This window comes from Neltuma alba, unplaced genomic scaffold (genome assembly GCF_004799145.2).
Source record: "Neltuma alba isolate B1F8T4 unplaced genomic scaffold, ASM479914v2 tig00002555_pilon, whole genome shotgun sequence".
NCBI classification, from domain to species: domain Eukaryota; kingdom Viridiplantae; phylum Streptophyta; class Magnoliopsida; order Fabales; family Fabaceae; genus Neltuma; species Neltuma alba.
Window position 1 is genome coordinate 1 of NW_021632913.1, and position 71,761 is coordinate 71,761.

At 32.8% G+C, this 71,761-nt stretch overlaps 6 protein-coding genes across 8 annotated transcripts; 2 read left to right on the top strand and 4 right to left on the bottom strand.

Annotated features, from left to right (window-relative positions):
- Positions 1-5,566: 5,566 nt before the first annotated feature.
- On the top strand, positions 5,567-11,264 carry LOC114732171 (PX domain-containing protein EREX-like). Its single transcript, XM_028919460.1, has 10 exons — positions 5,567-5,978; positions 6,154-6,264; positions 6,861-6,959; positions 7,050-7,136; positions 7,283-7,391; positions 7,653-8,293; positions 9,348-9,512; positions 9,597-9,839; positions 10,142-10,357; positions 10,950-11,264. Exons 1-10 carry the CDS (start codon positions 5,703-5,705, stop codon positions 11,220-11,222), a joined length of 2,220 nt encoding a protein of 739 aa, XP_028775293.1. The 5' UTR covers positions 5,567-5,702; the 3' UTR covers positions 11,223-11,264.
- A 783-nt stretch (positions 11,265-12,047) lies between these two features.
- LOC114732247 (signal recognition particle 54 kDa protein 2) lies at positions 12,048-16,948 on the bottom strand. The gene is made up of 9 exons (XM_028919549.1): positions 16,718-16,948; positions 15,832-15,931; positions 15,433-15,586; positions 14,537-14,687; positions 14,297-14,445; positions 13,512-13,612; positions 13,174-13,331; positions 12,957-13,071; positions 12,048-12,781 (listed from the first exon to the last, which is right to left on the bottom strand). The coding sequence occupies exons 1-9, from the start codon at positions 16,946-16,948 to the stop codon at positions 12,453-12,455; spliced, it is 1,488 nt and encodes a 495-aa protein (XP_028775382.1). The 3' UTR covers positions 12,048-12,452.
- A 3,374-nt stretch (positions 16,949-20,322) lies between these two features.
- Positions 20,323-21,357, top strand: LOC114732195 (uncharacterized). Its single transcript, XM_028919487.1, has 2 exons — positions 20,323-20,595; positions 21,020-21,357. Exons 1-2 carry the CDS (start codon positions 20,365-20,367, stop codon positions 21,209-21,211), a joined length of 423 nt encoding a protein of 140 aa, XP_028775320.1. The 5' UTR covers positions 20,323-20,364; the 3' UTR covers positions 21,212-21,357.
- A 139-nt stretch (positions 21,358-21,496) lies between these two features.
- LOC114732179 (chaperone protein DnaJ) lies at positions 21,497-28,497 on the bottom strand. Of its 2 annotated transcripts, none has more exons than XM_028919478.1 (11): positions 28,067-28,497; positions 27,295-27,363; positions 26,938-27,030; positions 26,002-26,123; positions 25,128-25,323; positions 24,690-24,865; positions 23,599-23,728; positions 22,700-22,860; positions 22,516-22,610; positions 22,189-22,306; positions 21,497-22,070 (listed from the first exon to the last, which is right to left on the bottom strand). In XM_028919478.1, exons 1-11 carry the CDS (start codon positions 28,343-28,345, stop codon positions 22,025-22,027), a joined length of 1,485 nt encoding a protein of 494 aa, XP_028775311.1. In that variant the 5' UTR covers positions 28,346-28,497; the 3' UTR covers positions 21,497-22,024. The 2 variants fall into 2 exon arrangements, with proteins under 2 accessions (XP_028775311.1, XP_028775306.1); XM_028919473.1 differs by having other exon boundaries at positions 22,189-22,309.
- A 4,390-nt stretch (positions 28,498-32,887) lies between these two features.
- On the bottom strand, positions 32,888-38,112 carry LOC114732203 (uncharacterized). Of its 2 annotated transcripts, none has more exons than XM_028919505.1 (5): positions 37,783-38,112; positions 36,457-36,589; positions 35,482-35,702; positions 34,576-34,749; positions 32,888-33,238 (listed from the first exon to the last, which is right to left on the bottom strand). In XM_028919505.1, exons 1-5 carry the CDS (start codon positions 37,948-37,950, stop codon positions 33,152-33,154), a joined length of 783 nt encoding a protein of 260 aa, XP_028775338.1. In that variant the 5' UTR covers positions 37,951-38,112; the 3' UTR covers positions 32,888-33,151. The 2 variants fall into 2 exon arrangements, with proteins under 2 accessions (XP_028775338.1, XP_028775332.1); XM_028919499.1 differs by having other exon boundaries at positions 35,482-35,711.
- A 23,757-nt stretch (positions 38,113-61,869) lies between these two features.
- Positions 61,870-64,732, bottom strand: LOC114732229 (PTI1-like tyrosine-protein kinase At3g15890). The gene is made up of 4 exons (XM_028919527.1): positions 64,333-64,732; positions 63,839-63,986; positions 62,988-63,250; positions 61,870-62,642 (listed from the first exon to the last, which is right to left on the bottom strand). The coding sequence occupies exons 1-4, from the start codon at positions 64,380-64,382 to the stop codon at positions 61,997-61,999; spliced, it is 1,107 nt and encodes a 368-aa protein (XP_028775360.1). The 5' UTR covers positions 64,383-64,732; the 3' UTR covers positions 61,870-61,996.
- Positions 64,733-71,761: the final 7,029 nt, after the last annotated feature.

Genomic DNA, 71,761 nt, shown 5'->3' on the forward strand with positions numbered 1-71,761 from the left:
CTATCAAACTCCAGCTGCAAAGAATCATATAATGGACAAGGAAATTGATTCAAAACAAAGAACCTGGTCCTCTATGCTTACAGGAGAGCACTGAATTTCAAAGAAAATAAAAATCATCAAATTTGGCCGTATTTTTAGGGAAGAAAAAGAAAAGATAATAGAAATAATGACATCTTTATATTAAATCCACGCACCCAGAAGCAAATTATTGCTTGAATCTGGATTTTATGCCAATGACTATTTCACTCTTAGCATCAAAATGACAACGACTGCTACTCACATAGATAATGGCATCACATCAATTATTAGATTCAATTCCGAATACTCAAAATATAACACATGGAAAATTAAAAAAAAAAAATCATTGGAACAACCAATATTATGATGGCAAACATATACATGAAAAACATTTCAACAATCGTGTCATACTCAGGAAAATTACATACATTTCATAGAAAAGCAACTTCATTCAAAATGAAATATATAAGCTAAACAACAATAATTGCAAAAAGAAAAAAAAAAAACACTTGGTGATACTGTTATACATAGCTACTACCAAATGGCAAAGAGTTCAGAAAGGACACAACAAGAAGTTCTAATTCTTATTGAAGCAAACATTGTATCCCCAACCAAATTATGGTGCCCTTTAATTAAAATCAAATTGAACCTAATAGTTGAATTGAAAATTCCTAATCAATCTCTGACTGAGAATCAAAATATGCCACGCAAAAGCAATTTAAACCCTCCAGTACATGATTTTCAATGACAGATAAAGTCCAAAACAAAGCATCCTCTCTGGGGCCAAAACTGAGAACAATGTAGTTTCATTCAAACACAAATTTATAAAAGGAATTATAATTCTCTTAACACATCGCCCCTAACATGGTCTGACAAAAGATTACTTTTGATTCTCTGAACGCCAAAAATAAATCTTCACAAAGTAATTTTCAATATTATAGAATCACAGTAATTTCAAAAAAAAAGCAACTATTATGTTCAATTAGCATGGACATTTGAATTTTGCTGAGTCAAACAATTGATCCATAATTTGTTTTTGGCCATCAATCACAACATTTCATTAAACAGAAGATAAAAAGATATATATCACCAAAAAATCATTTGGTGATGTATCTAGCATTTTTTTGGGCCATATATTACGTGTCTGATATGATATCTAGAAGCATAGTTTTGTCTTTTGTACTGAAGGTTTATAATGATTATATTTTGTGAGATGAAGTTGGTATGAATGTAAAGTTCACAGGGCTTTTTAAAAACAAAGTATCATTTTTTCATGTGTTGTGCCTACATTAGTACCACTTCAAAATGCAGCAATATAAATTAGCGGGAGGAGGATGAAATCCACAATGGCCAGAGCCAAGGAGTGAAAAAAATTAATATTTGCACTCACTAGACGCATTACAAGTATATTTGGGCTTCGGTTTCACGCGTATATTAACATTAACAATTTACTAATGCACCTGGGACTAGTTTCCTTTTAAAGTTTATAGCTTTAATGCCCAGTGCTTCCATGCTTGATAGAAGGAATGCATAATCATCTCTAATCTGAATTAGACATTAGAATGACCATTCCTGCAGAATAATTTCTGGAATGCAATCGCCCCTAATATCCATAGAACAAGTTTTAATAATAAAGGACTACCGATTACAACGTGCAAGTATCGAGTTTCACAAAGCTTTAAGCATTCATCTCTCTTAGATCACTCATCACCAGTAACCAAACACATTTAGGCAAAAGTCTTAAACATTCCAAATACTATTAGTAAACAGTCAAAGGGCTTCCAAAAGAGCGGAACGAGAATCAGTCAAAGAAAATCAGGCACAACAGAACATAACCAAAGGAAACGACGGAGCCAGTACCAGTGCATTTATTGACCAAACAGCGAGAAGAATACGGCCTATATGAGTATTATAGAATGTCACTAAACCGGTAAAGAGATAAAACCTTAGAAAGCCGCAATTCTAAGACCACATGCTACGAGTGGCGACTGCCACTGCGACGGCGACGGCGGCGGAGTATAGTTGGAGTGGTTTAGAGAGCGCCGAAGGAGTTTTGAGAGAGAGAGAGAGAGAGGTGCCGCTAACGAACAGAGCTATGTTTCACGTTGCGAGCGGCTGTGTGGGAACTGAGAGAGCCAAACTCAAGGGTTCAAAAAGTATATATTGAATTACACGAGGAAAAAAGTACAGAATAACGATCCGAAAAAATATGAAAAAAATTAAAAACTAAAAATTATAATTATCACATGAATAAATGATCATGTTGAAATTTAATCAAATCGCATATTTGGATTTTTGTCATTATTGTATTTTTTGATTTTTTTAATGAATTTTATTATTTTATTTTATTCTATATATAACACTTCTATTATCAAGAAATTATTTTTATTTTTTGAAATTTATAAGTGTGGTTTTCTTTTTACCAAAATTTTAAATAAGTTTAATAATTTTTATGAAATATAAATCTCCTAAATATTTTGATATCTTTTCAAACAAATAAGATAGCAATCTTCACATAAAATAAGCTTTTAGGAAGTTTATGTTAATGCATTATTGAAAATAATGTTCTTCACTAAAAACACAAACAAAAAGTGCAATTTTTCCCAAAATGGTTCAATTTTATGCATATAAATCTTGTTTGTCAAGTAATCAATTAAAATCAACAAAAGAAAATACGTTGAGCTAATTTTGGGTCTAGTAAAATTTATTATTTAATTTAGCTCATAATATAAATACGTCACTTTTTTTGCCAACAAAATTATTGTATCACTTTATTCCTTATGCATTAACTAAATAAGATACCTTATTTAAGCTTTCGCTTGGCAAAACCCTAAATAAGATACCTTATTTTATTCTTGTTCAATAATCATGTCTCTTCTTAAAACGTTCTTGTCATGTTCTGGCCAAAAGAAATATTTTTCTCATGCATGAAAAATGTTGTTTTCAAGTGAAAATCTATACCTATATATACATAAAATTTAATACGAACTATATCATTCATAAATTATAAACTACTACAAATAATAGTTCTTAGCAATTTATTTTGGGAGGTTAAAAATTCAGGACATTAATTATATAGATCTCTATTGACCAAAAAAAAATTATATAGATCTCTAAGAATTCGGAAGTTATGTAATATTTACAATAATTTTTCAGTTTTTTCATTATTTTCTCAAAAAGTATATTTTATGTTTTGAAAACTCAAAAAATATATAAAATCTAGTATCTGTTATGAATTAACTAACAAAGAAAGTATATTAGAGTATAGAGGTACACTATAAAATGATAGAATAATATTTTATTTCTTCACTTGCATCACTTCACAAACATGTCTTATTTATAGACATAGTTGTTACACAAAAGTTACACTTATATTTAAATGGCATAATAGATAATAAATCATACAAATAGTGGTGGGGTGAGTTACAAGATTAAAGACATCGTAGAAGAGTAATGGAGTAGTGGGGGATTAATGCTTGGTAAAAATAGTAGGAGTTGATGAAGTTAAAAGGAAAGAAGAGATCGACATCTACACTTGATAATATTAATAATAATATCGATCATTGAATGAGATTCTGTTTGTTGAATTAAACTCCATTGTTATGTTATTAAATAAATAATAATCAACTAAAAATATAATCTTATATTTTGCTTCGATTTCACCCTCTAATTTTATTAGCTTTTTTAATTCTTAAAAAATACGGTAAATAATCTGCCCTTTCAACAATGGTACTAACTTAAAATGCTTGCCTGACGTTAAATTAATTTATCCATGACAGTACTTATAACCACATCATGTAAACAAGCAAATATGTGGCCCAAAAAAAAGCAAATAAAGAATAATATCAATTACAGTACTCTCTCTATATATATAGTCTGTACATACCGTTTTAACGATCAGGATATTGAATGGCTTGGCTGACCTAATAATTTCACATCATAAGATTGAAGAGTCTAGGAAGAAAAAAAATTTTAAAGATAAAATGAATTGATATTATATTAAGACTAGACAAATGTATATTCTTATTCTTATATTTTAAAATCAAAGGAAATATAATATTATTTCTGCTTCTACATATAAAAGCTAGTTGAGGTTTAAATATAACACTCTCAATTCATTTTGTCTCCCAAATTTATAATGTGTCCTAAAAAATATCCTAGTAATTATAAGGCATTTTTTCCAAGTGTAATTCTAATATACTACCTCTGGTCCTTAATATAAGATGTTGTTTGACTTTTATTTTGGTTGTAAATATAATACCTTGATCTACTTTGTCTCTTATATTTATGCATTTTTTCTCAAAATAATCCTTCTAACAATAGTAGTTCTAAACCAATACACTTGATTAGTAAGGATATTTTAAGAAAGACAACACCTATTTGTTACAAATAACTAATTTAACTTTTTTCTTTAATCTCCTCAAATTAGTAAATTAGTTCTTATAATTAGGACCGGAGGTAGTACATGATTGAACAAGGGTAACTTAGGAACGTAAACACACATTTATTATAAATAATTAACTTAACTAATTTTTTAATCTTCTTAAACTAGTTATCCAACTCTTATATTAAGAATAAGAGATAGTATTGGTTTTTTTTTTGTTGCTCCAATTCGAAATTTATTAACTACTACAAGTTTTTCTAACCTTAGCTCCCCTTATTATTAGTTTTGTTCATTATTTGTCTGTAAATAACCTAAAATTTAAAGAGTTAACCTGCATGTAAGTCAAAATTCCAAAGCTTATATGCATACAGACATAAAGTTACAGTAAAATTTTTTTTTCCCCTTTTAAATACTTGATTGAAAATATTAAATAACTAATGTAAGTATTTTATTTTTATTTTTATATAAGCTATAATATATAATAATATAATTATAATAATTAATAAAATTAAAAAACACAAATATGAGTTTAAACTCCAAGGCAAGTTACGGGTTGTCAGTACATGTTAAAAAGATTCATTTACTAATAAATTAGTTTTTAACAAATCTTAACTCACTATTTTCAGCTGATTGACGGATTAGACTTGCAAATCTAACCTATATTATAAACTCTACTTAATAGGACTATAATTGTACTAAAATAGAGTTTTATTTTTCATACCCACAAACAGAACACAAGATTTAAGCCTGAAATCTTTGAACCCTGATCTAAATACTGTCTTAAGGAAATACTTAGAAGGACCCACAGAATACAGTTTGATTTGATTCGTTTTAAAACGTTTTAGATTTTCTTTAAGAAGGTAACTGAAGTATGCAACCCGAATTAAGAGCGTGTTTGGCAACTTCCAAACTATAGTTTGAGAAGTATTTTTTCATAAAACGAAACAAACTCTTCTATATATTTACTTCTTAAACTGTAAAAACACTTTTGAAACTATGATTTGATTTCTATCCAAACACCCTCAATGAAATGCTCTGAGTTTTTTTTTTTTTTTTTTTGGGCGAAAAGGAGTTTAAAACTAGAGTAAAATATGAAAATAATCAGATACATCCAAGCTTGTCTTGTCCTTCTGCTCCTCGCGGCGAAGGATCGCAATGTAAGAGAATTTTGGTTCTATCTTAATATTTTTCTTCTGCAATTTGATGTTGCATCTCCATCTCGTCTTCAAGCTTGAGCTGGAGCTCATCTCAGCAACGTGTTCATTCCAAAACTGAAGATCGAACAAGAACAATCTCAGAGATGCATCCCTACGCGGACGACCTTTCTGTACTCGACTTTAATTTCAATTATTCGGATCCGATTTTCAACCCTTATGCATATCGTCGCTCTTATTTGACAAGTTCCTCGCCTTCACTTTATGATGTTGAGGATGATTATGATCTTCTGGGTCATGGAAGGAGCAATCCTGATGAGAAAAAGCCGGTTATGAAAAATCCAAGTCCGCCCAAGCATCGCCATGATGGCACGTCGCCTCTGCCTTTGGGCATGGATTGGAGCCTCCCTCCGCGGAAATGGGTACTTCATCTTCTACTTTATCTATTTATGCGTAAATTGTTAACTTTTACGGTGAACTCAAGATACGGGTGGTAGTTTCTTCTGGTTGGAACTTGGAAGCTTCTATAATTTGAATTTTCATTAATAACTTTTGAGGTTGCTTTTGCCGATCATTGACTTAGCCTTTTGCCATTAGGATGGACGGAATTCTGTTTGGCCTAATAATCCTCACGGGGATTGGAGTTATTGCGTGACAGTTCCTTCGTGGGTTGTCCAGCCGGAATCAAGAGGTTCTGATTCTGTTGTGGTAAGTGATTTTTCCCCACTAAGGAATGTAAAGGAAGTGGATGATTGAAATTGAATATTCAAATACACTGGTAGGTTCAATGTTGGGGTTCATTTCCTTTACACTTCGTGTAAACTGTGTTTTTCTTTTCTTTTTGTTCAATGGCAAAAGGCTAATATGTTCAAGGAAAATACTTCTTTTTCGTTTTTACGAGACAAAAATCCTTATCCCTCTTTTATTCGAGTGGTATGAGACACACTTGCCATAATGATTTTTGTCATATACTATGTTTTCTCCTGACAATGTTACATTCTCCCACTCCAGTTTCTGTTTTGTGGAAATTTTTTGTTTAGCTACTTGAATTTGCAATATATTTTTATCCTTTGCAGACAAAGGAAGAACTTCTTTTTCTCTTGTTATACGTATAAATACAATGCAATTGTGCGAGGTATTATTGCATTCTATTAGGAGACTGGTGAATTTTTTCAGACTTCTAGTCATGCTGCACCGTACCTCTTCCCATATTTATGTGACTTTGGATAAAAATCTCCTCCTTAAGTCATTATCTGCTTTTTTTTTTGGCTATCATTTTCTACTTTAACATTTGAAAGTAACAGTTTTACAGGGTTCAAGTTGGCATACAATCCCCAGAAGGAATCACCACTGCTCGAGTAATCTTTCGCAGATTTAGTGATTTTCTGAAGCTATTTTCAGAAGTAAGTGTTGTTTTCAGTGTATTCAAATAATTTTTCCTGTGGTTCATTTCACTTATATAATGACAAAGTATTATTTTCAATTTTTTCCAGCTGAAAAAAGAATTTCCCATGAAAAATTTCCCCCCGGCTCCACCAAAGAAGTTATTGAAAGTTAAAAGCCAGAAACTGTTGGAAGAGGTAGATTACTTACCCAAATTCTTCCACTTGTCTACCATGTCATACAAGAATAGTAACTGGTCCGTCAATCTTATTAAACTTGAAATTTGTTATGCCCTTACTTTTTGTTAATATTTAATTGATCTTATGGCATTTATTACTTTCAGCGAAGGTGTTTATTAGAGGACTGGATGGAAAAACTGTTATCAGACATTGATGTATCACGAAGTGCCCCAGCAGCAATATTCCTTGAACTAGAAGCTGCTGCTCGATTGGGTACAAACCACCTAGAACTAGAACTCTATTTTTTCTTTGGTGAATATTTTTTATATATTCTTATGCTTGCGTACACATGCTCCACATTGGTCCAGTTTACAAGCTGAATGGTGAACCATGTGTGCATGCTGGAAATTTCTTTCATTTACATTTAAACCTCTAAGATACTCCTCGATAGTTGAGAAGAATGAAATAAAATAGTCCATACTGTTGCAGAAACATATTGAGACCTATATATTGCTGTTTTTTTTTTCTCCCCAGCATTCCATAATTCACGGCAGACGTCAGATGAAACTTCAGTCAGTGGTGTTACACATGTTCTCCAAGACGACCCTTCCGCATCTGTTGCATCAGATTCTGGTAATGATACTTCTTATGAAGCATCTGAGCTTGGAACACCAAGGCATGGAAAAGATGGATATTCTGATCTAAGCATGGACAATTCAATACTGGAACATGACTCCATAAATTTAGCAAGAACAACTGTTGCGCGTGCTGAATCCAACAAAGAGTTTATTGATGAGGATACATCAAAATTTTCCCTGGACAACATGCCACCTGACACCAGTGCTATAGACAAAGTCACTGAGAAAACTGCTGATATGCAAGTTCTCCGCTTAGATGGAACTGAGTTTATTCCCAAAATACAAGATAAGATGGACGGCCATGTTAAGAGATTGTCAACGGACAGCATTGGAAGTGACTTAAGTTCTATAAGGAATAGTGAAGCATCAAATCTAAGCATGGATTTGTTGGTGACTCTTCCATCTGATGGGCGACAAAAGTTAAACAGAATTCTTGTTACCCTGCAGCAGAGACTGACAACAGCAAAAACAGATGTGGAGGATCTTCTAGCAAGATTAAATCAAGAAATGACTGCTAGACAATTTCTCATAACAAAGGTATCTATATATGCACATTGTTTTCTTTCTTTTTTTCCTGCCTAAATAGAGGGTTTTATTTTGTCATTTCGGTAATCTGAGAGTTGTAAAATAGAATTAGTTCCTGGCAAGTTTCACTGATATTATTCCTTGGAAGAATGTGATTTCTCAACTTAAAATCAATACCGTTCTATTGGTTTACTATCGTATGTTTTAACTTTTAATCATACCTTAACACAGCTGTCATGGAGTCATTTTACAACTTGTTCAATACCCTAAATCGTAATTCTGTATTTGTCTCATGTCACAAGTCACCTAACTGTCATTTAAAATTTGTAGAATCTTTCATGCTGCAGGTCCGTTGCTGATGAAACTTCTATGTTTCTAGTTCTACTCCAATATTAGTAAAGAAATAAATAATCTGAATTGTTAAGTACTATGGATGATTTTTCAGGGATATAATATTACATGTTAAAACTTTCTTGTTTACTCAACTACACCAAGCTATTAGAACTTTTCACTCTATGAGTAAGTACTTAATGAACTGTTGGGAAGCTTGTCTTTAAAATGTCCAAAACGGTGGTTACTAGCCATTGCTTAGCATAAAAAGTTGTCAAAATTGCATTCAGGTTTATTTTCCCTATCCTCGTTTGAGTTTCTGCCAAATTTAAATGATTTATCAGCTAGTATTTTCCTGAGACCCTCGCCCACTTTGGCTTTTTCACGTTTCTGAGTAAAATCATTATAACGTGATGAGGTTCTTTTTCGTTTATCTGGACAAATGCTTGGAAGTTAAATGGTGATAGTATGTTAGTATTAAATTTGAAAGTGTGGTGCTCTGTAATTCTTTTTGCATCATTGATCTTTGACAAAAAAAAGATGGAATATGCTTATGACTTGCGTAATTGCATTACTTTGCAATTGGTGTATGGTGACTAAACTAATTGCTTGCTAATTTATGTTGTAGTATATGGAAATGGTGGTTATGTCGATGTTGAAATGCTAAATAGAAATTTTGAAACTTTATTGGACTTTATATATCCATATGTTAATTATCTATTCATTTTTCTTATAGGTTAAAGATTTGGAAGTTGAACTTGAAACAACTCAGCTGAACTGTAGAGAAAATATGCACCAGGCTGTTCTAGCTGAAAGGGAAAGGTTTACACAAATGCAGTGGGATATTGAGGAACTTAGGCGGAAGTGCCTGGATATGGAAATCAAATGGAAGTCTGAACAGGTGTGGTTTGGATTACTGACTTTCATTAACATCTCTTATCATTCTATCTTGGAGGCCCTTCATTGAACAATTCTAATAATTTAGGATGGAAGACTGCAAGTGGAGTCAGTGAAAGCATCTGTCATTAAGGAAAACGAGATGTTGCAGCAAGAGCTTGATGTTGCTAGAGAACAACTTGAGAACTTGCAGAAGCGTCATGAAGAGCTTGAGATGAAGTCAAAGACAGATGTCAAAGTGCTGATAAAGGAGGTCAAATCCCTTAGAAGTTCTCAGTCAGAATTGAAGCAGCAACTCAGCGAAATGGTGAAGGAAAAATTAGAGGCAGAGGTATGGCTTCTTTCTAGTAATTGTATGTTGCAACTACTGCAGTATAAATTCCTACATTTTCTAGTCTAAGAAATTGTCAATTTCACTGGTTCCATGAGTCTGCTTGTACATGAACATCTGGAAAGAGCAGGAACACCCCCCCGGGGGGGCCGGGGGGAAGAGATGCAGTTAAAGATTTAGCATTTCTTCTTTCTCTTGATTTTTTATTTAAAAAAGAAATGGTTTTAAGATTTTGGACTTTCTTCTATTGTTGGGTTCTGAAATCCAGTTAATTTCATGCTGTTGTTTTACTTCTGATTCAGAGAAGTCTCCATAAAGAAAGGCAAAGATTGAAACTTTCATCTGAAGCCAATGCAAAGCTGCTGCGTGAGTGTGGAATTCTTCAACAGAGGCTTCAGGAGTGCAGTGTTAACTTCCTTGTTGAGGAGGAAGATAAACTAATTGTTGATACTTCTCCATCTGATGCTTTGGATTTATTAGCAATGTCAGATAATCGAATTGGCCTCCTACTTGCTGAGGTGTGCTCTCCATCTTGAGTCACTTTTGTCCTTAAAGATGCCTTTTCTGGTGTACTTATGTTTGAAGTTTTCACACCGCACATGTTTTTCTGTCCTGTTTTCTTCCAATGTTGTTACTCGCTAACGGTGCTTCATGATTTTCCAAGTTGCGTTCACAAAGCTTTTAGTTTTGGAAATCTTTCATTATTGTTATTTTGTACCTTCCATACTCCTTGCACTATTCACAATCCTTTCTTTCCCTGTTACTACTTTCATTGGTATCTCTTTACTTTGGTATGAAAAGTGATGGATGAAGAAAAATTAACAGAATGGTTTCACCCACACACCAAACTGTACGGTTTAGATTCTGCATTGGCATCACTATGATGCTCAGATTTTTCTTTATATATAATTTGCCTAACTTTGCTAAAGTTATCTCAGTAAAAATTTTTAGCGAAATGTCTTCATGCAATTTATGTAGCTTCAGTAGACGTTTTGCCCTGAAAAATTCAAGTTAATGAAGCAATCATCAATTATTTTGTTACTTCTTAGTAGTATATATTTCCCGTCTACTCACTGTTTTTTCCTCTGCATATTTACAAAATGATAACAGGCACAACTCTTAGCACAGGATGTAGAAAATGCTGCTGAGGCTGTAAATGAGACACGCAGTACAAGTTCGGGTGATATAGTGACAACTGATGATGAGCTGAGGAAACTGCTGGCACATGTGTTTGTAGACAATGCCAGTTTAAGGAAACAGATTAATTTAGTACTTCGTCTAGCTCTAAATGCTACTGCCAAATCTGAGGACGAAGAGGAAGAGGATGAGGAAGAGGAAATTAACTTGAGAAAAACTGTTTTAAGCCAGTTCTTGGAGAAATGAAGTAGTTGAGTCTGCATGTATGCTAATACATTAATTGGTGAGTTCTTTATTATTTTTTTATTTATTTATTTTTCATAGTAGCCCCTCGTGTAAATTTTTTTCCTTTTTCTTGGGCCATCCTTTGTATAAGTTCTAGGAAAAAAAGAAAAAAAGAGGAGGAACATTGACGTCGTAATCACAAAGCCATTCTTCACTACTGCGACAGCTTTTTCATTTAGCTTAACTTCTCACGTCTTGATTAAAAGTTGCGTTTTGCGTGTATCAACACAAACGGGGAAGGTTGAAGTTTTTTTTTTTTTTTTAAATATATATCCTTATATCTATATATAATATTTATATTCTATATATTTTTATAAAATCTCTATGAAACATGCTATTTATCAACTACGAAAAATATTACCCATCCCAAATTACGAATAAAACAGGGCATATATTCTATTTATTATCTACTTTGAGGAAAAAGAATATTATCACACCAATCTAATCTAATGTTGAATATGGACTAATTTTGCAATATCGTCAATGGAATTGTCAACAATTCAAAATCTCGAAGAAATCATGCTTCTTTTAAAATTAATGGTGTCACTGAAATGCATAAAAATCAAGTTGTAATTATCATATATATTGGTCGCATAAGCTAGTTTTGCAATCTCATTATTGAGAACTATACATGGAATACAAAATCTATTAAAACTCGTACTATCTATAAGCCACTGACAACGTGATATACCGCAGATTTTTTTTTTGTTGCAAAACACTCCATACATCTCCCCCCCCCCCGGGGGCCCAACCAAAGGAAAAAAAAAAAACCCACACATTCCACCCAAATTTAATGTCTATTCGACTAGTTGCCCAGCAATCTCACCATTGAAAGAAGCAATTTAGCATTTTTCTTCTTCCCGTTCAATTGTCTCAGGAAAATTATGGCTACAACAATATTTGCTTTGACCAGGATATTTGGATCACATCTCAAGTATACAAAAAAGGAAAAACAATTTTAATTTTACAGGGGGAAGAGCTGCCGAGGTAAAGTTGCAAGAAACTCCTCTGTCCATTCAAGATACCTCTCTGCAGAATGATAGACAATATATCCAATAAGTTCAAGGCCAATGTAACTGCACTTGTTTTGGTCAAAATGTAGCTGCATCAACTAGCCCAATGATGTGCCTTGCCCTTAGGCATCGTAATGTATAGCTGCAGCCAGAGTCATGCCTCATAATCACCTTAAATCTACTTATCCATACCACCAAACATACCCATCATGTCTTTAGAAGAACCCATCTGCTTCATCAAATTCTGTAACCCACCCATGCCCCCTATTTGTTTTAGCATCTGTGGAGGAAGGACTTTGCTCATGTGCTGGGCATTCATATTTCGGGATAGAGCACTCATATCTCCCTTCTTGGGTATTTTAAGCCCTTTCATTTTACTCCAAATCTTTGCAAGACGTTTGTACTCCTCCATCATCTCCATTACTTCTCTAACATGGCGACCAGATCCTCGAGCTATTCGCATCATACGTGACTCGTTCATCAGCTTTGGGTTCGAACTATCCAACTCTGCAACATATCAAAAGTTAGATGGCAAAAGTGCATGATTTGATTTCAATGAGGAAGAATTCCTTTGCTTTTTTTCTTCCTTCTTTTTTTTGCCACCGAGGAAGAATTCCATTTATAAAGTTGGTTTTGTAGTTATGAGGCTGAAGTTCAAAAATTAATTCACAATGCTGATTACCTTCGTCTGTCATTGAATCCATCATTGTCATGTACCGCTTAATTTTGGCTTGGCTTTCCTTCTCCCGTCCTTTTGGCATCAATTCAGCACTAAATCCTGGAAGCATGGAGAAAACCTACAGAAAACAACCAAATCTCTTAGCATCTGCACAGCACCGTCAGATATAAATGTTTCTGACAGACAGCAAAAAATAAAATAAACAAAAGGAGGTAATAACCTGGCTGATCGGACCCATTTTAAGTATGTTCTGAAACTGCTCATACATAATCCTCAAGGTAAAGTTCCCTTCTGACAGCTTCTGAAGCAGTTCAGGCTGTTGGTCCATAGGAACAACTTCATGAATCTTGTCCATAAATCCAGACCAGTCACCCATGCCTAATTGAAAAGACATATGACTTATGGCTTAACTAAACAGTAAATACTTTCAAGAAATTGCACAATCATGAACTATCATCTGTAGATAAGAATACAGATATTAAGGTCTGAAAAGAAGACAAATATAAAGTTGGGCATAGCTTAGATTCAATAAAGATAAAAACCAGAAAAAGCACACACCTAACAGACGACTGACAAAAGGTTTAACATCAAAAACTTCAAATTCATCCATATGTTCTCCAGTTCCAATGAATATGACTGGACTCTTTGTTGCGGCAACACTGCACACACAAAACTAAAAGGATTAAGCATTCAAACCACAACTTAGAATACACATTCATTTCCAAAGATAAAGGCTAATAGTTCAAATCAGGAATGCAGTTCATACAGCACCCCAATCAGAAATTTTGCTTTATAGACTGCTTAACTATGCCTAGCCTGGTCCATTCACACTATACATTATCCATCATATCTCAGAAAAGCGATATATGTTATAATCTAAATGCTAAACAGTACTTGGAGATACAGATACTCATCTTGGAGGTACAGATACTCATCCAAAATATTTAATAAACATTTTGACTGGAAAGCCTTGCAGTACATTCAACCCACTTCTAGGTAATGAAGATATGAATACTTAAACCTATTAAAAATCTTCACATATAATGCAAAGTAGGGTATACATATGTTAGAAGTTAACATGAAACAATTCCAGGAACATCATCAAGAGAATATGCAAGACAGAAAAAAGGTACACGAACACGATATAAAGTGCAGAATAAATTGTAGATGAGGGAAAAGTAAAAGGGAGATGAACATTCATAGCTCTCCTCCAAACACTTCATTTATGAAGGTTTCATATTTGTAAAGTTTAACCAAACTAATGTCAAGCAAAAACTACTAATATTGACAAGAAGATCAGTTGGTATCGAATAATACAGTACAATCAGCCCAGTAGCACTTACGCACTAAGAGCGCCACCACCCTTTGCATGGCCATCCATTTTAGTAACAATTACAGCTCCAACTTCAACACTTTGTTTGAATGCTTGAGCCTGATCAAATGCAGCCTGACCAATACTGCTATCCATAACAAATAAAACAAGATCTGGTTTCTGAACAATGCCAAGAAAAGATGCAAGCAATTATCAGCATTTACACATAGGCACAACAAAAATGCATGCATTTATTATACAAAAATAATACCGTTGCTTCCGAAACTTGGCGCATTTCTTCAAAAAGGGCAGCTTCTTGTTTGTGCCGTCCACTGGTATCAACAATTATGAGATCACAGTTTTCTTTCTTGAATCTCTCCACACCTTCAACAGCAATTTTTACAGGATCTGACTCCATGTAACTGTAAGAAGAATTGGGAGCACAAAACCGAATAACTAATTAAGCATTATGGTCATGTGCAATAAAATTCAATTGATTTAAGGTTTCCATAAACAAATTGTATTAAGCATAGCAGATCCTACGTCCAAACTCATTTGCAAAGAATGAAAATATGGCAGTAGGATTTAATGGGTTTACAACCTAGATGATAGCTTCCAAAGCTGTAGGCCCCTGGCTCAGGCAATGTTAAAGACCATCTTGTACCATGAATAACACCATTATCCTCACTTTTCACGAACACAAAATGCTAGGTACTATAGATAGATTGCAAAAATGAATATGGTGTTATTGCTATATTGCTCAATTGAAGACAATCCTTGTCCCAAAGATGTATACACCAAACTCTAAGACAACAGAATATCATAAACTCCATGAACTTCAAATTTATTTTAAAAAAAAAAAAAGTTGATTCCAGTCAGCAACCATGCACCATTCTGATATCTTCAAAGTTCAAATTGCATCACCAGAAAGAAAGAGCTAAACCTATTGGGGAATATTCACCTCACAATAGCAAGGATCAAGAATTTGTGAAAAAGATAACAAATAACTAGATAAGACATGAGACGTCTAAAATTTAGGAATGGTTGTGCTCTACAATTCCGTAAATTTTTAACAAAAACACGACAACACTAAATGTTGAGTCTGCATACGATGCTAACCAGTTCCAAGAAAAAACTGAAGGGGGAAAAAACCAAATAAATGAGTACCTTCCATAGAAAGGGATCTTAGCTTTAGTGGCATTTTGTTTCAGTTGATCAAAAGCACCTGCCCTGAATGTATCAGCACATACTAGAGCAGGCTTCCATCCTTTTTTCTGATGATAATATGCATATTTCGTACAAGTTGTGGTTTTTCCCGATCCTGATTCATCATTTTAAATGTTTAAGCATCAGAAGATAATTGCAAAAGTTTTTATAAGGATAAGGACCAACAATAAAGCTAAGACATGCATGGCTTAGATGTATGCATAATTGTCTATTATTAAATTTGACATTTATGTTTGAAGGTGGTTCTTATACATACCAATATCATTTGAATTGACTGGAGAGAAAAAAAAAACATAGTTTGAATAACAAGATGAAAAAGCCACTTAATATGTAGCATACCTTGTAAGCCAACAAACATGACGACACTTGTTTTTCCTTTTTTGGGAGTGAAAGTGGGTTTCCCAGGATCCAGCATTTTGCAGAGTTCGTTAAAAACAGCCTAGAAGCAGAGCACATCAAGGATATCAGGAACATGCTAAAACAAATGCACATCAAACTACAAGAAACTAGCATAGCTTCGCAATTGACAATTGAGCATGCGACAGGCTATGTAGAGTCTAGACCAGTCCTCAAAGACTAGTTTTTACAACAGAAAAAATGGTCCATGGAAAGAGTTAAGAGGTGAACAATTAACATTTAATTCATCGTCATAAGACTCAAAAGACTCAAGTAGCCAGAGATCATCAACTTTTCAGCATTCGGTTTAATTTTTTCTGGGTCAAATAATAATCTAAATAGCATAACACACGCAAACAATTGTTGTTGGCCAATATGTCACCCTGAGGCAACATAGTCCTCTGAACTTCCGTCATTTCTTCAGAAATCAGCACCCCTCTCCCAATGAGGAAGTAAAATAACCACATAAATTTGAACCATAACTGATCCAACCACAAAATAACTAACACCTAAGTCATTCAGCTGGAATACAAACAAGCAGCACAACCATTAAACTGCATCATAGCGAAATTATCGGGGGGGAAAGTATTGACAATTTCACCGAAGATGAACATTCAAAAAAAAGTTATTTGCTTCAGTATAAATTTTAATGCAAACAAAGAAATCACGCTCTGCCTCAAAAATGCAATTAGATTATCTTTCAGAAGAAATCGAGCCAAGCAAAATTTTTTAGAAACACCCTCTAAGAACTATTCCAGTAAGAATTTTAAAAATTTATAATCATTCATGCAAGGAGCCAAAAAGGACCAAGTTTAACAGAAAATCGTACTTGTTGAATGATCCTGCGTTTGTTGTGGCCAGCAGCGAGATCGTCGAGGTTGACAATCTTCTTGATGTTAGTCTGCATATCTCGCACGAGTTTAAATTGAACATCAGATTGAAGAAGAGCACGGGTGATCTCGTTAAGACACTCATTGAGAACCTTCTCATCGATTATGGTGGCATTGCTCATCTGTTGGAGAGCACGGGATATGCTCCCCCCTAACTGAGCTAAAACCATCTTGGCCGCTTGAAGAAGGAACAGAAGAAACGATAGATGAATTTCAGAGTTTAAGATCAAATGGAGAATTAGGGTTCGGAGGATGAAAACGGAGAACTTCCAACTCGGAAAGAGGTTGATTGAAGCTTTCAGGGGGTGAGATTCGCCTTTCAACGGCGGCAGGAAAGATGACGTCAAACCGTAAATCCGCAAAAGATTAATATGGGCTTAATTCAAGCACCCATTAAGATCATTTTGGGCCGTTGGCCCATCATAGCATTTAATGTGGCCCGTGAGGGAGAAAAAAACCCCAAAGAGATCGTTCAACTACTTATACCTCATCTTCTTAATATAAGAGTTTATTTAATTTTTAATTTAATCTTAAATATAAGATCCTAGTTTACTTTTTTTTTTGGTAGAAGATCCTAATTTATTTTGTTTCTCATATTTATCCATTTTTTCCAAAACAGTCTTTATAGTAATTGCACATATTAAATGTTTTATCAAATGACATTTAATTAGTAAGGGTATTTTAGGAAAGACAATATATATTTGTTATAAACAAATAACTTAACTAATTTCTTTAATCTATTCAAATTAATTAACTAGCTTTTATATTGAAACCGAAGGTAGTATTATTCTAGAGTCTTGTGGCCAGCACTAAAACTCCTTCGGGAGGTCTATTGCACAAAGAGATTAGTAACTACTACTGGCGATGGATACTCTGGACTCAACCATGAAAGATACTACTCCGATCCTAAATATACGACTCATTTTGTAGTTTAATTTAGTATTACACTACAAAATGGGTCGTATATTTAGGACCGGAAGAGTAACTACTATTATTCCTCTTACCAATAGAAATGGGGTCTAATAAAAAAATTAGTCTTTTACAACTTGACAAACCTCATATTTAGTTATAGATGTGGATTTTTGTTTTTGTGTTTGCTATTGAACTAAGGTTCTTGGCAAGAATTAAGCATGTTAAATACACTAGAAGAAAATAATTTATTGATAAATTAAAATTGAAAGTTAACCATAATTATAGCCAAAGATCAAAACTAACCATTAGAGGTTTATCACGTCTATGTGGATTCAATGTACATAAATAAAACTCCATATCACTCAATTATGGTACAATAGTAAAGGATTAAAATTTCACCTTTAACCTAAATCTTTTTTTTTTTTAATGGCCAAACCTTTAAACAAAATCAAAACATCAGGTGAAACATGTTTGGAATCTCAATGAACAATTAACAAAACATACGGGTTAGGACATCTTCAGCCCCCAACACTATCAAATAAAATAACATGATCAACCATGTATGACCAATTTGGTTCAAATCCATTGCAGCCTTGTAATGATAATATTTATCCCATTACCATACATGGCTAAGCTTATAGATGATTAAAAAACAAAGATTGCTATAATATTATTCATTACATATTTTTAAGTAATATCCATTAAACCTATGAATGAGGTGACGAACTAAAATTTAAATCCTGACTGAGATATATTTTCACATTTAGTCACTAATAAATTATACCTTAGATAAGATTTTCTCAAACAAAAGAATGCGTACACTTACATATGTATATATATATAATTCATACTTTCATTAATAATACCCAAAATAGTCCTAATTCCAAAACATTCAAAATATCATTAAATTCAATCATCTAGGACTCAACCCATGTCAAAACACTTTCAAACAATAAACTCTTGAGGGCAAATAAACATTGTATTCGCAAACCCTAATATAATCATGTATGAATAAAAAGTCAGCATCTTTATAAAGAGTTTAGCATGCTACATCAATGCAAAAAGACATATATACCCCACAATCTCCTAAACCAATATATGAATCGGATCTCTCCTATCTCTTTCTCATTTCTTGATCTGCTTCGAAAAGACACACATTCTCTTCACATTTCCAATTAGACCATACATGATCAAACTTTATAGCATGGAATAGCCAATCTTAACAAGCAAAACAATGCTAGGTTCAAGAGTTTTAGATCCGTGAATATATATATATATATATATATATATATGTTGTACAGAAATCATAGAGATAATGCAAAAAAACAAAAATTGCACGAAAATATTACAGAGATTGCCCAATGCAGCCAAGAAAAAAAAAAAAGCCAGAGACTTTCTTCTTCACTCTCAACTTCAATTAACCATTCCCTTTTCATTTTTCCTATAAAACGTCCAAGTAATGAAATATTCTATTTCATTAATGACTGTTCTGCGACAAAACCCCAAACACTAAATGAGGGTGAGTAGAGAAGAAGCAACATTCTAGGAATGTAGAATGTATGGTGCTTAAACTAATAAAAGTTGAGTTTAGCGATCGAATCAAGATTTAAATTCTCATTAAAAAATGCTCATATTTAATATTTGATATAGGTTTCCAATAAGAGATTTAAAAAAAGAAAAGAAAAGAATATATGGTGCTCAAGAGTCAAGACCCCCTTAACAAAGATAGTGAAAGATATTAAAAAAACAGTTTTTTAATGGGGAGATTTTTTGTAAACAACAATACTAATAACATCAAATAAAATTATAGCCATTTGATTGTAACACTTGGCCAAGAACCAAACAACAATACAAACAATTTTATAAATAAATATAAAACCTTGTTATAATACATATTACACCAAATAAAATTATAACCCAACATCAATCTCAAATTGAGGTGTGAAGGCCCATGGGTTCAAGGACACGAGCTTGCTTGCATTTTCTAGCTCTTGTTGACATGGTAAAAAATTAAACACTACTTGTGGAATGTGTCTGAAAAGGGTGAACGAAAAATTAATTGAAAGAGCAATCACTACAATTATAAGTTAAAATCTAAAATTTGAATTATACATTAAAAAGAGGGGGAAAATAATAAAAAAATCTAGGATCAAGTGAAGTTCTGATGCATATATATATGTTAATTGTAATTTATTGGGCAAAATTTTCATTTTTTATCAATCAAATAATCCAATTATTAAAAAAATTTCAAAATATAATAAGAAAGCTAAAAAATTGGAGTTATTAGGTTGATTGTATTTGTGCTGGTATTTTTATTGTAGTTGAGAAAATGGAGGACTACTAATATTTTCTTAATTTTATACTTATTTATTAAAATGATGGTACTTTTTACTTGAATTCCATAAATGTTTTCAGAATTTGTTGAAAAATTGAAATTTAAATATTTTTATTGTATCTTGAAATTTTAAATTACAATTTTATATTTTATTGCATTTTTTAACAATTTGATTGTATGCCTTCTATAGGTCTATTTCAAATATAGGAAACGACGACGTCTTGGTTTCACTGACCCCACTCATCTTAATACTTCCCATTTCTTTTCATTTATTTAAAAAAAAAAAAAGAAGCACCCTCCACGTTTCTTCTCAACGGTGGGAGGTTGTGCTCGACGGATATGGCAGTCTCGGCAGCTTCCAATGTTGCAGGTTGGAGCTTCCGTTTGTCAGGGAGAGCTAGCCCCAGAAAGAAGCTTTCGAGAATGGCAAACTACATCTACCCAAACCGAATTCGATTCTCAGGGACGAGGTGGGCGAGGTCCTTTGTTGTTCGAGCTCTCGATCCCCAGAGAGGAAGTAACGAAGCAGAAGAAAACTCCAGAAACAGTACCCGCACTTTCCTTTCTTCGGTACATACATTCCTCTCTCTTCCTCTTCTCAACTTCACTTGGATTTTCTTTTCTAACGCCAATGTCATCCTCGACCTCGAGTCTTGATTTTGAAGTGAAAGGCTAAGAATTAAGAAAACTCTGCTTCATCCCTTGCATTGAAGTGATGGGCAAAAATATCCGATATGGCAAAATATTCATAGAACTTTGTATTAAAAATGAGATATAATCTCTTAATCAAAATTAGTGGCAAGAACAATATTTAAGCGATGGAAGATTAAATGACATTTAACGTTGTTGCGTTGGCTAAAAGTTAAAAGGAGTGTTTTGCAGATTTTGAATTATGTACAGGCTAAATTTTAATTTCGCAAAAATGTTAAAAGTTCTGAGATGAGCTTGCCAATGTAGATTTTGCTGAGTTGGGTTATTTGTATGGTGTGATTAGGAGGATTGGGGTTATCTCGCAAAATTGCTGGCGGGTTCTGTTCTGGGTGCTGCTGCAATCAAGTATGGAAGTGCAGTTTACCCTGTGATAACCAGACCCAACATCGTGCAGGCTTTGTTTATGATTCTAACTCCTGTTGTTGTAGCTGTTTTCCTTTTGATCAAGGAAAGTAATTTAGATACAGAAGATTAGGAACCTTTTGGCTGTGCTATTCAGGAGTCCTGCTTCTGCACAAGTTTTAATTTTATAGTAGAACTAAAGATGTAACAAACCCTGAAAGAAAACGGTTTCTATTGTGCCAATTTGTGATTATTCATTACTAACATTTTCTTTTTCTTCTTCTCTGCAAAACCAAATCTTCAGATCATTATTCTTGTTGGACTCCATAAATCTTCTCTACGCTGCTTTGAAAGGCACATGCTTTCTTTGTTAATATGTAAGAAACATGGTCTTTTGATATCCATTGAAACTAGTGTATGAAATGCCAACACCAGCGGTGTGACAAGGAAAGGAATGTGATATTTACATCATCTTGAGCATCTTATTTTTAATATACACTGGCCTAGCTTAGAAAGTGCAGTCAACAACAGAAACGAGTTGCATAAAAAGGATGCAAGAAATATATACTTCCACAGAATAATCAGAAGGTTATATAATTCCAGTTAGTTTTCGGTGATTCTCTCAAATAGAGCCTAAACTTCCTATCAAATATACAATAGATTTTCCTACGGTCAATTGCTAATGGAATACGCTGTGGATCCTTGAACATGTGATCCTGTATAAATTACCTATAGCCTAAATATACAAGCAAAGCGAATGAAGAATATGCAAGACTTCCTGCTTGATTGTGCTGTAGAATGCCAACAACTTTCACTTCAAGCATGTGATTAAAATGTCTGCATAGCCCTTTTGATTTTAGCGGTTTCTGGAATCATAAAGATCTGACTCAACAAGATAAAATGCATCTTCGAGACTTTGGACGACCTCGTATATAAAGCCATTGAACTAGAGATTATCTTTTAGCCACTTTAATGCTCCATTTGCGAGAGGTCTGCAAGTTCAGTTCAGAAATATTTGCTCATAAGAGGAAATGAGGCATATTGAACAAGTTGGTCAACGAGGAAACTTGCATACAATAAATTGAATACCACAGGAGAGAAAACTATTACCTAGCAAGATCTTTTAACTTTTTCCATATGTCATTTTGATCTTCTGATTCTCCAGCTTTTTCTGATACTGTTGGTGCTGGACTTTCGGCATTTTGAGATGATGGACCTTCTGTACTTCCTGCTGGAGAAGGTACTCATGGTTTAAGACTCAAACATTATTGGCTTATAAGCTTTCTAAACTTTCGAATGTGGTAAAAGTAAGACTAGCTCTAATAGTATCCATTTTCACTCATTCAAGCATTCAAGAAATTATCAAATAACTAGTTGATTCAGTACATTGTTGGAGAAAAATCGCAATTTAGCGGCAAACATAAAGAAACCACCTACCAGAAGATTGAGTTCTAGGACGGGATTTTGATCGGTTGCTTGCAGTGTTGTTGCCAAGCAAAGCAAGTTCTTCAAGCAGATCACGTTCCTTTGTACTGATAATACAAAGAAGAGGTAAATTCACTTCAAATTACCAGTATATAGGAATAGTGAACTAGAAATTAATTCTAAAATGACCCATTACCTGATACGTTTTGGTATAGTAACTTTAACTGCAAACAGATGATCACCACGTATTGATGGTTTGTTTAGTTTCGGAACGCCTTTTCTTGCAAGGGCAAGAACATCTCCAGGTTGGGTACCAGGAGGTATTTGTAGTTCGGAAATGCCTTCAACTGTCTTTATCTGTTCAAGCGCTAAAGTAGTGAATAATTGATAGCGTAAGGTAATAACATCAACATTGTCATAAAACATGAGCATATGGTTCTTAAATACTCCTCCGGTCCTTATTATAAGACCCAATTTGACTTTTTATTTGGTCCTAATTATAAGACCCAATCCATTTTGTCTCTTATATTTATGCATTTTTTTCCAAGATAATCCTTCTAATAATGATAGTTTTAGCCAATATACTTAATTAGCAAGGATATTTTAGGAATGACAACACTTATTTATTATAAATAACCAACTTAACTTGCTTCCTTAATCTCCTCAAATAAGTCAATTGGGTCTTATAATTAGGACCGGAGGAGTAATACAATATCGGGGACCCTCAAACCCACTACTGAAAGATTTGTGATAAAATCCCTAGCTTTGACTGCACTAGGTGAACACGTTTCAATGAACAATCGCCAAAAGCTATTTTCTTAAATATACTTTCAAAAGCAGTTTGCTTAATTTGTCTTATCCGTCACATGTCACGTTTGATTTCACAATTGAAGTGTCTTCACCTTATTGGCTTTTAACTGCGTCTCAGTACTTGCACAAGACCTAGTTGCAATAGGAAAACCATTCTGAGATGTCACTTTATTTAAATTTTTAAATAGAATGGGCTGGTAGGAAATACGTCCCCTTCACTGAAATATTTAATTTTTTCCCTTAAAAAATCAAGCTACAAGCATAAATGCTGACTAAAAAGTTTACCTTGGCAGTGGCTCCAAGTATGGCATCTAGGTAACCGATTGTGATTGTTGAACAGAGATTAATACCGTCTCTTTCAATTCCTGGTATTTCTTTCACATCAAGATATACGTAAAGGTCTCCTGGAGGACCCCTGCTAAAACAAGAAGACGAACAGCTGCTTGTCAAACATGAAAGCACTAAGCAGTAAAATTGTCGAAATTGACATACGCAAAAATGTAACTTTGATACAAAACCACAAGTAAACCATCAACAGAACAAAAAATTTTGTTGGGGAAGGAACTGAGTCTGAATGTGCGCCCGTGAATTTGTCAATTTAAAATATAAATGGCATTAGATATTCATTAAATAGCAAGGATAAAATAATTAAAAGAGATAATATGGACAGTTTGCTCATCCGTAATGTTTTTCGTATTTATTTTAAGAATTTCAAGATCATGAAACATTTGTATTGAACTCCTTTTCCCCATGCTTAAATAAAGCCAAATTCTCATTTACAGACAGAGGATCTTGATAGTACGACCCTAAACAATGTTTATATGGCGGAATAGGAGTGAACAAATTCCTCATATTCTACTTTCTTTTTAAGTATTTGCATCATAACATACAACAATATTACAAATTTAATATTAAACATTACAAAAAATGGGAAGGGGTTTACCGTTTTATATAACAGCATGAATGTTATAGCCATACGGTATTAATACCAGAAGGCTTTGGCTTGATGAGTGAAAAGTGCTGGAGTAGATTTTGAGGTTCAGTGCAGCCAGCTGCGCCCTCAAAACATGACTATTGTCTTTTGATTAAAGTAAGATATTCTCATTGATGACGGTCAAGAGAAAGATATTCTTCACAACAGTAAGGAGGCCATGTTGCCAGTTGCAGTTTTTTGTAGTATGTTTGCAAGGGAAAATATTTGCCCTTAGATTACTGTCTTGTCTATGAAGAATATTTAATCCATCTTTCTATTTGTATTACTTCTTTCTTTATAATAAAACCTCGTCTATTATTTAAGTGGGGACAAATTTGCATATACAAAAAGGCAGTTTAGGTCGCAGTCTCGCAGATGCAATAAAATTATGAGAAAGGCATACCCTCTTGGTCCAGCATCACCCTCCCCAGCAACTCTCAATATACTGCCCGAGCTAACCCCAGGTGGAACTTGAACTTTAATTTTCTTCTTAACTCGTAGACGTCCCTTCCCGCTGCATTTGCCACAATATTCAGATATGACTTCGCCATCCCCTCCACAGTTTGGGCATACTGAAACCTAGTTTTGCAACAAAGGTAATAATATGTCTAGAGAGAGAAATGGAATTATCTTGTCAAGTGTAAAACTGGCCACGCATGAGACGCCTCGTTGAATTGTACATATTATGACTGTGTGTGTGTGAGAGAGAGAGAGAGAGATGTGCCAACTACGAAGAGTTTCACAACTCATGAAGAGTTGTTTCTCTTTCTTCACTTGGAAATAGCATGCAAGATTGAGACTTAAGAGTGATAATATTCAGATTCATAAGGAAAAGAAGTACCTGAGAGAACATTCCAAAAGGTGTTTGTTCAGTCCTCATCACCTGACCCCTACCACCACAAGTTGTGCACACTATCATCTTGGAGCCCATCTTTGCTCCGGTTCCAATACAGACTTCACAGGTTTCCAAATGAGAAAGGTCAAATTCTTTCTCTGCTCCAGAAATTACCTCAGAAAGTTCCAGGGACATGTCATAACTGTTGACATCGGAATTAAAAATCAACTCCAAATTGCATCAAAAATTTTGGAGACTGCAAAGTCTTAAACCTTTCTGATTATAGCATTGGTGAGAATAATTCTACAATAATCAATGAAGTTGAAAAGATAGAATGTAAAACTATCAGAGAATGAATCGTATAATTCTTTCTTTTTGGTTGAGGGGGGAGAAAATACTCAATATTCATCATAACTATGTACATTTTCATTTGCTTGTTCTAGGACTAGAAACACACCAACAGCTGCAGGCTGTAGCTAACGATGAAATTAGCTGGAAAAACATTATAATTTCAGATAACTTTGTGAATGAAAAACTTGCTAGCCTTCTCCGTCAAACTTTAATTCCAACACTCTCAAAATGTGAAACGCCAGGGAATACCACATGAAGTATCTTCTGGACAAACCATTCTCACTTTCATCGCATTGAGAAAAATGGGCATGTAAAAAGGAAGAATCCCAGTAGACACGAACATTCCTAGATAACTCAGATTACCCTAACTGCAATAAATAAGCAAAGGCGTACTTTGTTTATATATAGAAAAATGGCCAACAGGAGCAACAGATTGATGATATTAATAAGTGAAAAAGTGAAGTATCTTATTTCTGGTGCAACTAGTGGTATTGTTTACTTCCTTAGCAGAGACTACATCACAACTCACCGAATATCTTCTCCCTTAGTAACAGTACTGCGACGACGTGTTCCAAATCCAGTTGGATCCATTCCAGAGAAGCCACCCATATTTGGCCCAAAAAATGTCTCGAATAAATCGAATGGATTAGTCTGTAAGAAAAAAGTATTGTCAAATTTGAGTAAGTTCGCCAAGAGATAAACTCTGGGGAATCATAAACACGTGTGTGCGTGTGCGTGCACATAGGAGGTGAAGGAAACATGGTGAGTGGATTTCCTTCCTTGAAGGAAACCAAGACAGGAGACATGGAACTAGAGAAGCGGAAGCACACGGCGGGCAAATGAAATAAAAAGGGGGGCATGAAGGAGGGAAATACGTTGTAGGAGTTAGTGTTTACTAAGATTTTAGTTACAATTAATTTTATAATATTATGATATATTAGATTTTAAGATATGGCTTTAATCGTTTTCAATATTATTGTGAGTTAAACGAGTCAACCCACCAAAGCCAGATGCTGGCTCATTTGACTCAGGTTCATTAAGGTCAACTTATTTTGACAGCTCTATATGAGTTATATATGAATCAGAAATGTCATTTTGTTAATGGCAAGTACGTCACCCACCATGCTCGGATAAGACTTTAAGATTTGAACCTGACATTGACATGTCCGTGTGCAGACGCATTTAAATTGTATAAAATTAAAAAAGAATATATGAATCAAAAAATTAAAGGAAAATTGGTAAAAAATCCCTATTTGAAATTTTAATTGGCAAGAATGACTTGATTTGTGCAAGTGCAGGTATGATCCGTGAGTGAATTGCACTCAGCGGATGATACGTTGCACTAACGGATCATACCTGTACTTACACAATTTCAGATCCTTCTGGCTAATTAAAATTTCAAACAAGGATTTTTTACTAATTTTTCCAAAAATTAAATATTAAGCATTAAATAAATAAAGAATACCGCATAAGCACTAGATGCTCCTCCCATGGAGCCGTTAACTCCGGCCTCTCCATATTGATCATATAAAGCCCTCTTTTTATCATCTGATAGTACCTGACAGTATTGTACTTAAGAATTCAAAAGATAAAATCATAAACACCATTTAACAAAATATATGTTATAATCATTCCAGTACTTCTTGTCTTGAACTTCAAACCACGTCAGTTCAAGTTGAAGATATAAAATTCTCTATAATGACTATTGACTAACCATTGAGGTGCAAAATAAAGGGTAAAACAAAAAACCAACGATTTACAAAACTAAAAGCCACCCAACGCAGTGGTTCTGTAAAGAGTCCTTCACAGTTGTTGTGCATACCTCATATGCAGCACTAATCTCTTTGAACTTTTCAGTTGCCCCAGGCTCCTTGTTCACATCAGGATGGTACTATAGAGAAAAATGTACATATAAAATTAGGTCAAGTAAAGATTACTCTAGAAACTCATTTTTACTTCTAACAACCAATGAGGACCGAATATTGTGAAGGTTACCCTATTCAGTAAAGAAAAACGACCATTAAGAATTTACGACTTGCATTAACAACTTAAATTCTCTGAAGAACTACAGAAATTATGCTTTACGAAGTAACTTTTATATTTATTTATTTGTCTGTTTGTTTGTTTGAACTGAGCTTCGTGAAGTAACACTAGTGCTCATTATGACATGACCTTTTAATTAAACAAGAGGGTTTACATCTACAGGAAACTGGAAACAGTAATTTCATATAATTTTGCAACGTCAAGAAAATTGCAATTTTGAGAAGCATGAATTTTGGAGATCTTTAGAATAATAATTTTGAAAGTACTTTGGTGATATTAATACTCATTTTGAGCACCGTTGGAAGACGAGGGTGTCTGATAGGCAAAAGACACAAAATTTCCTCCATTTAAAAAGTCTGGGAGCTTATAGCTTGCAACGGACTGCGAGATTATGAAAACCAGTTCTGGAAAATCGATCCCACTTAAAGGCATCCTCCAAGTAAAGAAGTTTCCGATTTTATATATACCATTTCCAGAATTTATGGCCACAGGCCTAGCATTAATTCCATACAAAATGAAGAATCCCAATCCCCCCAAGTAAAAATCGATACCTGGCGAGCTAACCTTCGATAAGCCGCTTTAATTTCCTTGCTTGTGGCGGATTTGGGAACTCCAAGAGCAGCATAATAGTCGCCAGAAGCAACAGCCACTATTCGCAGGCGCCTAGAAGGGACCTCCGTATTTGAAGTCGAATAAAGCGAAGGGACAGAGATGAAGCTTTCATGGGAGCGGAGATGGACCCCACCAAGGAAGTAAGAAGAAGAAGAAGAAGAAATAGAAGAACTGGAGGGTTGAAGCAGAGAAGATAAAGTGAAAGATGCAATGGCCATTGAATTTGGAATATGAAGCTACAATGTATATTCCAGTGAGAAAGGACTCGATTTCGCTAGACAATATGCTATCGGAAATGTTGGAAATGATCGCATTTCATTGTGATTTGCAGTTGCAGGGCATGAAAGCTAGAGCAGAAAGGAAGAATGAATGGGACCCAGCTCCTATATTCAATAAAGTCGGAACGATACAGAACAGAGAAGATTGGCCTTACCGCGAGGATGACACGCACGCACTCAGAATGGACCCAAGAAGTGGAAGTTGTGGTAGCTGGAAATGCACGTCGACGAAGTGAGACAACGAATGTCTCCCCAACCAGAGGTGGGGAAACAAAAACAGAAGGAAGAAAATGCCAATTTGACGAGGAAATCGGATACTGTGATTGAAATGTGCCCAAGAAATTTATAGATACAGATTAAGGAACAAGCCTTTGAAATCCACGAAGTTTGAGGGGTAAGTGTATTAAGCAAGCACGAGCATTCTGGATAAGGTTTCTCAGCTACATGGGACCTCATTTGTACTGTAGCCACTAGAAAAATGACAAATCACATTCACCACATTCTCATTTCTCTGCCCCCGTGCTGCTTACACCCTCAAGCGAGAACTCTTTTTCCCTGTGCTGCTTACGCCCTCAAGACGGGTTGCTCTTGAAAATTTATCATGCAACGAGTATTTCAACGACAAATCAATTCTGCCACCAAATATTGATACGATGAATGAAAAAGATTAATACTATCTCTGGCTAAAAAAATTAGTTCACGTAATCATTAGTCGTCTTTCGTTGAATGCCTTTATTAATCATGTTTGTTTATTTGTTAAAACTACTACTACTTCTATCTTTCATTCTTTAATATAAGAGTTAATTGACTAATTTAAGTAAATTAAAAAAAATTGTCAAAGTAGTTATTTGTAATAATATGTATTGTCTTCCCTAAAATACCTTTGCCAATCATGTCAACATACGTATTAGCTAGAACTATTATTTGATAAAACATTTAACATGTGTAACTGTTACAGGAATTATTTTGGAAAAAAACAAAGTGATTTGAGTTATTATATGTAAGGCCAAATTGAAAGTCAAACTAGCTCTCATATTTAGTACTCTTCCGGTCCTTATTATAAGACCCAATTTGACTTTTTATTTGGTCCTAATTATAAGACCCAATCCATTTTTTCTCTTATATTTATGCATTTTTTTCCAAGATAATCATTCTAATAATGATAGTTTTAGCCAATATACTTAATTAGCAAGGATATTTTAGGAATAACAACACTTATTTATTATAAATAACCAACTTAAATTACTTCCTTAATCTCCTCAAATAAGTCAATTGGGTCTTATAATTAGGACAGGAGGAGTATTTGATTTGATGAAACATTTAATATGTACAACTAGTATAAGGACTACTTAAAAAAAAGTTATAAATATGAGAGACAAAATAAATTAATTTTTTATATTTAGAACCAAATTGAATGTTAAACTAACTCTTATACTACCTTCGATCCTTAATATAAGAGCTCATTTGATTTTTATTTTGGTCTTAAATATAATACCTCAATCCACTTTGTCTCTTACATTTATCTATTTTTGTCTAGAGTAATCCTTATAATAATGGTATTTCTAGTCAAATATACTTGATTAGTAAGGATATTTTAAGAAAAACAATACTTATTTATTATATATAACTAACTTAACTAGCTTTTTAATCTACTCAAATTAATTAGCTCATATATTAAGGACATGAGATAATATTAAAAATAGGAGGAAGTACTACCTCCAATCTTAATTATAACATCTTGTTCGGTCTTATAATTAGGATCGGAGTGGAGTATATGTTTTTATGTTTTCCCCCCTCTAGGAAAGCACGAATTCTTAAATTGTGACTCCGTGCGTCAAGTGAAAACTTTCACAACCTGAATATTCTGACTTAAATTTCTCAGTTTTAGTCCTAACCATAATAATTATTAGATAACCTTATGGCAAAAAAATAATTATTAAATAGCTAATTTTTGAATATTTAATAAATTTATAAAATTATAATTTATAATAAATATGAATTGAATTTTTTAAAGTATTCTATTTAATTATGAGATATTAATGAAAACATCATCCCACATGGAATCAACATTCAAAAAAAAGTTATAAATTTAAAAAGTAAAATAAATTAAAATTTTATGTTTAAAACTAAAATAAATATAATAACTAGCTCTTATATTTAATTACCACCACACAAACTTATTTTGAAATTGTGTTGTTTAGAAATATAGACGAAGTTGCAAGTTTATACAATGGCACATGCCCACATATCTCTCATCTGGGGAAAATTGGACATAAATTCTTCAAAAAGTAAGTAGACTTTTCATACCTCAATCAGACAATCGCTGCATGATGTTAGCTTATGGGCCTATTTGGGATCACGGTTGGGCCTCCAAACGTACATCCCCAACGGAGAAGCAACAAACAAGCTGAAAATGGGTGTTTGGGCGCACATTCACGCAATCTGACTTCTGTCCGCGAAATGCACTTCTGCTATAAGTTGAAAGAAGCTACTTTTCGGTAAGGGTGTGCGTTGCAGAATACCGTTAGAGGATTTGGGTGTTAATTTATTGATTTTGTGCGGCACATGTAGCCCGACATCTTAATATTAACATACTAATTAGGAGTGTTCAAGGCCGGTCCGTCCCGGTCTGCTCGTTCCGGTCCCGGTCTTATTGGGACGGGACGGATCCGTCCCGAAATTTTTCGGGACGGGACAAACCGGGACGGGACGGGACAATCCCGTCCCAGTCCCGTCTGGGTTCCTTTTTTTTTTTAATTTTTTTAATTTTTTATATAATATCATTTTTTTCATATTTTTTTTAAGATTTGAGACTATTGTATGGAACTATGGATATATTTATTTAGAGTTTTTATATTTGTTAATGATTTGAGATTATTGATGATTAGAATTTTTAGCAAGTTTTTATTGTGTTAAAAGCTTTTGTTTAAAGTTTTTAATGACTATTATATGTAATATTTTAAGCTTTTGTTTAAAAGTGCCCAAACAAATAAAAAAGATGTTTTTATAAGATTTAAGCTCAAAACAATATAATTAAAAAAATCAGATTTTTTTTAAAAAATTTTAAAAAATTAAAAAAATTAAAAAAAATAATTTCGGGATGTCTCGGTCCCGTCCCGTCCCGACTAGGACCGGGACAACCCCGGGATTGCCCTGGACACGGGACAGAAAATCTGTCCCGTTACTGTTCATCGGGACGGAACTGGGACGGGCCTGTCCCGGTCCCGATCCGTCCTGTGAACACCCCTAATACTAATGTTACCAGAGTCAAAAGTTGTTTTCACATAATTAAATTTAGAAAGAATTATAATGAGATCTCAAGTAAGAAAAATAATTGAAAAACAAGTCTTAGAGATTATCATTCTCACTATAGGACTTGTCATTATAGACTGTTAAGGTTGTTATTGGAACCTTTTGGTAATTATTTCTCTTCTGTGGGACTTAATTGTAATTCTCCTTTAAATTTAATCCTAAATATAAGAAACCAATCCATTTTAGTTCTCAAATTTATAATTCATTATCTAAATCATTCAGATTAATTATACATCTCAAGAGGTTCCCATTCAAAAGGTAATCATGATTTTAAAAAAACTTTAAAAAATCAATTCATTTTTATTACAAATAATTAATTTAACCAATTTTATTATTTAAATAACTCTTATATTAAAAACCAAAAGTAGTATTTTCTTTAGTCCTTAGTATAATATAAGAGTTACACAGTTAATTTAGATAAACTAAGAAAATCAAATAAATTAATTAATTATAATAAATATAACATTTTTTTAAAATACGATCACTTTACAAGTTAAACAAATTAATTTGAAAAAAATATGATAAATATAAAAAAATAAAGTGAAAATACGTCTAAACAGACTACAAATAATAAGGAGACTTGAAGGAATTTAGTTGCCTCGTGAAAGTTTAATGTAACATGTAACTTGAATCATGCAAGAGTACAATGTTCCAATCCTGGTCATTGAATTTAAAGCGCCTTTTCTTTTTTTTTCTTTTTTTTGGGTCATAAAAGTGCCTACTCATGTGAGGCCTTTTTGGCATGAATAGTTTTAGTTGTGCTCATCATGATTTACAATGAAGTGCAGTTACGAGATAGCACAGCCAGTAATAAAACAAAAAACTACCTGTTCAACTCTTATCCCTAACATATCTAGCAATTTTTTTCCACGTACCCAAGTCATTTTAATCAATTTTTACTACTGAATTCTTCAAAATAACCTTTTCTTATGTACAATCACTTCAAATTTTATTTCTCTTTACTTTTATTGTTCCTTCAATGCCTAAAATTCACGATCATACGTTTTATAATGACTCTAAAACAACAAAACCAATTGTTCCTCAACGATCACGACTAGGATAAGCAGTGAGAATCAAAAGCATTCAATAACCAAGGCATTATAAATGGTCATTCAATACTTCGCATTATAATTACCATATACAGTTAAAACGCTTGAAATTGAAGGTTGCAAAAAGAGAAACCCTTTTTCAGGAAATTAAATTACTGTGGTTAAAATTGTAGATAAACTAAATGAGACCCTTATGGCAAGATGAGAGAATATAGACCATGATTGAATTAATCGACAACTGATGAAATATAACACTATAAAAAATATCAACCATATGGTAAAACACAAAAAGCCATCCCAAACTGTGACAAGACGGGACATAATTAAACCAGAATCAGCCATTTTGCTGCCTGCCTCTATTATTATATTCCTCACATTGAATGTATTAGAAAACATCAGGTGGGAAATGCCCAGGAAAGGTATTGCACTGTTGAGCCTGCTTCAAATGCATTACCAAGGTATAGTTTTTCACCTGCAAAATAAGCCGGTTCACGCAGCAGGATTCAGCATTCACGAAAGTAAAATCACCAGTGCAAAAATTAACCATTAGAATTTCATTCACCATTTGCCAGCCCATTCTTCCGCCTTCACTTAACAATGCACAGAGTTTAATGCTCAATGACTTTGTATGTTAAGATGCAAGAGAAGCCAAGGATACTAAGAGGCATCACTCAATGGCAAAGGCAGAGCACTGGGTCTTAAAGGGCAGATGAACATCCTTAATATAAAGCCAATCACCCCCATCCTGAAGCGGTCAAATTTTCCTGGATGATATTCACAGCTAGCTCACAGCCTCCCCTCCTCCCCAGGGGAACCCTATTTTCTTTCTGGTTTTTTTTCCATTTTCTTTGGAAAATCCTAAAAAAGTACAAAATTATACAATTTCATCATTGCAAGATGCCAAAATGTCTTATTTTATCTGGAAGCCAATGGTAAAGGAATAGAAAGACAAAATTGAGAGCGGAGGACATTACATGGGGCACTAGAGGCCCCAAAACCCCATCAGTCCTCTCTCTCTCTCTCTCTCTTCTTTTTTTTTATACATCCTATCAGTCCTCTTCTGCCCATTCTGTTCTATCCCTATTTTCAGCTCTCTCTTAGTCATACTTTCTTAGTTTGGCTCATTTTTGTCTGTTTTTTAATCTCATTTTCTTCTCTGTTTTATCTTATAGTAGCAAACTACATCTTTTCTCTGAGGAAGAGAGAAACATGGAAAAAAGACATGCTAACAGAGAAATTAATGACATTTCCTTGTCGTGAAACTTGGATGCTTCAAAAAGGAGCAGCGTCCATGTCCATACTATCCACGTCAGTAATCATGATTTCTAATAAGAAAACTATTACGAACCTTAACTGTGGTTAATTGTTGATGATGCACCAGTGCAAGACCTCTCAGCCCCGTGGAAAGTACATGACAATTATTCAGTCAGTGAAGGCCCTTGGACACGGTTCCAGGACCAGCTACCAGTTTTCTAGCAATCTTGCACCAGGAATTTTGCACTTAATGCATTGCTCTAATGGCAAGGTTATCCCCCTAATATAGGAATGGTATAGCGTTCAATCCCTAGGGCTGGTTATGCCTCCCTTGGGGGGAAAAAAGAATTGTCTATAATTTCCCTTAAGACTTCATTAAGTCATTTCTAGCAACTCTGTGTTCAACTTGTTACTTCTTTTCCATTTTAAAGGACAAAAAGATTTTATATTGTATATAGAAAATAGCTGAGTTTCCAAACATTTTCAAAAGCTTTGGAACCAATTATGCGAATCACTAAAACATACAAAGAAAACAGGGACACAGCTGTTTCTGACCTCAAGAGATCTCAACTGCTCCTGGCTATGAGACAACGCCTGCTTCAAATGCTGACACTCTAGAACCTTGTTATCATAATCAGCAAGTCGTTCATGTTGGATTTTCACCGCATGTTTAAGAATATTATTCTCCTTCATCAGCCCTTCAATTTGCTCCTTCAGCATCAAATTTTCCTGAAAAAGAAAACAACTTAAAACAATCATCATAGAAGCTCAAACAAAAATAAAGAATGAGATACTAGGTTTCCATTCAAAAAACATTAGACAAATGTGTATAGACATGCACAGTAGTCAGCTGTGTGCACAGCATAAAACTGTGTCAGCCAAAGCCCGGCAGTTTGACAAACAAGCAAATCTATTCCTACAAAGCTATCATGGAAGATTCATGTCTAAGCATTAAACCGACCTCCTATTCAGTTAAGCAAACATTACACATTTTCTTGACATTCAAACATATTGGCCAGGGATCATCAGGCACTAATTCTCTCATGCCTACCACGGAAGATCATCATAGAACGAAATGTTCCAGCAGATGAGCATAATTAGCCAACCCCTCCTTCACTCCCAAAACAATGTTGTTTTCACGTTTAAGCTTGAGAACTAAAAAGGGGCACACAATCTTAACACATAAAAAGTCTTCAAACAACAGGTATCTCCCAACTTCTACTTCAACCATAGAGCATTCAACTAGGTTACCCCCATATATAAAAAGACAGCATTTATTTAGCCACAACCAAGAGATTTGAGTATGACTATCAACATGAATCTAGCAGCGGATAGCAGGCTATTGGCATTCTCAGTTGTATCCACAAGTCTGTTAATCAAATAATTGCTTCCCAAAATTTTCCAGACTCTCTAATGGTATGTGCAGGTATCATTTACTATTCTAGGTAGCATTGAATATACCCTTTGATTAACATGAGTTGCCTCCACATGAGTACGTTCATAGATTGATTTTTCTAGGGCCTCCAGAATCCTAGCAGCACGAGCTTTAGCATCATCAATGCTAGTAGCACCAGCCATTTCTCTCACAAAAAGGTCAACCCACTCTGCTCCATCGGAAGGAAGGTTGTTCAAAGCAGTCTTACTCGCAGAAGCAGAAGCATCATTATCATCTTTCACTTTACCTGCAAGTTCTTCAAAATTTACCAATGCCTCATCAGAGATGCTAAATGTCATTTTAAAAACAAAATGGAAGCATATAGTTATAGCAAGAAAGCAGGAAGAAGTAACATCATATTTGAAACTCTGTTGTTTTAAGGTAAGCTCATAAACTCTGAAGTAACATCATAAGTGCACATAAACGTACATACAATCTCATCCATTAAAAAACCAAGAAGACTTCCAAGGCAGGGCACTAAACCTTTTGTAGTTCCTAATTTTCATTTTAGAAATATAGATCAGCAAAGACAAACATTTCACATAGCTCTCCTCTTTTCAAGCAGTAAAATTAGTAAAATAAATGCACGCTCAGCCCAAGATAGAACATCATGTTGAATGGTAGACACAATTCTAAAAGTGGATCCAACTTAAGTAGGATTAAATGTGAAAAACCACGCTTGCAACAAAGAAAAATTGGAAGCTAGCAAAGGCTGGTTTCAGATTGCTTCATGATGAGAAGTCATATTAAAATCAAACTTCTCAAAGGCAACTTATTCAACTCAGTTCCGTATCTGTGAGCCTTCAAGTGGGAAACAATTGAAGAGCAGTATTTTGTACAGCATATAGTGAATAGCAAGTAAAAGAATCTATTAGAAAATATGGGAAAAAAAAGCTTCTATTCCTGCACAATCTAATTCATTTAACTTCATCCAAAGATTCATTTAAGATTGAAGACTACTAATTTCTCATTTAACATCAATACGCAGATACAAACTATACCTATCTCCACATCAACTTCTGATTCTTCAGCAGCAGAAGAATTCTTATTTGCAGATCCCAGGCAAAGTTCATGCAGGCTCTTAATGGCAGCATCTATATCATTGCCACATTCTTGGAGTGCTCTCTCAAGGACCTAAAATGTAAAATATCAAAATGAAAAAATATCCTTGTTGGTAGAAGAAGAGTGCCACCATAAATCAAGGTAGCCAAACGCACTAGACTTCTCAAACTCCGTAAGTAAGAGGCACTAACAAAGTGCACGCACAAATAAAGCAATGAGTTCAATTTGGCAGCAGATATACAACACAAACAACAACAACAAAAAAGATAAAATTTAAATTACACACAACATGTGAAATGTAAAACATAGTAATTATTAAATTTACTAATCATGACACTAATAGTAAGATCACTACTCAAGCTAACAATTATTCAGTGATAAATTCATAATATTAAGTGCACTTATGAAGTCAAAAAATGCATGTGGCCGTGATCACTTCGGGGATGGCTCTGTTTTTGTGTGTTTGTTAAGGAAACCCTAGAAAGCAAATAGCCTAAATAATGCTAAACTATTTTATCCTACTCTTAAATACCAATGACCAGGTTGAGCTCCTAAGACTGGAACTGCATCTTCCCATTTTATCCTATGACTTATTCTAAAATTTTGGGCTAGACGGACTTCTGCAAAAAACAGACTGCTTTGTGTGTGTGTGTGTTGCTGTTTTGCCTTCTTTTTTTTGGGGGGGGGGGGGGTTGTTTTCTTTGGCGCGGCGATCCGCTTGCTCAGCAGCACCTTGTTGAATGCAGCGACTCATGGTACAAGAGGAACTAGCCTGAATACCCCCCCCCCCCACCCAAACCTCAGTGCCCCCCAATGTAACCATTCAAAGCTAGACCTCTCAAAATGCTTTAGGCAAGAGGCACAAAGAAGGCACACTCCATGTTATGCAAGTACTGAATAATAATATTAAAAAATATGAACGGAAAATAATATATAAGGTGACAGAAATTATTATAGCCTTCTACTGAGGGTAAGTGCACACAAGATGACTAACAAACGTCAATAGAAACGACCGAAAAAATTGATTGTTATGATTATATCTTGATACATATGAATAAACCATAGGGTAATCCATCATAGTATTATGGATTCATTATTAGCCCAAAGTTACAAGCTTCATCGACGAAGAAAGCATCAGAAACGAGCGAAACCCTTCAACACCAAAAATAAAACTGAAAAAAAAAATCCTATCACTCAGCCTTTATCGGAAAGGCAGTACATAAACAATTTCCAACTTCAATTCATTTTCTTGACTCGAAAAATACCTGGTCATCCATGTGTGGAAATACAGCCCGGAGCTGATCGATGAGACTCGGAACCGACAAACGAACAGGCGAACTTGAGGATGAGCAACGAAGCTTCTTGGATACTGGAGGTGATGGAGGAAGGTCTTCAAAGAAAGATCTCTTGCTTCCACACACCGCAGCAGACATTGTTCAAGCAATAAGCCGTTCAGCGCCTCTAACGGTTACTCCGACCACGATTCCCGAATGCCAACTCTACCCGATTATACAAAGAGGAAGAAATGGCTGGGATTAGGGTTCGGGCGAGCGAAATTTGGGTTCAAGAAAGGAGAAGCCAAGATGGTTTAGCATTTGAAAAATAGACCTTGCGCATCCTTTTTTATAAACAGTTTTTAGGGATGAGAGCGTTCACCAAAGCAAAGAGGGGATGTCTCTGAATTGTAGATAAAGAAACAAATAAGGGGAAATCACAAATAAAGACCCTCGAATTAGTAAAATCACTCTATGGTCACCTGAATATGCTAAATTACTATGAGGGACCCAGTCTCAAATTGTAATTATGAAATCATGACCAAATTACCAAAATACCTCTCTTTAATTTTTTTTTTTTAAAAAGAAAGCCACTGCCTCACCGGAATCCGGCCATCGGCGCCAGAGCTCCGACGGCCGCTTCCGGCCACTGTCGGCGGCAGGACGCCGGAGTCCGACCACCGTAGCTCCGGCGCCAGCGGCCGCTTCCGGCGGTCTTCCTTTGTTTTTTTTTTTTTAAACTGTTTTTTTTTTAAAATTGGGGGGAAGTGAGGTTGGGGGGATTTGATCCCCCAACCTAATGTTTCCCAAAATAAGGAATGACCATTGAGTCAACAAATTTTTGTTAACATTATAATGCAAAAAAAAAATAAGTTAACTCATTTACTCTTGTTCCAGGTGATAACAACAATACATTTGGAAATAACAAGTTCTGATTGTAAAATAACACGTCTGGAATAAAAATTTAACAATATATTTTTTTTATAACAATAAATTTTGTTGCAGGCAATAACAACAATACATTTAAAAATAACAAGTTCTGATTATAAAATAACAAGTTTGGGATTAAAATTTAACAACACGTTTTTTTTATAACAACACACTTTATTTCAAGTGATAACAACAATACATTTAAAAATAACAAGTTCTGATTATAAGATAATAAGTCTGAGATTAAAATTTAACAACATGTTTTTTATAACAACACACTTTGTTTTAAGTGATAACAACAATACATTTGGAAATAATAAGTTCTGATTATAAAATAACAAGTCTGGAATTAAAATTCAACAGCACCTTTTTTTTATAACAATTAATTATTTTATACTTTTGGAAAATAAATTATTTATAACTTATAAAAAGTACTTGTAATCTATTTAATTTGCTAAAAAAATAATTTTTATCTCCAATTTATAATCAGAACTTGAAGTATAATTTTTTATAGATTAAAAATACTTTTTTATTGTTCAAATTTATAAATAAAATTTAGGGAAAATGGCAACACACTTTTTTAATTTTTTTTTAAAATTTTTAATCTATATATCTATACAACTTATTATAAATCAAACTACTTCTTATAAATTATAAATAGTACAATTTATTGTGGATTAAAAATACTTTTTGACTACTTAAATTTATAAATGAAATTTATCTCTAATTTATAATTAAAAATACTATTTTATTCTTTAAATATAAAAACTATTTTTAATATTTAAAGAATGAAATAATATAAAATTTATACTATGATTAATAAATAAAAAATGCCTTATTATAAATACTTTATAATTTATAAGAAGTAGTTTGATTTATAATGAGTTGTATAGATATACAGATTAAAAAGTATTTTTTTAGAGAAATAAATATATTAAAAATATTTTTTATAAGTTATAAATAATTTATTTTTTAAAATTATAAAATAATTAATTGTTATAAAAAACGTGTTGTTAAATTTTAATCCTAGACTTATTATCTTATAATCAGAACTTGTTATTTTTAAATGTATTGTTGTTATCACTTGAAACAAAGTGTATTGTTATAAAAAAAACGTGTTATTAAATGTATTAGGTTGGGGGATCAAATCCCCCCAACCTCACTTCCCCCCAATTTAAAAAAAAAAAAACAGTTTCAAAAAAAAAACAAAGGAAGACCGCCGGAAGCGGCCGCCGGCGCCGGAGCTCCGGCGGCCGGACCCCGACGTCCGGCCGCCGACAGTGGCCGGAAGCGGCAGCCAGAGCTCTGGTGCCGGTGGCCGGATTCCGGTGAGGCGTGGCTTTCTTTTAAAAAAAAAAATTAAAGAGGGGTATTTTGGTAATTTAGCCATGATTTCATAATTACAATTTGAGACCGAGTCCCTCATAGTAATTTAGCATATTCAGGTGACCATAGAGTGATTTTGCTAATTTGAGGGTCTTTATTTGTGATTTCCCCAACAAATAAATGCATTTTAAAAAATTAACTATTTAGGTTCTTTTTTTAATTTTTAAATTTAATGAATTCAATGACGACCAATCAAATTAAATTTTCAGGATACAAATTATTGTGTATTTATTTAATTAATATATAAAATGTTAATACTATTGTTAGTGCTTATGATTTAATCAAATTTTAATTTTAATACTGGTAGTTTTTAAGTCATTGGTTGTAATCTCTACAATTTTATAATATCTTAATCTGAAATTAACCAATTGATCCCTTTACTTAGTTTTGATCTTTACACTCAAATTCAAATGAAGTCCTTATAAAACCATAAAAAATTAAAACCAACAATTTAAAATTACGAGTAAAATCAAAATTAGATTAAATTATTAGCAACAACAATATTAACCAATGAATAAAAGAATAAAAAGTAATACAAACTTTTTAATTTGTTTCTCTTAATAAATATAAAAACTTTATATTTTGTAAAATGCTAATCTTAGTAATCTGCTCAAGATTTAATTTTGATACATTTCTAGCCAGAAAAGAAATTTGATACATGTACCTTATTAATTAATATTAAATATTTGATTCAATTTAAGTAAAATATAATGAACAAATCCTAAATCTATAGTGATTAGGGGAAAAAATCTATAGGGAATTTGATTCTAGTTCATTATTGTATATTGATTGCAATAATTATCTTTCATTTGCATGAAAGCAGTAATGAGATGCAAAGTTAACGGTTTGTAAAGGGCAAGCAATACAACTCTTGCATATTTTAATACTTTAAACTTCTCTAGTTTTTAATATAAGACCTAATTAATTAATATAAATATAAGACCTCATTAGCTAATATGAGTAGATTAAAGATGTTAGTTAAATTAATTAATATGATTTTTTTAAACACTCTAAGTATCTTTCTTAATTCCTTCTCTCCTTCTCCTAGTTGATTATTGGTGGGAAAATATCAATATAATTAATTTGAAAAAATTGATAAACATGTAAAATAGATCTTATATATAGAACCAACATTAATTCTCTAATTAGCTCATATATTAAGGACCAAAAGAGTAATGAATTGATAATAAATATTGAATACTAATATCACTGTGGTCATTTTATAAAATATTAATTGATATTCATGCACCATCATTGCACAATGTGAAAATTCACAAATATTATGAAAATGTTCATTTATGTTATGAAAATAAGAAAATATAAAATAGATTTGGAGTTAGAGAAATGAGTAAGACAAGAGAAAAATTGAGAGAAAGAGGAATGTATTCTTATTTACTTGGATGATCAAAACGTGCATTACACGGCTTTTTATTTATGGACACTATTGTTTTGTCATTTCACAATATTTTAAAATTCTAAAGTAATACAAGGGATTTGATTTGAGATTTTAAAATTCACTTACTCTAATTTATTCTTTAGCATTTTTTTTAGGGTATTTTAATATCTTTTTCCTATTATAATATGCCATCTTTTGGGCTATTCTATTAATATGAAAATAAAGTATATTCATAATTCATATTCATAAATATGCAAATAAATTGGCACAATAAATTAATATTTCAAAATGACTAATAGCTATTTTTTGGTATATTTTGTTTGATACCCTCAAAATATTTATCAATATCTCAATATCAAATATTTATAATAATATGTTTCTACCAATCAATAATAAGAAATTTAAAGTAATATCATATGGCCTTCTTGGTATAACCTTCTGAGCTTGTTGTTATATTTGTCAACTTCAACTACTTTGAGCATATTTCTTCACAAAACATTGCTTTGGACATCATAACTATGTTTAATATTTTTCCTAATATCTCCTGATCTTTTAGTTTCATAATCAACTTTAACATTTACTTTTAATGGATTGTTACATATATTTGTCCATATGACTTCTAGTCATATTATGACATTTGCTCATAATTATTTTTTATTATAAAAGTATCACTATCTCCTCAGTTATGGTTTATTTGCTCATAATTATTTTTTATTATAAAAGTATCACTATCTCTTCAGTTATGGTTTATTACCAAGGATTATTCTCTTCAATTATTAATTCCTCCAATACAATGTGGTCATCTTTTTTTATCACTCTTATAAACATGTTTCTTGCTTTCAACAGCACATAATCAATTTCTCCAAACTGTAGTCTTCATGAATGAAATAAGTTAAATAAATTCAAATTCATAATCAAATATAAATAATAGATAAGCTCAAGTATAAATAACATTATATAATCATATATATAATGCCGTGATAGATATATAACAACATAATATAAACCAGATAGATATATGTAAACAAACAGTAGAACAAGAAGTATTGAAAATAAATAATATAATATCACAATAGGAAAATAACAAAATTAAAATGTAAAGAAAGAATAGAAAGAACAAATTAATAAACAATGTAAAAGAACAACATAGTATACAGCAAATATATTGAATATTAAAATTTCACTTAATAATAGGATAAAAAGAAGAATTGAATAAGGAAAAAGTTAATAGAAAATATTATCATATTAATTTATAAAAGCTCTAGGGTTTTCAAACTCTTCTTTTCCCCTTCATCTATTATATTCAAGTGTCTTTTCTTCTCTCTACATCTTTTTCTATAGTGAAGAGACCATATGATGATGATAAACTCTTCCCACCAACCACCTCTGTTAGCCATCTTTTCGTAAGATCTCAAATTGAAATGACTGAAAAACTTGGGGTCAAACAAAATCTAGAGGATAAAATTAAAAGTACGTATAGCAGCAGATTGCTATACAGAAGAAATCTCTTCTTGTCTGATCTGATTATTGCCATATTGAGTTCAAAGGATTTAACAGAATGTTCTATTTTATGAACAGCTATCTCTTTTCGTAAACAAGAAATGCTTTGAATGTCAACAAAGTTTGTTTCCGGGGCTCTTCTCGTTAGCCAATTAACATGCTTTTTTCCACTCGATATCATATAAAAGCCCCATTTGCATCTGACTTCAAAAGGCAATAAGGTACAGTCACACCCCACTTTCAAAATCAGAGTCTTCCAGATGTGTGTGTAGTTGCTGACAAAGCAAGAAACTTTATAGTTTATAGCTTTCTGAACCCCCGAATCAATTTAGATTCTTCATCGTCATTTACATAAATTAAAACCACGTCACGCTTTATCCTCGTCTTATAAAATCTAACGATAAAGCTACTGAATTTGACTGTAAAGCTTAGTGAAAGTAAAATGGATTTGCATGTTGAACGATTCAATTCTTACTTTTGATCAAATCATGCGCCCTTCAGACTTTGTGCCGGCATCAACTAATTTGTCTATAAATCACTTGCCTCCCCTGCTTGAACTTTAAACACAACATTGCTCCCAAAACATCAACTATCTCTCTCTGTCTATTATCTATAATTTGTCTGTCTCCATCTCTTTCTTCCCAGTCGTTCAATCTAGTTGTGGGAATCAGAAGCAGAACCAGAAGAAGCGGCTGGCGAATTAAGAAGCTGCAGAAGATATATTATGAGTGGATCAAAGATGGTGAGCGTGAGAAGTTTGTGGAGGAAGATGAAGAAGGAGAAGAAGTTGACACAATACGACATTGATCCTTACCATAACAACTTCGACGATGGTTGTTGTTCCTCCGATTCAGACAATGCTTATTCATCTTTCTCTGTTCGTTTGGCCATTCTTAATTCCAAGGTTTCTTCTGACGACAAGCCTTGTGAAGAGAGTTCTGAAGAGATCAGTAATGATGATACCAGCAGCGAATGGAGTTGTTGATTTTGTTGATTCTTATTTAGATCAGAAAATCGCAGGTGTAGCTTACTTGTAAATACATATAGAATTGTGAATTGTGGTCTATCTGATTCTTAAGTTGCAGCTGAAATGATAATTAATTTATCAAAGTTTTTTTTTATTTACATTTCTGTATATCTGTCTCTTCATTTTCATCTAAGCTTACCAACACTAAACTCAGAAAAGATGTTTGAGTAGGATCCTTACTAGTTTATCTCATAAAAAATTTTTTAAAGGGTATTTTGTATAATTATTGATAGTTGCAACCAGCAGGTTATTATCAGCTTTATTGAATTGTATTATTCCGCAGTTGTCAACTTTGTTTCCTTTTATTTCGACGGAAAGCAAATAAAGTTATTAAGGGTCCAATAAGTACAGGTAAAAAACTTTTTTTCTTTATTAAAATTTTAAAACTCTACTTCTCTAGTTTTTTAAATCGAGCTCAGTTAAAATTTTTCCTCCTTTCTCCTTGTCTCTATTTCTTTCATACTAAACACACAGTAAGAAAATAATTACGTAAAACAAAGTTATCGTCAAATAAAAAGTGATGACTCTCGTATAACTCATAAGTCTTTTTTTTTTTGACCAAAAGTATAACTCATAAGTCATAACGCGTTTTTTTTTCACTCTTTGTTGCCACAATTGAACAATTTTTAATTTTAAGATAAGGAATTACGTAACAATTTAATGAAGATTAGTTAAAGGTTACCAGAAGCCAGTAATTATAAATTTAGCTGTAAGATATATCTAGCTACATTATATCGGTATCTCTATCTCTTCCGAGTTCTAGTTCAGGTGGAAACCAGAAACAGATCTTGCTTCCGAAGGGCTTCTTTTAACTTGATATGTTTTGTGAATTGCAAACTTGATATGCATTAAAAACATGGTGATTGGACGTGAACTTAGCTTTAATTGCAATACCATTTCAGACATTAACTAATTTTAACTACACTTGCTATGTGCAAGGGTAATTATCTCTCACACATATATAGGCTAAATTATGTGTTTGATTATTTAGATTTACCTCAAGTTTCATTTAATAATAAAATGCCAACAAAACATGCTCTAAATTTTAATTCCATAATATAATTATTTTTATATTTTAAAATTTAAACATATTTTGTTAGTATTTAATGGGAAGTCACTATTTTTTCTTTTTTTGGTTAAATGAGACTAACGGGTTAAGGAGCTTGACTAGCACTTGATCCAATTTTAAAATACCAAACCTATCCTTTAGTCTCTATATACATGTATAAGGAACGGAAGGAGTAATTTTTTAAAGTGTGCACTTTATTTTTCTTTCTCGACGTCTTTTTATATACTTAGAGACCATATGTGACAAGATCTTCTTTTCATAAGATCTTAAAGCAATTTTAAAAAAAGGGATGAAACAGAATCTATATAGGATAAAAAAAAGTTTTACACACACACAGCAGGGAGGGAAAAAGACAGAAAAATGAAAGATTAACTTGAGAATGGCAGAAACGTCCGCTGAATTTGCAAAATCCCACTTTGGTTGCATGAGATCAAATTGGAATTATCATGTTAAAAGAAAAGACTAAATTGTCTTTCATTTTATTTATTATTTTTAAAATACCAAAGCCCCCAATGGCCGGCCAGTCATCGGAGCTCTAGTGACAGCAGTCACTGGAGCTCCGACAACTGGCCGACAATTGGTCACCGAAGCTTTGGTGATCAGAAAATTTTTTTAAAAATTTTTACAACTTTAGTATAACGGTTAACCACTTTTGTAACATTATTAACAACTTCAATATAGCAGTTAACAACAGGTTTTCTGATAAATTCAACAAGTTTTGACCGCTAGAAATGATTTTTTTGAAAATTTTTACAATTTCAGTATAACAGGTAACCACTTTTGTAACGCTATTAACAATTTCAGTATAGCAGTTAACAATAGGTTTTCAGGGAAATTCAACAAGTTCCAGCGGCCGGAAACAATTTTTTTGAAAATTTGTACAACTTCAATGTAACAATTAACAACTTTTGTAACACTATTAACAATTTTAGTATATCAGTTAACAAAGGTTTTTTAGAAAATTCAACAATTAGTCACCGAAGCTTCGGCGGCCGAAAACAAATTTTTTGAAAATTTTTACAACTTCAGTATAACGGTTAATAACTTTTGTAATGCTATTAACAACTTCGGCATAACAGTTAACAACATGTTTTTGAGTTTGTTAACGATATTACTGAAGTTGTAAAAATGCTACTTTCTGAATTTTCTGAAAAATCTGTTATTAATTGTTATATCAAAGTTGTTAATAGAGTTACAAATGTTGTTAACCGTTATACGAAAGTTGTAAAAATATTTAAAAAAAAGTAGTTGTTAAAGTTATAAAAATGCCATTTTTTTGAATTTTTAAGAAAACTTGTTGTTAAATGCTATACCGAAGTTGTTAATAGAGTTACGGAACTTGTTAACGATATTACTGAAGTTGTAAAAATGATACTTTTTGAATTTTTCAGAAAACTTGTTGTTAACTGCTACACTGAAGTTGTTAATAACATTATAAAAGTTGTTAACCGTTATACTAAAGTTGTAAAAATGTCTTTTTTTCCTGAATTTGTAAGAAAATATGTTGTTAAATGATATACAGAAGTTGTTAATAGAGTTACGAAACTTGTTAACGGCATTATTGAAGTTGTAAAAATGCTATTTTTTGAATTTCTTGAAAAACCTGTTGTTAATAACGTTACAAAAGTTGTTAACCATTATACTGAAGTTATAAAAATTTTCAAAAAATTTATTTCCGGTCGCTGGAGCTCTGACGACCAATTGTTAAATTTTCTGGAAAACCTATTGTTAATTAATATACTAAAGTTGTTAATAGCATTACAAAAGTTGTTAACTGTTATACTAAAGTTGTAAAAAAATTTTAAAAAATTATTTCCGGCTGCTAAAACTTGTTGAATTTCCCAGAGAAACCTGTTGTTAATTGTTATATTAAAGTTGTTAATAGCGTTACAAAAGTTGTTAACCGTTATACTGAAGTTGTAAAAATTTTCAAAAAAAAAATTGTTTCCAGCCGCCAGAGCTCCGTGATCAATTGTTGAATTTCTCGAAAAACCTGTTGTTAACTGATATACTGAAATTGTTAATAGCGTTATAAAAGTTGTTAACTGTTATACTGAAGTTGTAAAAATATTTTAAAAAATTATTTTCGGCCGCTAGAGCTTGTTGAATTTCCTAGAAAACCTATTGTTAACTGCAATACTGAAGTTGTTAATAACGTTACAAAAGTGGTTAACTGAAGTTGTAAAAATTTTCAAAAAAATTGTTTCCGACCGTTGGAGCTCGGGGTGACCAATTGTCGGCTGGACGTCGGAGCTTTGGTGACTGCCACCGCTAGAGTTCCGACGACCGGCCAGCTAGTGGCAGCTTTGATAATTTAAAATTAATAAATAAAATAAAGGGTAGTTTGGTCTTTTTATTTAACATGATAATCCCAATTTGATCTCATATGACCAAAATGGGATTTTGCAAATTCAGCGGACATTTTTGTCATTCTCAAGTTAATCTGTCATTTTTCTGTCTTTTTCCCGGGTAGGGAATTGTCATGCAGACTTGAGAAACTCTGTATTGTGATCTGATTATGCATAATATGGGTTAAAATCGAATGTTCCATAAAAAGCAAGCTCTTTCTGGAAGCAAACAGATTCTTCGTAAGTAAACAGCACTTGTTTCCTTGGTTCACCTCTTTAGCCAACACACTTTTTATCACTTGACATCACAGTCACACCCCATTTTCAAAAATAAAGCTTTACACAATTTGCGTGTATTTGCTGACCAAGCAGGAAACTTTTTAAAGCATATTCCGAACCACCAAACCAATTTCGATTCTTTGTTCACTTCAACTCCCATGTCACGCTTTATCCTGATCCTATAAAAACTGACGATAAAGATGAAACTGACTGTAAAAACGTAATGTCAATGAAATATATATATATATATATATATATTTGCATGTTGATTCGATTGCTTTTTAACACGTCATGCTTGCTTCAGAGTCTCCCTCGACATTAAGTAATCTCCAGTATAAATAACCTACCAAGTGTGCAGCAATTTCAAACACAACATTGATCCCAAAACCTAAGCTCTCTCTCTCTCTCTCTCTCTCTGTGTATCATCTATATATTTGTCTGTCTCCATCTCTTGGTTCCCAGTTTGATCTACCAGTGGAACCCAGACGCAGAACCAGAAGAAGCAGCAGCAGTTAAATTGAATTGTGAGTGGATCGAAGATGGTGAGCTTGAGAAGGTTGTGGAGGAAGATGAAAAAGGAGAAGAGGAGGTTGACACAGTACGACATTGATTCTTACAATAAGAACTTCGACGATGGTTGTTATTCCTCCGAGTCAGACACTGCTTATTCATCCTTCTCTGGTCGTTTTGCCGTTCTTAATTCCAAGGTTTCTTTCGACAAGCGTTGTGAAGAGATTAGTAGTGATGATGATGGCAGCAGCGAATTGAGTTGCTGATCAGAGTTTTTCAATTTAGACCAAAAATCGGTGGTGTAGCTTACCTGTAAATACATATAGAGAATTGTAAATTGTGAATTGTGACCTTGTTGATTCTTAAGTTGTTGCTGAAATGATTATTAATTTAATGAAGTTTTTTCGTATTTATATTTCTATATATCTTTCCCTTAATGAGTTGAGAATAATAAAATTAAAGTAAACAAATATTTCATTTATGGTTGTTAGTTTAATTTATTGTAGATGGAATCAAGCATTTTGAGCAAGAGAAAGTGGAACACGTAGAGGTAAAAATCAAGTCATGATGGGAATATTATATGTCATAATATGAAAATATAGTTGTCTCAAAAACACTACTAATAAATAACTAAAAATTTTAGACTAGCAAATAGTTTTAATTGCAATTAAAATTTCAGACATTTACTAATTTTAGCTACCCATTCGTATGTGTAAGGTAGTTATCTCATATATATATAGAGAGAGAGAGAGATGGGGGGAGGGATGAAGTAATTTCTTTCAATTGTGTACTTTTTATTCTGTTGTCCCCATCTTTTTATACTACTAGAGACCTTATGATGATAAAATACTCTTCTCACTACTGCCTCTGTTCTCCTCCTTTAATTTTCATATATAGGATATCAAATTGAAATAATTACCAAAAATGGGATCAGACAAAATCAATATGACAGAAAAGTACGTAGCAGCATTGCTATGCAGAGACTTAGGAAGTATCTTCTCTGATCTAATTATGCAATATTAAGACCAAAAGGATTTAACGGAATGTTCCCTTTTTTTTTTTTTTTTAATACAAGGAATGTTGCATTTTATAAACAACGAGTTTTTGGAATCACCAAATTCTTGGTAAAGGTGAATCTGAGACCTTTTTACCAATTGAACATCACACAGAAGTTGCCCATGTTCATCTGACTCCATGGGACTATAATGTACAGTCACAGCCCATTTTCAAAAAATAAACTTCCTAAAAGCATATTCCTAACCGCCGAATCAATTTTGATTCTTTATTCATTTCAACTACCATGTCACGCTTTATCTTGATCCTATAAAAACTAATGACAAAGGTGAATCTGACTGTAAAGCGTATTATATATTCGATTACTTTTTAACACGTCATGTTAGCTTCAGAGTTTCCCTCGACATTAAGCAATCTTGAGTATGCAGCACCTTCATGCATACGTACAACGTTGCTCCTAAAACCTAAGTTCCCTCTGCATGTTTCTCTGTCTATATATCTGTATTTCTTTCTTACAGGTTCAGCGGAAACGGCAAAAGCAGTAGACGAATTTAAGAAGAAGAACTTGAATTCTGTGAGAATATCGAAGGTGGTGAGCTTGAGCTTGTTGTGGAGGAAGATGATGAAGAAGGTGCAGAAGAAGTTGTTACAATACGACATTGATTCTTACTCTCAGAACTTCGATGATGGTTATTCCACTGACCCACATGAAGCTTCTCGAACTTTCTCTGCTCCTTTTGCTATTCACTATTCTACTAAGGCTTTTGATAAGGGTTGTGAAGTACCGAGTGATGATAATAGCAGTGTTATGAGTCCCTGAAAATTCTTTTAGACTGGAAGTTTTAGAATTTGTTGTGTGTACCCAGGTATCGCTTACCTGTAAATTGTAACGTTTTCGTTTGCTTGTTCTAGGACTGAGTACAAAAACATGTGTCTGCTTTTGTTCAACACACACATGAGAGGTGTGAAGGGAACATGGTGAGAGTGGCTCCACATAAAAGGAAACTAAGATAGTATACATGGTTTTAAAAGTAATTTGTTTGCCTCAATTTACAAAAAAATATTTTTTAAAAGTAATATTTGAGTGTTCCAAATACCCCCATAGAAATAGTGATGCAAAAGCACGTGGCAAGCAAAGGCGGAATGGAGGAGGGAAACAGGTTATACGAGCTAGTGTTTATTAAGATTTTAATTACAATTTAACTTTATAATATTATGATATATTAATTTAGATTTTAAGGTATTGTTTTAATCTTTTTGAATATTATAAATAGTTAAATGAGTCAACCCATCTAACTTAGATGCTGGCTCATTGGGCTTTCGAGTCACCAAATTAGTGGGTTGAACAGGCTAGCTCATCGGACCCAATCCATTTTAACATTTCTATGCCAATTATATGTGAATCGGCGGAAAACTAAATGTTGAATAGTAAACACTAAGGGTCCGTTTGGATCAGCGATTAAAAAAGTAACTTATTAAAAAATTAGCTTATAGAGAAGTGAAATTGAATAAAAGCTAAATTGGATAAGCTGAATTGTGTTTGGATTAGAGTTCAGAAAAGCTAGATTGCAAAAGTGAGATTGGTAAAAGGTAGTTTGGATTATGATTGAGTAAAAGTAAGTTTGGTTGTAAAATGACCAAAATAGATATGAGTTTTAATAAATAATAAAATATAATTAAAAAAATAATTTCACATAATATAATGAAATTAAAATAATTTAATATGAAGAAGCCATAAAAAAAACATTTTAGATATAAAGTGAAACATAAAAAAATAAAAGTATATTTTTAGGAGCATACTTAACATAAAAAAATAAAAGTATATTTTTAGGAGCATACTTAAAAATAAAAATATATTTTTAACTTATTCATTACTTTCAACTAATTTTAGCTGATTTTTTATTATCTACAAATTAGTTATTTGAGGCTTATAATAAGAATCAAAAGAAGTAATAAATTTTTTAACTTTTTCTCTCTTCATATTTCAAAAGCTATAAACCATAAGCTATAAGTCATAAGCTGTTAATTTTAGCTTATAGCTTATTGTAGCTTTTCAGACAAAAACCCGATTGCAAAAAAGCTGATCCAAACAGACCTAATTGTGTCAATCGAGCTTATAGAACTTATAAGCTCAAAATAAGTGATACCAAACAGGCACTAAATAAACAAATAAAGAATACAGCTTAAGCACTAGAGGCTCCTCCCATTGCGTCGCTAACCCCAGCCTCTCCATATTGATCATATAAAGCCCTCTTTTTATCATCTGATAGTACCTGACAGTGTTGTACTTAAGAATTCAAAAGATACAATCATAAACATTATTGAACAAAATATATGTTATAATTATTCCAAAAGATACTTTTCCAACTCTATCTAGGATAAATTTCGGAATTAGTTTGAAAACCATCACGCACTACAAGTTAATATCCAACAATAAAATCCTTATTTTCTAAAATCAACCACCATTACCTCCTTATGAATCTACTCCTTACTTTCTCCAAATTGAAAAAAAAAATCAAATAATAATTTTCTCCATACTTTTTCATGTCCAGGCTTGAAAGGAAGAGACATCACAGATTGCCAAAGAATAAAATTAAATTGATAAATTGATTCTAAAAGTTTTCTGTAGTTGCAATCTTCATATCTGCTACAAAATCACTATTACGTTAATGACTTTAAGGTTTACCATATCCAATAAAGGTATATACATTCATTAGACAATAATTAGCTTCAAAATTATTGATGTATAGAAAGGGTTGAAAAAGCTTGTCTTGAAGATTATTCTATATATCTCCGTGATGCCCTCACTTGAATAATAATCTTGCATCATTCAACTTGACTAGATAACATATAGCCTAATTTACAATATAAATCACCTGTAAGTCATGACTAGTCAATGAAAAATTTGCATCCATTGAGGGCAGTGAAAAATTTGCATCCATTGAGGGCAGTGAAAAATTTGCGTCCATTGCAATGAAAATTATCAGGTGCTAAAATACTAATATTTCACATAATTAGCTGAAACGTCACTACAAAAAAAAAACATCAAATTAGCGGTAGAATTTAGTGACAGAATTTTTTTCACTAATCAAAATTAGCAACGGATTAGTAACGGAATTTAGTTGGCAACGGAATTTTTTGTCACTAATTCCACCATCACTAAATAATTAGTTATGGAATTCGGAATTCCGTCACTAATTAGTGACAAATTACTAACAGATTAGCGACGAAAATTAGTAACAGAAATTTTATGTCATTAATCCTTCGCTAATTAGTGACGGATATTTCACAAAAATTCTGTCACAAAATAATGATGGATTTGTGACGAAAAATTCTGTCACTAGTCTATCCCCTAAATTTTTTCATTTTGTAAATTTAAAATACCACATCATCGCCACGTGTTCATCACTATGAGCTGTCACATCATCAATGGCTGTCACCTCACCAACTCCTCTCTCTTTGTCACTAATTCGTAGCTTATTAGTGACGGATATCCCACAAAAATTCTGTCATAAAATAATGATAGATTTGTGACGAAAAATTCTGTCACAAATTGGTGACGGAAATTTCCGTCAGTAATCCATCACTAAATTTTTTTATTTTGTAAATTTAAAATATCACGTCATCACCATGTGTCCATCACTATGAGCTGCCACATCATCAATGGCTGTCACCTTACCAACTCCTCTCTCTCTTCCATGTTGCCATGTTATCTCATCGCCCACGTCATCACCACGTGTCCCATCATTGGATGCCACCTCAACTCCTCCTCTCTCCCATGCAGTCATGTCATCATAGCGTCCATGTCATCACCATGTGTCTATCATTATGAGCCACCACGTCATCGCCTTGCCCACATCATCGCCATATCACAAATTAAGCCAATTTGTGAAGAAGTGTTGATTCGAACCTGAGACCTCTTACGCGCATGCTGAAACCTTTGCCAGTTAAATTGAGAAGCACTTGTGAAATTCTTTTACAAAAATAAATATATATAATATTTATTATATATATTTGTAAATAATAAATACAAATATATATATAAATAAATATTATATACAGAATTTAAGATATATTATATAATTTAATATATTATTATTATTTCAATTTAATTTTACATTTAAGTAAATATTCTAATAATTTATATTTTTATTCAAATATTTAATAAAATAATAAGTATATTATTTATTTTTATTTTTATTTTCTTTTATAATATTTGTATTTTTAATTTTAATATAATATATTACTGAAAAATTATGATATATTTATTTTTATTTTAATAATAAGTTAAAAGAATAATTATTATATATTTATATTATATTTTTTTGCAATGGACTAGTGACGGAAAAATTCTGTCACTAATTTTCATCACAAAATTTTCGTCACTAATGAGAGTTAGTGACGGAAATTAGTGATGGAATTTTTTCATCACTAATTTCTGTCACTAATCATTTAAAACAAAATTAGCTATGAACTTGTGACAGAATTTAGTGACAGAATCTTAATCCGTCTCTAAGTTAGTAATGGAATAAAATTCTGTAATAATCCTTCACTAATTTAGCAATAGAAATTTTGCGTCACTAAATTTCATTGCTAATTTTAGTGACAGAATTTGTGAGAGATTATTGACGGAATGAAATTCCATCGCTAAACTCCATCACTAATACCCTGTTTTTTTATAGTGCGTCTTTCATTTTTTCTTAATTCAAGTAATGATGACAATATCCTCTGAGATAAGAGCAAAATCTGTGTTCTTGCTTGACTGTCATTATCATTAAGTCCCGTGAGAAATTAAAGAGGCCTCTGCTATTGAATCATCTTGGCATACTCTGTGTTCAAGTACACTGATAAGTAGGGAGAGGCGCTAACGCATCAAATTCATCCCATAAATCGTTTAATTTTGTCTTGTAAAATAGGTAGAAACACTTGAAGTGCTTTGAGTTTAGGAAATAATGGCTTTATGCAAGGTAAAAGTTCTTACTCCATCTGTCTTATGAGAATGTTCCTTCAGATGTAGCCATACATAATGAGCACTACTAGAAAAGACCATCCCAATAGCTATTTGTTTGTCTACAGAGTTGATCAACTATAAAAGAACTATAGCGTTATAGCAATCCCACAAATCAGGGTGTTCTGGTTCCTATGCTTCATAGAGACATGTCCCATCAAGAATTCCAAGCTTGTTCTGGGCAAAAAGAGTGAGCTTCACAGACCTACTCCATGCTTCATTATTTTCAATTCCTTATAAGCCTTGTGAGACAAGTATGACAAACTATGTATCCAAGGCATGTAGGTAGAATGGATGAACAAAATCAATGGGTGGATTAGTCTTGGGAGAAGTTTCTTCCTCTCTTTCTATTTTCTTTAGGCAAGATTCTAAAATAGAGAAATAGAAGGTAGAGGAAGAAATCAATAGTCTCATAAAGGGAGAGAAATGAACACATTGTAATTTTTCGACAACCTTGACAATGACATTTCAAAAGTGGTTTCAAAGAACTTTAAGATCGTATTTTTCCAGAGTGATCATGCCTAATTTTTCTGATACCAATCCTTCAAAAACAATTAGGATAGGTCTCGAAGGTTAGAGCTTCAAACATTTCGATCTCAAACTTTATCATTCACTAGTGACTTTAGCAAGTTCAACGACGTTGTTGTCTCTGCAAAACTTCAACTAGCTGACAAAACAACATATACAAGTATTAGACTCTCAGCTAAACAGCTCGTTAAACCCGACTCTGATACCATGTTAAGATATTAATAAAGATGAGAATTTTCTAGATAATATTGAATTACCATTAACAAAAATAGTGCATAAATCCCAATGATACAACCAGAAAACTATTATACTAAAAAACAATATGAGGAGTTAAGTATTATTTTAAAGCTAATAGTTCAACCAGAAGAATGTTATTCACATATCCAATATTTTTGTAAAAAGCTTCGTTAAAATTACCCTGTGAGTCACGTAAGACCCTTCTTGTGTCACCAATTCTTGATGTATTTTTAGTTAAAATGATACTCCCATCTACATTAAGCTTTAGCATACCACATATTGGAGGCTCCCAAATTACCTTTCTCTTTAAATTCTTGATAAAGAATCTATAATACCTGCACAAATTATGTCTTTGCTCATGTGAGACATCCTCCAAGTTATGATTAGAAAAGCACTTCGCCAGAAACTAAATATCACAAGTTCTCACTTCTCCTTAAAAGTGAGACCGTGATTTAAAAAAATTTTAGACTTCCTCATATCTCTTCTCTTCCATAAAAGTTCTCACCATGTGACCTATGACATTTTAACTATAAGAAATAAAAAGAAAAGTAAATAATAACCCGTTCAAAAATGAATGCTAGAAAATAAAGAAAGAGAAGCTAATTCTAATGAAGTGAATATTATAAGCAAAGAGACCATTTCATTTAGAAGGGCACAGATCAACCATTAATGATAGAAAGAAATTGGAGGGAAAAGCTGTTGGAAACAAAATTTTGAAGGTAGTTTCGAAGAATTTCAAGATTGTATTTTTTTTAGCACAATCATGCATAATTTTTCTGATATCAATCCTTTAAGAACAATTAGGATAGGTCTTGATGATTAAGGCTTCAAACATCTCGATTCAAAACTTTATCATTCACTAATGACTTTAGTGAGTTCAACAATGTTATTCTCTCTGCAAAACTTCAACTGGTTGGTAAAGTTACAAACAAGGATTGGACTCTTAGCTGACCAGTCTGCTGAACCTGGCTCTGATGCCATGTCAAGATATCAAGAAGGCCTAACCGTTAGCCAATTGCCATGAGTGAGGAGGCCATTTCATTCACAAGGGCACAGATTGATCGTTGATGATAGAAAGAAATTGGAGGAAAAACTTGTTGAAAATTGAGTTTAGGGAGTTGGTAGGGAAGAAGAAGAACCATATTCTATCTGAGGAAAAACAAAAATTACTTTTCCCACCTTTTGTGGTTTTTAGCTTCTGTTGTGCATTTTTGATATTTTTACTTTCCCGTTTTTATTCCAAAAGAAAAGTTAAAACAATGAACATAAATAAATTAATTACCAATAAGAAGTAAACTTACAAAGTTCATGAAAAATAAATTAATTGTACCTGATACTTTTAGTATTTCAAAGATATAAAAATATTATAGCACACATAATGTAGGATAGATAATAAGAAGATAAAATGGATCTTGCTATTTATGCGTAAAAAGTAATTATGACCTAATGGTAAGGGAGGCTGCATGGTGTGTGGTAACTATAATTGAAGGGTAATCTATTGACATGATTTTATTTTGTATTAGTTGATAAAAGATGCTGGCATGACAGCATGGTGAGCTTCAATCAATATTCTGACATTTTGATTTGTGGAAAAGTACTTGTTAGAAAAAATTTTAGTATCATCTTTTTGTCATGTCATGTATGAATTTTCAATTGCAATTAAAACTGATTAGAGCAAGTATAACCACTAGTACATTCTGCAAAAATACAACCTACCCAATAGGTGAGACGTGGCAAGTTTTGAATTTTTTTTTATGGTTGCTATGGTTGTGCAAGAAAAATTTCGAGATATTTAGATGAAAACCAAACTATAATTTTAAAAGCGCTTTTGCAGTATACGAAATAAATATATAAAGGAATTTATTTTGTTTTAAAAAAATATTTTTTAAAACTACTTTTATATGTTCATAAACATCTCCTTGGCTACCACGACATAACCAACAAAAATTATAATGGAAAGCCAAAATTATGTGTGTTGAGCCATTGGGCAACTTGGTGAATCTCATGGCTTTACCCAAGGAATTGAATTGTTTTTAATATATGTGTTGAATTGTGATTTTTAATAATTATATCATTAAATATTCTCATTTTTAAGGGGGCAAAAAATGAAAATGTTAATTATAAAAAAGGATGGGACGGAGTATTAATTAAAATCTGTCATAAATAGGAACAACTCAAGCAATCCCTTTGAAAAATTTTCTTATAAAAAAGGATGGGACGGAGTATTAATTATTAATTATTTTTGGCCAAAAAAGTTAATTTATTAATTATTAATAATTACTTTCGTCCAATATTACGTTCTGTAGGCCTTATATATACTTGAGAAACGGCGCGACGAGTCCGGAGCAGGGTACTGTACCAACTAAACAAATTCGCTGCTGATAAGCTAATGGGCTTGGACGAGATTTACTGTTTATTAGCGGAGTAAGCTGATGGGCTTGGACGAGATTTTTCTTTTGTGTTGTTTTTTTTCAGTTCAGTTTATGATATATACTTGAATCAGAGCAATATTGAAGAACGCCTTTTAAAATCACTTGAAAAGGCATTTAATTTCAATCCACGTATAAACGAATCCGGTGACACATAATCAAGCAAGAAATATCTCTAAAAGCATACTGCAAATGAAGAATCAATACATACTTCTATTTTCACTCATTATTATTGTGGGGATGACTGAAAAGTTGAGGAAGGTTTGCGCCAGTTTCCTCATGGCTCCTATAACTGAAATGGAAGCTATTAGAATAAAGAAGTGTTTAGATAACCCCAAAAGCACTTTTCAAAAGCACTTTTTTATAAATCGAGGCAAATTCTTCTGTATATTTACTTCGTATACCGTAAAAGCATTTTTAAAATCAAAATCATGGTTTTGTTTTTACTCAAATACTCCCTAAGTCTTGATACACATGCGGCAATGAAATTTCTCAGCAAGCCAAAGCCTCGGGGGAGTTGGAAGGCGACCGAGACCTAGACCTGGAGTGAGAATGAAACCTAGAATAGTATCTTCTGGAACTCATTATCCCTAATGTAAGCAATTAGCAAACTACCACCAACCTCAATCAAATCAAAAGTACTAATTTAGACCTGGGAGTTAATTCAACTGCACAAGCACATCAGCCACACTGGAAGTATGTTGAACTAACTACCATAGGGGAATGGCTGTAGCTCCTACTGCAACTACGGCACCTATGCCCACTAAGCCGGCTCCTACGTTTTAGCGAGTTTTTCCAGCCTCTGCCGCTCTTGTTCCCTCTTCTTAGCTACTTCTTCAGCAGTATCTTTTTTAACCGTGAAAGCAATCATTTAAACAATTATATAAATGCCAATCATTAAAGTTTAAGATAAAATATTGTCAAAATGCATAAAAAGTTAAAGAGGGTTAGTATAAAGCTTACATAGCATAAACATGGTATTCATTGTTCAATAACTGAGCAACCCAAAATAAAGACGCCACATAAAATTAGTCAATAGATCTGAAAGGCAATTGCCAAGAATTGAATTGAGCATTTTCCCAAATCCAGGAATTAGGCCAGATTGCACAGGCTCCTCCAATTGACACCATTCCTAATGATTACAGAACAATTTCCATTATGTCAATAATTTGGACTGCCCCAGTGCCCATGGTTATGGGATTGAATGGAAAGAAATATTGATACCTCATTTGTACTAAAAGCAGCATATTTCTCATTAGCAATTTCTTCCCCGTGTACAGTAGCAACCATGACCTACACAGTGAATCATGTATAAATGATCAAATTAAATCAACCATCAATCAATATATATGTATTTAACCCAAAAAAAAAGCAGTACTGTATTTAAACAACACCTTGCGCCCAGATAGGTCAAGGTCCTTGTTCTCCTTAATGACTCTCCAAATTTGCTGTGCACTGAAAGAAAATCCAGAAGCAGGAACTACTCCGCGTCTATCCCAATGTCATGACACCATCTTTACAAAAGTTGCAGAGAAAATAGTTAAGTCACACAACCATTTGGAACCAAAATTTGATGTATCTGCAGATTCTGGACTCACGCAAAGTTCATTACACAAGTCCCCATCAAAGATATATGAATAGAGGGGGGGAAGATTCACATGTTTATCAGCGCTTTATCTGAAGCAGCAAGAGCAAATAGAGCACTCTGCTTTTCGAAAGCAGAATCATCATGAGATAACGACAATTTCAACAAATGAAGATCAAAAAAGAAAGGGCAGAGACAATCCATATCTCAATTTCCCTTCCTTTTTGGCTAAGGAACAGAATTTATAGACACATCGCCATATGTGCATTTTCAGCATATAAAACAGATATGGGACTGGAAATCAGCTATAAACTCCACATCACAGTCATGGTTATTAAAGTTGAGGTATACTGAAAGGATAAGCACCTCTCCACGTTCTCTTCCATCTGGTGCCGCCCAAATCCATCACTATTGTACAAGGCTCTAAACCAGCACATGTAGCCATCCAAGTTCCTTTAGAGTGTGTTTGGTACGAGGGATTTGAAAGGGAAGGGGAAGGATTTTAATCATTTTCTCTTATTTGGCAACACACAAATTTTAGGAGGGGAGGGAAAATTTTAAAAAGTTTTCCCTCCCCTCCCCTCCTCAACCTCCCTTCCAAAATTGGAAAGATTTGAAAAGAAAAGACAATATTTTGCCATGTTGTGACTAATATGTCCATATTTTGTCATGTGATAACCATTATACCCATATCTTAAATAAAATAAGGGTAAAATTGTCCATGTCAAAATATTTTTCCCTCCCTTCTCCTCATGAACCAAACAAGATAATATTAAAACTCTTCCCCTCCCCTCTTTTTTTATAAATCCAAACAAAATAATATTAAAATCGTTCTACTCTCCTCTTCTTTTTTTTCCTTCCATTAAAATCCCCACCACTCTCTTGTTTTTTATTGAGCCAAACAGACCTTTAGTGGTTTGAGACCTGAGAACAAGCATGGATCGTGGGCTTAACAAGTAGATAGATTAGACAAGTGAAAGCAACGTGTGAGAGTTGCGAGGACATGCCTTCCTCATACTCATAACCATTTGAAAACGAAGGCTCCTTTCCCGGGAAGAAAATTTCTTAACGATCACCCTACAATACCACACGTGTCCTGACATTTATAAGGAACAAATTGGCGTGCGTGGTCCCATAAAATGGGGCGGTAGTTAGTTCCCCATGTGGGCCACACATTATGCCAACTCAAACCATCCCAAAGTTGCATTACATCACAGTCCATAAAAACAGATTGGCCCATTCGAAGCCACGGCTCACATCAGCTCTAGGTACAGCGTTTTGTGAGAGCAACCACTGGGAGTGGAAACAGACTAGATCCTCATCAGGTCTACGGCCTAACCTGCATAAAACGTAATTTAACCTGTTTAATAAATAGACCAAGCTCATATTCAGACCTATTTCTAGGTCTATTTAAGCAAACAGGTTAGACCTATTTTTATATGGCCTAGTTTGCAAGCCTACAGGTCTGACCTATTTAGTTTTTTTTATTAAATTTGTGTTACTATATATCATATAATATAAATTAATTTTATAAATTACTATAAAATTACAAATTTTAGTTTGACCCTAAGTTGCATATCATAACATTCTCATATAAGATCAATCCCTTTTCATTCATTAGTCATTCACCTCTACTTCTCTTTTTTTCCAACCACTTAATATGGCAATGTTAGCTCACTTTTCCCTTGATTTTTGTTGTTTGCTACAGTTGTTGTAAGTTTATTTCAGTGATGCCTAAGTGAAATATTTTAATCTCAGTGAAAAGAGTTTGCCCAATTTATGTAAGAAAACCAAACAAAGTAAAATCCAGTTTTACATGCCAGTTGTTGTGCTTGGTTAATTTTAGAAAATGTATTTATTTAGTCAAGAGATGATTGATTTTTCTTATTTTTTCTTGATCCGACAATTGTTATCACTATGCATTCTTTTTTTTTTCTTGCTACACTCTTATATTGCAAGTGAAAATAGATTCTAGACTTTTAAGATATAACATAAGCTTTTAAATAAGTTTGAAAAGTTATATATAAACTAAGAAGTATGGATTTTTAAACCTATTTAAAGGCTTACATTTTAAGTGGGCCTTTAAACAAGCTTCGCTTTGTCAGGCTCTTTAAAAGCTCAGACTCAGGCCTAAAAAAAAGCCTATATGCAGGCTCAGGCTTTAAATATTTATTACAAGGTCAGACCTACTTAGCTAAAACTTTATTTTTGGTTGCCCACCCAGTTCACCGGAGCTTTGCTCCGACTATATCTGGATCCGACCCGCGTCGCGCACCTGGCTGTGATAGGTGAGTCTTCCAACCGAGATTTTTGTATACGCTGAAACTCGAACTCGAGACCTCGCTTAAACGGTACCAAGCCGCTTACCACTTGGCCCAACTACCGTTGGTTATTTAGCTAAAACTTAACCCAACCAAGTTTATTTCTATCCCTTGCAGCCCACAAAGAAAATATAGCTCAATGAACTGTACTCAAAATACTCTTAATGATATATTGATTGACCTGAATCCTGTTGCTAGCCAACTTTTCGTCCTAATGCGCCTCCTCTCTGCCTTTACCGCATTGCGTCTCATTCATTCGTGCAGGTGACAACTGCATGTGGGGCAGCAGATGGGCGACAAATGGGAAAGTACAGGAGAAAAGCCGAATGCTTGTTTAATATAGGTGTTTTCAAAGGTAAAGATCTTGAAACTTATATTTTAATATAAATTATGGTCCCCTGTTTCACATATAGTGTTTCAAAACATCCAAATACAAAATCATGTCAGGGGGGGGGGGGACTGCACAAATATCAGTTACTCAAAACATGACAAAACCAGCATGCACTCAAACTTCCAACATGAATAAACTCATGATTCCTTTTTGGATCGCGATAACAATAAACTGCAAGTTGAGAGAGCTTTACAATATGTATAAATACAATACAAAATGTTCATGGTTTAAGCTATTTTTGCCAAGACTATAGCCCACTACTCTCTTTTATCTCAAACGTTGATTCCTTCTCTTCTGAGATGAAGTCTGAACTATCTTCAGCAACTGATGCCCCATCATTGTCTTCTAAAGCTGGAGGGTTTCTGAACAATTCATTCTTTTCTAAATCAGATAACTTATCCTTATACTCTCCTTTTAGCAGATCTACCACCTCAAGCATGGTGGGTCTTTTCTCAGGCTGTCTTTGAGCACAGACAAGCGCCACAAGAATCATCCTTTTTAGTTCTTCCTTAACATAGTTACCCTTTAGCTTTGGATCTGCAAGGTCACTATATCTCCTCTCAATAACCAATGGTAGTGCCCAATCAGCTATCGATCGCTTCATTGAAGTACTTAGTTTTTCAATTGGTTTCTTGCCACTCGCAAGTTCTAACAAGAGAATCCCAAAACTGTAGACATCACAACTCTCAGATGCCTTACCGAGCATGGCATATTCCGGCGCGAGGTAGCCAAGGGTTCCCTTAACTCTTGTCGTCACATGGGTTGCCCCATCAGGAATCAGCTTTGCGAAACCAAAATCAGCAACCTGAGGATGGAAATCTGCATCCAACAACACATTGCTTGATTTGATATCCCTGTGGATTATGTGGGGTGTTGCTTGGTGGTGAAGATATCTGAATGAAAACAAAATGTTGTCGAATTAATAAACTGACCAGAACAGAAGATAAGCTGTGAAGCACAAATAATTGAGAAGGTTATCAGACACACTTTAAAACTCTAAATTGTATTTTAAAATCATAATACCTCCAGTTTTAAATATAAGTCAAAAATGCCTACCTCATATATATTAAGAAAGTTGCTTGAAGTTAGGTTTGGTGTTCCAAAGCAAAAAAATTTCCAAGTTTTGTACGGTACAACTTCAGAAAATGACTTATATTTAGGATCCAAAATAGTATATGTTATTGTGTTGCTCTGTATCTGTGTCAGAATCTGCGCTCTTTAGGTCAAGGAACACTTACGCAATTCCCTCGGCCGACCCAATAGCAATATTCATGCGCCTGTCCCAATTGAGAAGGCAATCTGGAGAGTGCTGTCTATGAAGATGGGAGAGTAGGCTCAAATTTGGCATATAATCATACACAATTAGTCTTTCTTGCCCTTCAGCACAATAGCCACGTAGACTAAGAAGATTCTTGTGTCTTACTCTGGCCAATATCTCAACTTCGGCAGCAAATTCCATATCTGCTTTGTTGCTCCAAGCTTTTAATCTTTTCACTGCAATCTGGAGATGTACACGGATTATATAAGGGTATAAAGTGACAAGAAGAAGCTCCAAAGAGAATTCTGAAACAGGAGAGAATTAACAAAACTATGCTATTCTATTATCTACGTATTCCAAAATAGCTTCATTATCACGGGTACCAGAGAAATTAAAAGCGTTAGCAACTTCTGATTTTATTTTCTTGGGACAGATACCAGATTATGACCTTATCCAAGAACTCTAAAGATCTGTTCTCCAGGGAACAGAAACAACAGTTATTCTTTTGTGGGATAAAAGCACTGGTCATCCAAGTCCAATAGTAGAACAAGCAAATCATTTAGGTTCACTAACAGATATTGACATAAGACAGCCCAACTGAAAGTCACAGTAAAAACATAGTATGGATCTGCATTTTTCCGAAATAGACATCTCTTAGCAGAAGAAAAGAACATCTATGGCAGAAAGCAGCTAGATCGGTAAGCATACTTCTGTGGAAAACAAATTACCACAACTAGTCACATTTAGGATAATGAGATAGAGCACAACCATAAACTAAAGCTGATTTTATAGCATGCAACAAGGAATTGAAGAGAAAGTATTTAATCTCACTTGTGATCCATCCCAAAGCTGGCCCCAGTATACACTGCCAAATCCCCCTTCTCCAAGCTTGTTATCGTAGTTAAAATTGTTTGTTGCTGAGTGTAGTTCCTTCAAAGAAAAGACTCTCCATGCAGGCACTTTCTTACCTCGTGCTTTTCTGCACAGAGGAGACTACTCTGAGTTGCCCATTGAAGAGACACAAAACAGTACATTTAAGTTTGAATCTTCACAATATAGTTTAAAACGTTTTTAGGTTTCAAGGTAAAGAAATACTCTAAACAGTTCAGCGATTGAATGCCTAGAAAAGCGCTTTAAATTATATCTCTCTATTATACCTTGTACCATCCAAACTAACCCTCAATTTATTTTTCTTACCTAGACCAATTAGCTCATACCAGCAATCTTCTAGAAGCCCAGAATTTGAAACCCTCTTTAATTCTCATTTTCCACCAAAATCAAGAAGTAAAAGAAACGCAGAAACATGAACAGTTAGCTTAGCTTACCGATCTGAGCCCTTTGCACAGAAAAATATTGGGCAACAAGCCATACCCATCCCAGCTTCTCCTATTTCTCTGCCTCTGTATCTCTGGCTTCTCAAGTCAGCCCCACCAAGGAAGCAAAGTTCAAGCTTTCACTTGACCCACAAAACAAAACCTTGATCTTAACGTTCCTCCAGTTCAAGAGTTGATTCTTTTCCCGTATTCTCTCTGCCTGGAACGCTTCACAGCAAAAGATGACAAAGAGTCAAGGACGATGTGCCAAACATGAGGATTCAAGAGAGACTGAAGGAAAGGTTTTGCGGGAAAAAGAGGATAACGTCATGCTACGGCGAAAGTTGTGTTCTGACTTCTGGAAAAGCCAGCAAGAGGTTTGAACACGTATTGCTTGGTTTTGGGGATGCATTGAGGAGATACACAAGCCAAGTCTAAACGTCTAATTAATCATTCCTTGATTTGGCAGGATGAAGTACGGGCGCGGTATCCAATTCAGTGGGGTCCATTTTTTTGTTTTCAAGCAGATATAGGGGCAAAATATAAAATTCAAAAACTCTATGCGCCGTTGCCCCCGCGGGCACCTAAAATAATGGCCTCCTTTTGGCAGTTATGACTTGTAATTATTAATTAAAATTGCAAAGCTCCTGAGAAAAGATTCTTTTAGGATAAATTATATTTTAGTTTGGTACATCAGTCATTTTTAATTTCATTTTAAAATTCTTAAAAGTTTGTTGATAATTTTGTTTTTTTTCCTTATTTCTTAATATATTGCGTAAGTTGTTTTTCCATTTTTCTGCCCAACAATGATTTGCTTACTTGAAAACTTGTTCTGCAAGAGTAAACTGTTTGAAATGACCAAATAATATGAAGTGAAATAATTTATTACTGATAGGAATGATGTTACATTTTAGGCAGAAATATGACAAGAAGAAACATATATTGTAAATATTACCAACAGAGGTTGGGTCTAATAGAATGGACTAGTCTCTCACAACGTGATAAACCAAGGTTGGAATCTCTGTTGGGAGAGGTGCTTACATTTAGTGTCCGATAGTATCTTGAATAGGTTTGCTTCCAATAAAAAGATACTTATGTTATAGAAAAAAATTGTAAATATTTCGATGATGACCAAATCAAATGATTTAAACCAAAATAAAAAAAAAACCTTAAATTGACATATTAAAATCATATCACTTGATAATATCAAAATGCATTTTTTTAATTTTTATAAAGATTAATTAAATACTAAATTAGAAGGAGTGATAAAATTAAAATGTCACTTACTTACGAAAAATCAAAATATAAAAATTTCAAAACTTTCTTTTCGTGTACTTTGATCAATGATTGATGGAGATAAAATGATTACGAATGCTTATATTTGTTCTGTTCATCTTGTTAAATTAATTCACTGATGCTTGTCGCAGGGGATGCGGTTGATACAAGATCCAAGAAATTTCAATGATGGTAGGAGAGAAATCCAAGGTGAATCTTGAAATTAGGATATGCCCTTTGAAACTTTCTTGGTTGCATTATAAATCTAGTTATTCTTTGAACGCATCCTTTGGATTCCCACGCCAACCCTAAATATTAGGTTTTCGGTTTTTAATATATGATCTAATTTTTAAATTGGTTTTAATCATAAATATAATACCTATTTCTTATATTTATTAATTTTTTCTAAATTAGTTCTATGGATACTCTCTCAACTACAATCAAATAAAAAAGGAAGAATGGATATTAAGAAAAATGATTATGGTATTTTAGGAAAAACATGTCACTTTTCTTATAATTAACTAACTTACCTAACTTTCTTAATCTAATCAAATTAATTAAACAGGTCTCATATTAAGGACTAGAAGAGTATATCATAAGTTATCAGAAAACTGAATTAGCAAATGAATCAATTGAAATGACGATTCAGAAAAAAGTGGTCCAAATCGGGATTAAATTCACATGTTCATTTAGAAGCTACACATCATCCACTAAAATAGAGTTATTAAGACACAAATCTAATTGTTATTATTATTTTATTTTTAAACCCAAAATAATGATGTTTCAAGTTTAATGAGAGAAGAAAAAAATTACTCCCCTTCGTTTCAAAATGTAAAATTCATTTTGGAGTCTTATATTTAAAACTGAAAAGAGTATATAAAATCAAACCGAAATAGTTCATTCAACACTGTTGACCAAATACCAACAAGAATTGTAATAGTTGGTAAGAAATCAATTTATGATCCACAATATCACAAGTTCCAATCCTGCTATCAAATTGAGAACTTTATTAGTGAGCCATTTATAAGTATATTTATAAACATTTTTTGAATATGAAAGTGTGTCCTGTCTTGATAAGTCTCTTAGATCCAATCCACCTAAATTTTTTAGGGCAAAAAACACCAAATTCAATTAAAGGAACAGCCCACTGCTTCACTAATTTGACTAACTTAAGCACTGAATAAAGTTACAAGGTGGATCCAACTTGAAATTTGCAAAGTTTGGCGCCCCATGTTGACTCGATGTTACGAGTTCAGATTGTTTCTTTTTTTTTCCCATTAAAAAAACATTCATTATCTTCTTAGTTTTCACATTAAATATTGCCTCTACTTTCTGCCTATTTGGATAATGTCAACAATTAGATTATAAATATTTTGACTTTTTTTTTTACAACCCACATACTCTTCATAATCTCTACCGATCATTTAAACTCGCAACCGATCATTCAATAAAGTTTTAAAGAAAGAGTTTAAATTCAGCAGGATTACAAGGTCCGATAAAATCATTTTGAATCTGGAAAAAATTACTAATATTTGACGTCAGCGTACCAATTAATATATTAAATGAAATAACTAATTATTTTGACATTGATCCCTATGTTATATTCTTTTAATACTAAATATAAAACCTGATTTATAATATAAATTATACTTATTTTATTATATTTAGAATAAAAGAAATAATAAAATAAAATCAATTATTACTGTGGAATTCTTCCAGATTCACTGTCACCTCGGCACCCCGTTTTCGCCTTTCGACGTATTAAATTTTAAAATAATAAATAGGTTATGCTTTTGTAATAATTTTGATCACGGTTGTAATAATTTTGACATCTGAAAATCATCAAAACCTATTTTTCATTTTAAAATTTAATAAGTATTTTTTTTATTTTCTTATAAAAATAAATTGATGTATAGATATATGATATTTTCAAGTTAGAATCTCAAGAAGTGTACTTGTTAGAAAAGCTTTAATTTTTATGCTCTCGGCTTAATAGAAATTAGTTTCAAGTTCAAAATGATCTGAGATACTCTAAATTATACAAAATATATATATGATTTTTTATTGATATTATTCTACTGTCAAAATAAAATATTGCAATTAATTTGCCAGCAGTCTTTTTAAAACTGTTATTGTTAAATTAATTTTTTGCAGCCTAATTGTCATTATTCGGCTTTTTAAGCAAAATGCTATGAACAGTAATTAATATTATCAAGAGACTATATAATAAAAATTATTTACTCAAATACTACCTTCAAAATCATTATTAGAAGGAACAATTTTTAAAATAACACAGAACTCGATTTTGCAAAGAACGAGCTCTGCGTCATTCAATTTTTTTAAAAATTGCTGTAATGCCTGCCACCTATTTCCTACGCCAAAACCCCCAAAATTCTCCGAGCCTTCTCCGAGCCGACACACACACGTCTCCCAAATTCACCGACTATTAACATTTTAGATACTTGCTATATATAGTAGGATGGATGCAAAAATTAGAACAAAATAAAATAGGTAATGATGTAAAAATGAGTTAAGTATCATCCACCACTTTGAATTATTTTTTCGGATAACATTAAATGTTCTAAACTAATTTTTAATGCATTCAATACTATGAAAGAAAATATATTTTGTATTAAAAATTGATTAAGTAGTATCTAACACTTAAAATATTTTTTTAATAATACTTAGTATTTTAAATTAATTTTTAATGTATTTGACACCATAATATATATTGTAATATAAAATGTAATGGTGTCAAATATAAAATATAGGCTAAAGTATATTTTAATTTTTTAACTTTATATAAGGTTTTATTTTGGTCTTTTAACTTTAAAAAGTAAATTTTTAATCATCTAATCCTAAAACTATTAACAAAAAATGATAATATTGAGTTCTTGAATGCTGATGAAATATTACTAAATGTTAACCTATTAAGTTTAATATTCAAAACAACCATGATTGTTACAAAAAATCATTATTTACGACTAACAATTTTGAAATTAAAAGACTAAAAATATACTTTTTAAAGTTAAGGGATCAAAATAAAACTTTATGTAAAGTTAAAGGAATGAAAGTATACTTTAGCCTAAAATATATTATAAGAGCTAAATGATCAATTTGGAAATATTAAAAAAATTAGTTAAATTGGTTATGTATAATAGATGTCTATCTGCTTCTCTAATATATTATTTTTAATCATATATATAAGAACTACTCTTTAATAAAAACCCTTTAATGAATGCTACTTAATATATTTTAAGATAAAGTTAGTTTAGAGTATTTAGTGTTATCTGAAAAATAATTGGGAATGGTGGGTGATACTTAACTCATTTTTTAATTATTACCTATTTTATTTTGTCTTAGTTCTCACATCCATCATGCTGTATATAACAAGTATCTTAAATGTTCATAGTTGGTGAATTTGGGAGACATTGCGTGTGCCAGCGGCCATTTGAGGGAAGGAAGAGTGGGGCTAGGCTTGGAAGATTTTTTTTTTTTTTTTGGGTGTGTAGTATACTCTTACCACTAGGAGTAATAATACGGGCCAATCCACAAATTAGGGTTAGACAGTATGAGTTACAAATACCCTGTGTAAAAGCCAACTCTAATCTATCATGGTGGGTTGACGGGTTGACACAAACTACTCCTCCGATCCTAATTATAAGACCTAATTGACTTATTTGAGGAGATTAAGGAAGTAAGTTAAGTTGGTTATTTATAATAAATAAGTGTTGTCATTCCTAAAATATCCTTGCTAATTAAGTATATTGGCTAAAACTATCATTATTAGAAGGATTATCTTGGAAAAAAATGCATAAATATAAGAGACAAAATGGATTGGGTCTTATAATTAGGACCAAATAAAAAGTCAAATTGGGTCTTATAATAAGGACCGGAGGAGTATTATTTTTTTTATTCTTTTAAACATTTTTTCTTATATAATATAAAAAAATATAATGAAATTTTTATCTTTTTTTTTAAATGCTTGATTAAAAACATCAAATAAATAAATAATATAGTTTAATTTTTTAGATAGAATATAAAATATAATAATATATATAATGATTAATAAAATTTAAAAAATAATAAAAAATAAAATGTGGTTTAGCCCGCCAATGACAGGTTATAGGTTAAACAATACAGGTTGAAAAATTTTGTTTACTAACAGGTTGATTTTTAATCAACAATAACCTATCATTTTTTATAGGTTGGTAGGTTAGACACACGAGTCGAATTTATATTACCAGCTCTACCTACCACTTTTTTATTAAAATAATTTTTTAAAAAATTGAATGACGCATCCCATGTTATTTCATAATCATTCCTCTTTAGAATGATTTTGAGTGTAGTATTTAAATAAATAATTTTTGTTGTATAGTATCTTGATAATATTAATTTCTGTTCATAGCTTTTTGGTTAAAGAGCTGTCATTTATCCTCTAATTTTTCACTCACCCTAAAATGTTTCGTAATTTCTTCCATTTATCTTTTTTTTTTCCAATAACATCCATATATGTCATCTCTTGCACAACGATTACAACATGATCCATTAGTTCACAACTCATTGCCATGCGTCCCTTCCTTCCTTCCTTTCTTTTTAAATATGATTATTTGATATCTAATTAATTTTCTTTGCTTAAAAAAAGATATCTAATTAATTTTCTCCTATGTTTTTTATTTATAAAGTTTCAAACCTATGCCCGTAACGACAGTTGATGTCCCGCTTCTATTCCTTGCACGTTGTAATGCTATCTTATACTTATTCATAACAAATCTACTGATTTTCTAGACAACCTATAATTACATCGCAAGAATAAATCATATAAAACATGCTACTATTTTATATTTAACTTAATTCATAAAATAATATTGCCATGTCACAACCGGACCCATCCTTTTCAATAATTGAAAACAATGGTTTAAAAATTAAAAGTTAGCAGTTTAATTTGGCAGTTTTAAAAAATTACCTAAATATTATAGGGTGAAAAATATTCACCCATATACTACATTTTTAAAAAAGGTTTTCACGGCTTGAACAACTTTGATACTGACACCTCTTTTTTTAAAATGAAAAATGGAACTCGTTCCGGACTCTGCCATCTCCATATTCAGCAAAAATTATAGCTAATGCCCCCACTTCGTCAGCCTCTGCCACAGCCATATTTGTATATGCCTTTTGAGTTTCGGGAAAATTATAATTAATTACCCCATCCTTTCATAACTTCCTCCTCAAATTTTCCTTTGCTTTACATTTCCTCCCAATTCCCAAATAGAAGAGATGCAGGTAGATTTTGTAGGAATACTACCTTTTATCCCAATAATTAAATTTATTAAAAAAATTAAATAAATATAAAAATATTTACATGTATGATCCATTATATCCAGAATTTACATATATTTAGCTATAAAATATACTCTTGATTTTAATATTACTCAGTTGTTCTTCTTAATATTGTAGCAATTGAGTTTTTCATCTTAATAATATTCTTGACTTTAATATTACTGAGTTTTTGTTCTTAATAATACTCCTGATTTTAATATTACTGACGCATGCTTTATAACTAAAAACGCTGTTCAATTTAGAACAATTTAGAATTAGCCTGATCATAATTAATATGCATAATTTAAAACAATAATCAGTAATATTGAAATAAAAAGGCATTAATTTATAAGTAAATGAAACATTCATATATATCATGACACATAATTTAATAAAACGGAGTTATTAATACACAAATGTAATTTGACGGACTGTTATTTTTAAAAAAAAAACTCAAAATAACGTCATTTGAAATTTAAGAAAAAAAATAAAATTCACCTCGACGAGTTCGTCCAAAACTTTTACCTGTCCTGATCAAGAATTTTGCTCATCAGGTCAAACCAAACCACCTGAATTGAGTTCTAATACTATCATCTTTTCGTACTACCTATGGTTTGGTTCCCCATATGAAAGATAGTAATAAGCAATATTGTCATTTAATTTATGAGTAAAATACATTAACTATCCTTCTATTTTATTTAAATTACAGAAACCTCTCTTTTATTTTGAAAGCATATATAAGCTTCCCTTCAAATTAAAATATATGTTACACAAACCTTCTTTATATTTTTAAAATTCAATTTCCATCTATCCAACCATTAGTTGATCGTTAAGTTTGACTTTTAAA

Excerpts from the sequence above, each read along its gene's own strand:
- LOC114732171 (XM_028919460.1), top strand. The coding sequence starts at position 5,703 with ATGCATCCCTACGCGGACGACCTTTCTGTACTCGACTTTAATTTCAAT. Across the intron at positions 9,840-10,141 it reads AGGAAAAATTAGAGGCAGAG|AGAAGTCTCCATAAAGAAAG; the intron begins GTATGGCTTCTT and ends CTTCTGATTCAG. Across the intron at positions 10,358-10,949 it reads TTGGCCTCCTACTTGCTGAG|GCACAACTCTTAGCACAGGA; the intron begins GTGTGCTCTCCA and ends AAATGATAACAG.
- LOC114732179 (XM_028919473.1), bottom strand. The coding sequence starts at position 28,345 with ATGGCCATTGCATCTTTCACTTTATCTTCTCTGCTTCAACCCTCCAGT. Across the intron at positions 25,324-26,001 it reads ACTAAGGGAGAAGATATTCG|TTATGACATGTCCCTGGAAC; the intron begins GTGAGTTGTGAT and ends CGATGTCAACAG. Across the intron at positions 22,861-23,598 it reads TACTTGGAGCCACTGCCAAG|ATAAAGACAGTTGAAGGCAT; the intron begins GTAAACTTTTTA and ends GCGCTTGAACAG.
- LOC114732247 (XM_028919549.1), bottom strand. The coding sequence starts at position 16,948 with ATGGTTTTAGCTCAGTTAGGGGGGAGCATATCCCGTGCTCTCCAACAG. Across the intron at positions 15,587-15,831 it reads CATGTTTGTTGGCTTACAAG|GATCGGGAAAAACCACAACT; the intron begins GTATGCTACATA and ends ATGATGAATCAG. Across the intron at positions 14,688-15,432 it reads AAGATCCCTTTCTATGGAAG|TTACATGGAGTCAGATCCTG; the intron begins GTACTCATTTAT and ends TTCTTCTTACAG.
- LOC114732203 (XM_028919499.1), bottom strand. The coding sequence starts at position 37,950 with ATGTCTGCTGCGGTGTGTGGAAGCAAGAGATCTTTCTTTGAAGACCTT. Across the intron at positions 36,590-37,782 it reads TTCCACACATGGATGACCAG|GTCCTTGAGAGAGCACTCCA; the intron begins GTATTTTTCGAG and ends TTTACATTTTAG. Across the intron at positions 34,750-35,481 it reads CAACTCATGTTAATCAAAGG|GAAAATTTGATGCTGAAGGA; the intron begins GTATATTCAATG and ends TTTCTTTTTCAG.
- LOC114732229 (XM_028919527.1), bottom strand. The coding sequence starts at position 64,382 with ATGGGTATGGCTTGTTGCCCAATATTTTTCTGTGCAAAGGGCTCAGAT. Across the intron at positions 63,251-63,838 it reads AGCTTTGGGATGGATCACAA|ATTGCAGTGAAAAGATTAAA; the intron begins GTGAGATTAAAT and ends GTACATCTCCAG. Across the intron at positions 62,643-62,987 it reads GGGTCGGCCGAGGGAATTGC|ATATCTTCACCACCAAGCAA; the intron begins GTAAGTGTTCCT and ends GTTTTCATTCAG.
- LOC114732195 (XM_028919487.1), top strand. The coding sequence starts at position 20,365 with ATGGCAGTCTCGGCAGCTTCCAATGTTGCAGGTTGGAGCTTCCGTTTG. Across the intron at positions 20,596-21,019 it reads CCCGCACTTTCCTTTCTTCG|GAGGATTGGGGTTATCTCGC; the intron begins GTACATACATTC and ends TGGTGTGATTAG.